Source organism: Hesperophylax consimilis, chromosome 8, assembly GCF_061612785.1.
Source record: "Hesperophylax consimilis isolate HC1 chromosome 8, BYU_Hcon_1.0, whole genome shotgun sequence".
NCBI classification, from domain to species: Eukaryota; Metazoa; Arthropoda; class Insecta; order Trichoptera; family Limnephilidae; genus Hesperophylax; species Hesperophylax consimilis.
In genome coordinates, this window is record NC_142843.1 from 9,790,724 (window position 1) to 9,862,812 (window position 72,089).

The 72,089-nt window shown below is 35.7% G+C and overlaps 5 non-coding genes across 5 annotated transcripts; 2 read left to right on the forward strand and 3 right to left on the reverse strand.

The window, feature by feature from the left end:
* Positions 1-37,895: 37,895 nt before the first annotated feature.
* On the reverse strand, positions 37,896-38,014 carry LOC149421535 (5S ribosomal RNA). The gene has a single exon (XR_016302591.1). It is a non-coding gene; the product is annotated as a 5S ribosomal RNA (ribosomal RNA).
* A 665-nt stretch (positions 38,015-38,679) lies between these two features.
* LOC149421536 (5S ribosomal RNA) lies at positions 38,680-38,798 on the forward strand. The gene has a single exon (XR_016302549.1). It is a non-coding gene; the product is annotated as a 5S ribosomal RNA (ribosomal RNA).
* A 322-nt stretch (positions 38,799-39,120) lies between these two features.
* LOC149421537 (5S ribosomal RNA) lies at positions 39,121-39,239 on the forward strand. Its single transcript, XR_016302592.1, has one exon. It is a non-coding gene; the product is annotated as a 5S ribosomal RNA (ribosomal RNA).
* A 591-nt stretch (positions 39,240-39,830) lies between these two features.
* Positions 39,831-39,902, reverse strand: TRNAE-CUC (transfer RNA glutamic acid (anticodon CUC)). Its single transcript has one exon. It is a non-coding gene; the product is annotated as a tRNA-Glu (tRNA).
* A 205-nt stretch (positions 39,903-40,107) lies between these two features.
* LOC149421539 (5S ribosomal RNA) lies at positions 40,108-40,226 on the reverse strand. The gene has a single exon (XR_016302550.1). It is a non-coding gene; the product is annotated as a 5S ribosomal RNA (ribosomal RNA).
* Positions 40,227-72,089: the final 31,863 nt, after the last annotated feature.

Sequence of the window (72,089 nt, forward strand, 5' to 3'; positions counted from 1 at the left end):
TCAGTTTAATTTAGTCTAAGGTTAAAAGTCAATGTTTTATGAGGACGGAGAAACACGTGTTCATACAAATATTGATATTGATATTAACATACCAATATTGTCTATATTTATTTGGAAAAAAAACAAGTGTTCTCGATATATTCTGAATGACTAATATTTTATCAGTAAAATGGCATGCTATCACTTTAATAATATGATCATTTTTCTACGTGTAGTTCTTAGCATTGTTTCCTTTTGGTTAAGGTATGAGCTTTTATTATTTTTTTATAAAAAAATTTGCTAGCATTAACCCAAAATTAAGAATATTTACTTTGGTGATGTGACACGCCGCAAGGACATCTTTTGGTACAATTAATCATGAAAATAGGTAGGTAGGTACCTGCATTTCATAAAATTTACAACCAAATTCGATCAGAATAGGGATTCATTCATAAGATTTTTTAATAATAATTAGGTTATCAACATTTTAGTTTTACCAACAAGTTGGTAAGCAATGAACCCTTAAATTATAAGGGTGGCCTTTTCACAATGTATAAATTGTGTTGAAAAGATAATAGGCACCATATCAACCCACCTACTTAAGTTTGCAGCATCACGTGGGTATTGAATCATCAAAAACGATCTATATTTTAAGTTGGTATCCCACTTGATCTATTCTATGATCTATTTCGTAGAACGAACCGTTTGAAGATGGAAAGGAATTGATGCTTTATTATATTTTATTCCAATTTGTTCTATGCTATGGTCGAATATACAAAATAGAACGAAAGTTGGTTCAACATTGGTTTCAATGTCTGTCAGGCGTGATGGAAAGCCTGTTCGCACTGATAGATTCTATGAAATAGATCAAAGATTAGTTGAGAACAGTGGCGGCTCGTGACTTTTGGGTGTACTAGAGTGCTAATATTATAAAAAATGGCATTTCTGATGTTGAAATATAGCTGAAAACGATTTTGATTTTTTTTTTTCAAAAAACGATTTTCAGGAAATTTCAGTATAGCCGTGCGCCGCACGGAATTCCTGAAAATGTTCATACAAAAAAAATTTAAAAAAAATATAAATTAAAAATCGTTTTCAGCTACAACAACATCAATTAAGCCATTTTTGTAATCTTAGCACTCTAGTAACCCAAAAGTCACGAGCCGTCACTGGTTGAGAACACTCCAATTATGAAAGAATTCGGTATTTAAAAAACACATACCTTTTGTGTTTGGAATTGGCAAAAAACTGTCACTTCAATTTTTATATCGTTTGTGCAATTTTTTTTTTAAACTTAGGTACTGTCAACTCAATCATGCATTTTGACAATTTTTTGGATTGTATCTATGTATTCATGTATAAATATTTGAGACAATCTGAGAATAATTATTTATCTTTCCAACGATGAAAAAATCACTTATTTTCGAATTACAGAAAAAATTATACAAATACTTGCATAATATATGGATGACCGGGTCAGATCTGTTTTTCAGACCTTCTAATGGAATATGATGTTTGTGGCTAGTTATGTCCTTCCTAACCTCGAAGTCTTAAATCTTTCCCATTTTTTAATACATTGCTAGAAAAACATTAGAATTACCCTCATGGTCAAGCATTTTATCGAGGTTTTAACAACCTCAAAAATAAGTGTTGATTATTCTTTTTTTCATAAAAATTCAGACATAAATTTTCGTTTTCTTTTCCAGGAGGCATTAGCTGCTTTGCAGCCAGTGTGGACTGCATTATTTATATAACCCAGATTTAAATAATTCACTATCCGTTATTGGTAATGAATTGTCATATTAAATTTCATTTTTTCAATGAAAATTTCGTATTCAGTGAATTTTCACCAAATCTGCGCAGCATAAATGGTTCTATATTATTATTACTATTATTTGCCCCCACAAAAACAGACTACTTGTAGACAGTCACCTATGAGCACCTTCCCCTAAAATCCACAACACGCTCCCCCAGGGCAAGATGCACCTCTCGGTGTTTTTTCCAGTCGCGCGGAACGAGCGCGCACATCGCCATCGGCCGCTTCTCTTGAAATATTACATTCGTTCAAACAGCGAGACGGCATACGAATATTCCGCTCATTCCGTTCCGTTCGGCGTTCGGCGGGATCAATAATACGGGCACGCCACGGCAGCGGGACATGCGCGCTGCCCTTGGCTACCCCGCTCTACCCCACTCCCCTTCCCGCCCTGCAACCTACCTCACCCTCTCAATCTGCCTTATCACCACACGGGTAATGGTAGGTCGTAGAAAGTAGGACTATCTAATACACTTACCCCTTGATTAGATAGGTAAGTACCTACCTTCCTTACCCCCTCGCTTTCCTCCAAAATTAAAATATTTTGCACACCTGATAGATAAGTAGGTACTCGCTCATATTAACACCCCTCCCCCTTTCCATTACATGATGGCAATTTATGTACAAAAAATAACCTACCTATCAATAAAATTGCTACGAGCAATTAGTTTGTGGTAGGTACCCAAGTAAATATGCAACAGAAGCACCTTCTTTGAACAGTTGAAAATTCCAAGAGGTACCTACCCACCCACGGGTATTCTAAGTTCTAGTAGCCAGAAACCCATGCAGGTTCGTAAGCATGAAGAGTATCTAGGTGGCTACCCAGCGGTGTGAGTGTTGCCATGCGAGACAGAGCCGGCGATTACATAACGACAGAGAGCGCGCAGGCCGCGTGGAACGACAGCCGCTGGATAAACAACGTTTGAAAATGGAACGCAGGCTATACTACGCGGGAAAGTCTAGCGAAATTTTCGCAGAAGTAGCAATTCTAAAATGGCGAAACAGCGAATGAATAATGCAGACCTGCCAGCAAGTTGCCTATGTAACTTATTTATAAATATTAGACATACCGAGGTAGGTAGTCATACTTAAAATGTTTGGGAATTGTAATGTAATTATACATTTTACATATCTAAGGACGGGTAGTTTCGGAGAATTTGAACAATTCTCCAAATTTCAACTTTCATTTACGGGTTCTATGAAAGTCCCATTCAAGTTCTGTCATTATCTTTATGGGCTAGCTGCTTGACAGAGCTGAAATGATAACAGAACTTGAAAAAATCTTTCACAGAACGTGAAAATTAACTTTGAAATTTGAACAATTGTTCAAAATCTCCGAAGCAACCCGTCATTAATTTTCGGAATATTTTTGTAATAATCATTTTCTACAATATCATATTAATTAACGAATCGTAGGTCTTCTAAGCAATTCTTTGATAGTGGTCGCTCTGAGATCTATTTAGAGTTCTTTACAATCCTTTGTCTGTTTTCGGTATTCCGAAAGATAATCCAAGGAGCCAATTTTTCGGAGTGCATTATAAGCCGTGTTTCTGAGTCTGACCGCTTCAGCACAGCGATGGTCAAATCACGGCTTTGTGCCCGTTCCAGAGGATTTGACGGAGAAGGGAACGTAGCAATCCATCGCAGATGTGATTACCTCTCCCATCTCGCGTGCACACATACCTACATATACAGATCATGTCACTATACATTGCTAAAACCACCCCAAGCAACAACGACTCTGGATCGTGGTCCGCTATGAACGTACAGATTAAAAACATTTATAACATTTACCATACCAGTAATTAATTAAGTTCATAATCCCATCTTTCCCAAGCAATTTAATTTTTTAGAAACCCGAAAGATATCACTACAGCCAATGAAGCTGTACCGGAATCTACCAATATGCAATATAGACATCTAGGTAGTAATTATGAACATCAAACAATCTTTAAAATATCAATGTCCCAAAGTTACTTGAGCGACTATCAGTGAATTTTACTCTCAACAGTGACACTTATGAATCTACACCGTGACGGAGAGCTGATCGCCTGAATGTACAAATTAAAATGTCATAACCAATGTCTTTGATTTGTCGCTCTTCTTCCTATTTTTACGAAATCAATCTATCTATTACTGAATAACTTGGGTAGGTACAATCAGATCAAATAATACACAACACAAACAAAGAGGAGCGTGTTTATTACCAGCAATAAGTACCTTCTTAGACTCTGAAAACTTTCATGAATGGTTCCAAAATAATATAACGTTTCTATAATCTCAAAATATTAATTTTACTGTCAAAATTTCAGTTGTAGGTGTGTATTCACGGCTATCAACTAGTTTTTAGCAATGTTATCTGATGCCTAGGTTTTTAATATAATACTTGTATTATAGATAAAAAGGATAAAAGATTCAAAGAGCCAGATTTTAAAGCAAGACTCGAATCCAAATATATCAAATATAAAATGAAAAGCTTACCTACCTACCCAATAATAAGTAATACACGTTTTTCTTTTGAAACTACATACTGTACATAAACCTCGCAGCCAGGGGGAAGATTTTTAATTGATGTGGTAATCATGAATATATCCAGATTGTTCTTCCAATGCCGAGCTGTTGAAATCAAATAATGCGAGGCATAAATGAGTCGTTGTCGCGCGGGAACCTTTTACAAACGTTGGGCACGTGTTTGGCTTCCCTCCCAGCAGGTTTCTACCTAAGATTTTCATAATTTCGAGTTGATACGTTCAACATTTAGAAAATTAAACATCCCACCGCATCGCAAGTCATCAGTTGAAAGCCCGTACGCACTCATTGGAATCATTGACTCGCCGTAGAAAAACTGGTAAAAAATGCCATCGCCATCATTTCACAGGTATTTGGGTTTATCGTACCTACATTGCACTTATAACTGCATTTGGAAGCATTGAAGAACGAGACATTAAACAAGGAAAATTAAAGACCTGTGAGATCGTGACAATACATTCGTATTTTACTAAAAGTTTACTAGGAAACCTATCAAATCATTCGTTAAGGCCCTATAATCCCATTTAGGTCATAATGAGTACTGTATGCACCCTAATAATATTACACTGTTTATAAAAATTAAAAATAAAACATAACATAACATTCCTAAAGCAATAATAGATTCATGGATATTTGATCAAAGGAAAATTAATTAGCATTCTATAATGTAACCATTATTCCAAGCAAATCATCAAACGTAAAGACATGAACAATACTTTCAAACAAAAATATTAACTTCGCCGTATCACGATGGCGTTTCGACAAAACGCTTCCGAATGCGGGGTTAATTTGATTCCAGAGCAACTTGAAAGCTCACGAAAACGATGCCGGTAAGCACTAAACGTAAAAAAATACTGTCAACTTAGCTTTATTTTAATAAAAACTCGATTTATTCATCACAATACAACAGAAATATAAATAATTTGATTGGTATTTGTACGTTTTCCCGTGTTTGCCTGGCATTTTCATTTTGAATTTGACGTTTGGCGGCGGCCGGGTTAAGTTGGATGCGACGGGCCAATCAGCGGCCGCCGCGCGCACTCCACAGCGCTGAGTGGCTATAACCAGCGGTGACGTCACAGATTTCCGAGAATTATTTTTAGCCTAATATAAAAGTAGGGGAACGAACGCACGGGGTTTTGGGATTTTTATATTTGGGTTCGGGCTGTACCTACAGTGCATGGTTTTCTGTGCGACTGTTGTTTTAAGATTTAGTCCGAAGTTTACAAAATTATATAATAGATAGATTTACCTATCTACCCAATATAGTGAGTTAGAGGTGGGCATAAGTTAAAAGGGATTTTTTATTTTAAAAAAATTAAGGGATTATTTAATTACCCGACTTCCATACATCGAGTTCAAATTACACTTCTGTTTTCGTGGATGAATGAATCTTGGATATGGAAATCACCCGACTTCCATACGTCGAGCTGAAATTATACTTCTGTTTTCGTGGATGAATGAATATGGGATATGGAAATTACTCGACTTCCATACATCAAGCTGAAATAACACCTCTGTTTTTGTGGATGAATGAATCTTTGATATGAAATTACCCGACTTCAATACGTCGAGCTGAAATTACACTACTGTTTTCGTGGATTAATGTATCTTGTATATGGAAAATACCAGACTTCCATACATCGAGCTGAAATTACACTACTGTTTTCGTGGATTAATGTATCTTGTATATGGAAATTACCAGACTTCCATACATCGAGCTGAAATTACACTACTGTTTTCGTGGATTAATGTATCTTGTATATGGAAAATACCAGACTTCCATACATCGAGCTGAAATTACACTACTGTTTTCGTGGATTAATGTATCTTGTATATGGAAAATACCAGACTTCCATACATCGAGCTGAAATTACACTACTGTTTTCGTGGATTAATGTATCTTGTATATGGAAAATACCAGACTTCCATACATCGAGCTGAAATTACACTACTGTTTTCGTGGATTAATGTATCTTGTATATGGAAATTACCAGACTTCCATACATCGAGCTGAAATTACACTACTGTTTTCGTGGATTAATATATCTTGTATATGGAAAATACCAGACTTCCATACATCGAGCTGAAATTACACTACTGTTTTCGTGGATTAATGTATCTTGTATATGGAAAATACCAGACTTCCATACATCGAGCTGAAATTACACTACTGTTTTCGTGGATTAATGTATCTTGTATATGGAAAATACCAGACTTCCATACATCGAGCTGAAATTACACTACTGTTTTCGTGGATTAATGTATCTTGTATATGGAAAATACCAGACTTCCATACATCGAGCTGAAATTACACTACTGTTTTCGTGGATTAATGTATCTTGTATATGGAAATTACCAGACTTCCATACATTGAGCTGAAATTACACTACTGTTTTCGTGGATTCTACAAACTTTTGGTGGCAATCACGCCACCAAAATATATATACATGGTATATGTACGTATTTCTCTGAAATGTTAACATACGAAATAAATGTTCGTCCTATCCAATCAGAATTTTGCTGAAAGTATATATATTTTTTTAAATTTTAAAAGTGATTTAAAAGTTCACAGCACACGGAGAAAACTAACTGCAAATATTGCAATTTTATTAAAACATCCGGTCAAATTATTCGTTATCCTGCTAAAAACAGTATTGGAGGACTTTAACGATTGAATTGATAGGTTTCCTAACAAACTGTCGGTAAAACACGAATGTGTTATGGGGATGTGTTCATAAAAATTCTGATATTCTCGAATTTCGTCACTATATTAATTAGGATTAATACGTCTTCACATATACCTATTCTGAATATACTGATAGTGTGTGAAATTGCCTGCAATCACGTTTAAACAGGATTTGAATAAATCAGCCATACTCATTTTTCTCCATGCAGCTTAAGAGCCAGTCCCAGAGGAACTTTGAATCCTGAGTAAAAACAAATAAATATATTTGGATATTTTCAAATACATCTTTCTAATAATAGATGTATTAAAAATCTTTTTGGCAGGTTGATTTTTTATTTCAATTTATTGAAGTAGACATTAATTACTTACGACAGCTTATTAAAGTAGACATCACTTCCTTACGGTAGTTTATGCAAGTAGACATCAATTCCGTACGGTAGCTTATTCAAGTAGACATCAATTCCGTACGGTAGCTTATTCAAGTAGATATCAATTCCTTAGGACAGCTTAATAAAGTACCTAGACATTAATTCCTTACACCAGCTTATTTAAGTAGACATCAATTCCTTACGACAGCTTAATCAAATATAGGTAGGTACCTACATCAATTCCTTGGGACAGCTTATTCAAGTAGACATCAATTCCTATCTACAGAAATGGCACATTTTAAATCGTTAGTGAAAATTTATCGTCAACATAAAAATGACTTCAATTACCTTTGGTAATTTTTATTGAGAATAAAAAAAAACTACGAAATTCCTCTATTGCGAATGAAATTTGGTTATAATAATTATGAAATGAGTGTGGGTACCTATTTTGATGATTAATTCTACCAAAAGATGTGTCACCATACTAGTAATATGTTGGTTAATTTTTAATTTAGGTTAATCTTAGCAACCTTCTTTTATAAAAAAATAAGAAGAACGGCTAATTCTTCAAACCAGCAAGAAAAAATGCAGCTATATGCCTTGATCTTACTAATTTCATTCCATAACATTTATATATCTACTTAATTGTTTGTGTGGGACATTAATAGAAGAGACAAAATGTCAAATATAACATTGCGTGGAAGTTTGAACTATAAATGGAAGTTTATAGAATATTAAACGCACGGTGGGTGGAAGAACTATTATTCCTGGTCTATAATCATAAACGAGAATAGCTTCATAAATAGAGATGGGATGGTTTCACAAATATAGATGGTGGGACGTTTATCGTCATAGCGTAGCCATCAATAAATGCCTCCCATGTAGGTTTTAAATATAGGAAGTGTTTGCGTCAATTCAGTGAATCTCATTCTCCTAATTGACGATTGAATTATTGACTGCAATCAAGAAGAGTCAATGGACAATACCGTTTTTTCAAAAATATTAATTTGAAAGAAAATCGAAAGTGTGAATTTTAAAATTTGATGCCTTTTGTTAGAATTCCATGACAATACCAAAACAGTTTTAATATTTTTAGGGTAATTTTTTGTACTTGATATAAGTATTGCTTCAATTTTTCTCCCCGACTCGATGTTGAGGGCACCGTTCTATTTTACCTGAAACATTTAAAAGATTTTCATTCCACAGTTTAAGATATAGAGGATAATGATCATTAACATTTTTCAACACATTAAACTTACATGCAGAACAGTACTCAAAAGATAACATAGGCCATGAAGACTCTGTCACAACGGTGCTGCCAAGGTCTGTTATCTATGTGAGGATATTGTATCAGCGCTTTATTAGCAGCAGACACATACCTGGACGGATGACGAACCTCCTGCTGGCACTGTTGGTGGACGCGGTGGACTCTCTCCCTGCAGCAGCTGGTCCATTTTCTTCACCACCTAGGATTCTTGCTGCAGAGTCTCCGTTTTCTATCTTCGTCGAACGTCACAGCGGTGCTGCCAAGGTCTGTTATCTTTGTGAGGATATGGTGTCAGAAGTTTATTAGCAGCAAACACATACCTGGATGGATGACGAACCTCGTGCTGGCACTGTTGGTGGACTCTCTCGCTGCAGCAGCTGGTCCAGTTTCTTCACCACCTAAGATTCTTGCTGCAGAGTCTCCATCTTCTATCTTCATGTCACCTGTTTCTGTTCTTCATTTTACTTTACTTAACTTCACTTTATTTTGGTAATATTTATAATTTTTGTAATACCTGCATCAACTGTAAAGCGCCCCTGAGGTGATAACTCACAAAAGCGGCGCTATAAAAATTGTTCAATATTATTATTATTATAGAGGATACTAAACATCCACGATTAATGAGAATTCTTTAGCGAAAACGATCAACAGGCATGTCATGGAAGAAAGAAGAGATGGACTGACTAAGAAAATAGATACCGCAGAGCCTTTAGATTTTTGGTTTTGTTTTAAACTTCAACGATACCTAAACTCTGACTTCCAGTCATAACATCTGTAGCCTTCTCAACCTTGGTAGTCGACATTAAATTGATTTTCTTGGATTTTGAATGCCAACCGCAAATGACTTCAGTTATTACAAGACTTTGTTGTCGCCCTTTAAGCATTCCGCTGATAACTGACAATTTACAACCACGACCTCTTTCGCATAAATGACGCAAGTAACAGAAGGAGAGGCTATATGACCTCAGCGGTAGGACGGCAGGAAGATTTTCAATGAAACATCGTCGTCAGACTCGTTCATTCGTCCGACATTCCAGCCAAGAGAATTCGAGAATATCTTAAATTCTTTGAACCAATGTGAAATTTTTATTTAAATCTGATTCCCGCAGCATACGCTAAACGAAGATAATTTGTATATTATATTATAAGTGTTTCAGAAAAAGATAAATCATGTAGGTACCTACATTAATTTCAAATTTCTTACCCACTGTGAACTTCATTACAATAGGTCCACAATGGAGTGCTGGTACCTACCCTGATGTACGGCAGTTAGGAATGGAGCTGGCAGAGAAAGGATGAAAGTAGACTGAACGCTGTAGAAATGAGATCCCTGAGGCGTATGTGTGGTAAAACCATGTACGATCGTGTGAGGAATGTGGAGATCCGCAAAGAGTGCAAGGCTGATGTAAGCGTTATGAGTAAGATCAAGAAAGGGACGCTTTGATGGTTTAGGCGTGTAGAGCGAATGAGCGAAGAAAGGAGTGTAAGGAGAATATACGATGCAAACGTGAAAGGTAGCAGAAGTCGGGCACGCCCGAGGAAGACTTGGCACGACAAAGTGAATCAGATACTTGAGTCGGGCCATGTCAAGAGTCAGAATAATAGAATAGTATGTATGAGACGATGTATGAATGTGAATGAGGCAAGAAGTGTGTGCCAAGACCGAATTGTTTGGCGGTCCGTCCTCTCTGCCTACCCCTGCGGAAAACGGCGTGATGGTTAGTTAGTTAGTACCTATTACTAACTGTTAATAAATAGGTGTGTACCTATATAGAAACATGTGAGTTTTTCTGAATGTATAGCCGGATTTTGACTTAATGTGGCGTCTGTTAAAAATATTCTTCCCACAACATTGTTTGTCGTTTGCTTGCAGCTGAATATTGGAAATAATTGTATTGCATACGGGTATCAGTAACCAGTAAGCAGTAAGCAGTAACCATGAGGCGATGCAGTAAGTTAAACGTGGTTAGTGTTGCCAGTTGCCATAAACGATCGATTGTAATATTATATGATGACAGGGCAATAAATATTGTTTTAATGTTTGACTGGGTGTGGCCATGCGGGCCAATAGAGATTCAGACACGCTGTTGTTACTTTCAAAGGTGTAATGGCAATGTGAAATTTTAGCTTTTTAATTTAGGGGGGTAATAAACTACTGAGCACGAAACGTTATAGTTTTCTGGTTGAAATAGTTACTGGCCGCGTGTGGTTTAAAAGTTCTTATCTTTTGTAATGCACCTAGGTACTTATTATCTACATTATCTGCCAATCGATTGTAATTCACGTGCGACGGGAAATTTTCAGTTTATTTTTAGTAGGTACATGAAGAAAAATGAATATTGCTAATTTATTATGAATCTCTTAAAATTATTGGTAATTCTGGTTAAAAACGGGAATGCAGGCCTTACGAATGAATTAACAGGTTTCCTAATAAACTTTTAGTAAATTACGAATGTCGAATAGTATGTGTCGAATGTCGAATTACGAACGAAAAGAAGGAATATTTTTGCATTACAACGAAATTTTTTTGTATCGTCATGATATCAATGCAAATCGATAAAACATTATAAAATTGATGTTTTATTAATAAGGTCTGTTAATTTATCGTGAGATCTAAAATCGATTTCTCTCCGCGTAAGAATTTCGTCTGTCGGTGCGTGAAGTGAAATATTCCTGCGTGAAGTTATTCACATTCAATGAACTAAATTTGCTTTGAAATTTTCAATATTATGTCCAGAATTGCTTACATTGATAAGCTTTCGGATTCCACTATGTAACACTACAACTCGAGATTTATTTCAGTGCAGAAATTTTGGGACTAACTACCATGTGTATTTCTCATTGCTCAAAATACTTTGTAGTGATTAATTACATTGAATCAGTGGAAATCTTCAATTTGTCTTTTCATATCTATAAAAAAATCTATCTATATTTGAAATATTATTTTGTTTGTTCACGTTTTTGACAATATGGTGATTTTCAAGTTTGGTAACGGAGTTCACATTTCATTTCAGGTGAATTTATTTCCTAAAAACGATTTTTCTTTTTTAGTGGTAGAAACCTACTACCTACTCTTTCTCCCAGGCTTATTTATTTATTTACTTATGACTATTTTAAAAATACAAAGTCAAGTAGTTTGTTCACAGTCCTCCTAACCTAGGCATTCCTGTTCCGAGGCGGATTGTAGGTTGTTGTATGGATGTCACATCATGATTTCCTCATCTTCATATTTGTTATGTTTCAAATCAAAAATATTTACGTTTGCTGACTGTAAGTTATGTTGATGTTACTTCATAATTTTAATGATTTCCTCATCTTCATGTTTGTTATGTTTCAAATCAAAAATATTTACGTTTGTTGACTGTAAGTTATGTGGATGTTACTTCATAATTTTAATGATTTCCTCATCTTCATGTTTGCTATGTTTAAAATCAAAAATATTTATGTTTGTTGACTGTGAGTTATGTTGATGTTGATTCATAGTTTTAATGATTTCCTTATCTTTATGAGTTATCCATATTTCGATGTCTTTTTCAAACTATTTATCTCCATGGTGTTTTTTTGGATTTCGTTTGGAAGGGCATTCTATAGTTTTGTATCATGGAAATAATGTTTTTTCTGGCCAGATTTGAGGTTTTCGTCCTTGTAGCGTGGGTGCGTCCGTGAGTTGGGTACTTATTTTTCCTTTAATGTGGGTGTTTGAGGCAGATCCCCATCCAATAAACCCATATTCTATAAGAAATAGCATAGTAGACTTCATACATGACATTTTTACGTAGTATATTGAGTATGTAACTTTTTTATTTGGGAGACACATCGAAGATTTTCATCAATTTCAATGCCAATATATTTTATTTAATATGCTTCAGATGTTTGCCCACGGCGTATATTTAAAATGCATTGTGCATTATGAAAATAGGAATACACGCAGATATAGAACGCGGAATCTCTTTGCACGGAAGATTTCGAAAGTTCAAAGATAAAGGCTGTTTTGAAAATGTTTCCAAGCTCTGGTCCGCATCTTGTCGGCCTTTTGGCCTCCTGGTCAGATCGTCAAGAGCATCAATGGATGTTATTACACAATGCGCTGTAATAAACACAAATGCATTCATTTCTGCGGTTAACCGCGCGGGGCCGCTGGCAGAAGTTACAACAAAATAATATTAAACTTTACGGCTACTAGTTGTAGTAGTTTCATTAAATGCGTGGAAAGAACATAAAAACGTGGATACTGCAAGACCACACACACGCACCATACAGATAAATAAAGTATTATTATTCTTAAAGAAACGTGGTTTGTTGATTGAAGCGATATTTTATTAACTTTTTACGTTCATCGTCGATTCGAAGGGATTTTTTAGGGCGTGGAACTCTAGACTTTATAACTGGTTGTATCAGGAACCCATATCGCGAGAGGCAGCTCGCGGCACCTACAGTCCGAAGGAATTCCTTGAGCCTGATAAATGAGTCGTTTGGTAGCCGCGGTCGCGTCTCCTGCGCGCCTGGTACTTGGTATCTCCTCTCGGGATCACCGATCGGGGTGGCAGGACGGCAAGGAGGTGGATTGTGGCTTTATTGGGATTCCTCGGCGTGCTGATTTGCCGCACCCTTTGGGTCAGAGGATCCCAAATGGGATTAAACCATAGACATATGAATATTAGTAGACCTGCCCTAAGTGATTAAAAGAGTATTATCCCCACTCCCCATACCGGTTCCATTGGAGCCGGCTGGGCTCGCGTATGGCCTCAAGTGAAAGTTGAAAACGTGACGTCATCATTCTTGTGCGAACTATGGTCGAGGCATCATCGGTTCATTTTACGAAATAACACGGCAAAATGTTGACTTGTTATATGAAAACTTGTAAAAATAGATGTGAAAAAGAGAATAAACCCAATTGTCGTATTACATTCCATAAGTAAGCATTATTTTACTTTATTTTAAGCTTATTCACACCGTATTATATGGATCAGTTTTAGAAACATATACTATCACATCACAATGTAGCGATTCTCAAGTGTGCTCATCGTTGTTTACTGGGGTAAGTAAATTATGAAACATTTGTAAAAGTGTCTTAACTAAATACTCTGAAACTAACTACGACTCTGCAAACAGAAGAAATTTACTTTGCCGAATTTGGACTTCGCAAATTAGTTCATAACGTGGCGAGTAATTTGCGCTCCCATGTAAAAATGTCTATTCATTCAAAAGCAGATTTTACTTTTAAGAAGTAAATGGTGATATTATAATGCGAGATGCCTATTTACTGTCAGATTGATTTATTGACGAATCACAGTCAGCTTAACCCCCTTCGTTCTTCAACAGTTGATTTTACCCCTCGCCATTATCTTCTCGTCTATTAATTCGTATGTCTGTGGATTAAACTATCAAAATTGGTCAAATAAAATTTTAGGACATTTGTGTCGTATTTGATATCGTAGTTTTGAAAAAGGCACGGAGAAAAATGATCATGTTATAAAAGTGACAGCATACCAACTTCCTGATAAAATATTAGTACCTACCTACCTTATTCAGAATATATCGAGAACACACGGAGAAAACTCATTGATATGAAATATTGTTAATTTATTTAAAAATCTGGTCTAATTTTCGTTTTCAATTAAGCACGAATATGTTATGTGGATGTCATTATTCTAACAAGAGCACCTGCGAGAACACGTGATCGTGTATATTCTGAATGACTTAAAATTTTATTAGGAAAGTATTTTGATAAAAAAGCCGTTGGTAGGTACTTATTTTTCTCCGTGCACATGTAGGTACTTTTCCTAATAGATACCATGACGGAACACGACAATATCAGCATGTCAATTTGAATATCAGTTTGAACATGTGTTCTGCTCTCCTCATACAACATTGGCTTTTGACTGATACTTTCTTAGGAACTCTTTCAATTCATTCGTTACTTACCTGCAGTCCCATTTTTAACGGGATAACGAATAATATGACAAGATTTTTAATAATTTGACAGTATCTCAAATCAGTAAGTTTCTTCCGTACCTCTTGGCTCAGAGTATCCCAAATGGAATTAACTTTCAAAATTGTTTTTGGAAGTTGGTGTTGTATTAAATATCATTGTTTTTTAGAAAAGGGACAAATATCGTTATAACAATAATTAGAATTGTGACAGCCTCCCGCTGCGTTTCATTGGCTTCCGTCTTTTCAGCGATTATTATCAATTAAACCTTCATATTATTTGATAAATCGATTAAAAATTAGATTCCAGGAGGGTTGCCTAATTTTTAACTGAAATATTTATCATGATTCTTCGTATTAACCAGGAGTTTTGGTGGAGGTCACAGTGGGACGCTGGGGTTATCCAGCCAGTTTATGGTAAAAGGAGACTAATGGCGTGTTGTTTTACAGAATCTGAATAATACAACAAATGTCAAAGTTCTGTTATTATTATATTGACGGCCGGCATAGTCCAGTGGTAACGCATTGGACTGCCATTCCGAAGGTCGCGGGTTCGAACCCGGCGTGCGCAAATAAATTTTATTTGATTAATTTGTGTTATTTCACAATTAATTAATTAAAATAATATATAGTATATTTGCGGCACGTTCCAGAGTGGAAGATACTACCAGTATCGCCCTGGTGTAAGACCACCATTCAGAATTGAAACATTGCTCCAAATGGCTTTATCCGTGTTTAGTGACTAGATCTGAATAGCCAGGTACTTCCCCACCTTCCTCTTTCCCTTCCCCACTTACCTTCAGCCTCACAACATCCCCCAATTGAGGATGCCATAGTCTCACTGGCTCCAGACGGGAGCAGTTGGGACTCTTGTGAGGTATTCACTATAAAAAAAAAAAAAAAAATATATTACGGGACAGTTGTTTCACATAACTGAAATAATAACAGAACCTTATTTTCTGTAGGTTAAATGTATTTATTTCCACATACAAAGAATCCAAGGCTCCATTTGCGCTACATATCTACGCACAGTTGCTTGCAACGAAATGCAAAGAGTATCTGCCTGGCCTACCTAAGTAGATATTGTTTTAAACGCAGATTTTTGCACAGAAGAGCGCAGGTCTAGTAGACTTGACTATTACCTATTACAATCTCCTTCATGTATCGCTTTTAATCGGACATCGGAGCCTCCACGAGTGCAGCCGAACTCTACCGAACACTTCCGATCTCCGCCGAGCGGCTAACGAGCCTTCTGAAAGAATCGCTGACTGTTTACGCTCGCACTTAGAAAGTCACGAGGTATTGGGTGATCGAATCGTGATATAAACTGGCTGCATGAACCAAAAAGTCCAAGAATTCGAACCCCTCATTATCATGCTCGACATGTGAATACCATTCCTTTTTATGCATTCTGCCTATTTGTATACCTCCCTACTTATATATTCTGATGGCCTACGTGCACTTTACTCCGTCAGCAAGTGATTAATTTCTTCGTATAAAAATACAACTGTGCGCTAAAAGTAGTAAATAAAATCTCTTGCTACATTCTGTTATTGATGAATTTAGATCAACTTTTCTACTCAGTTTCTGTCTACTGTCCGTGAAACTAGACATTTGCAAACTGGTCTCAATACATGCTCCTAACAAAGGAGAATCGACCAGAAGGGTTATTGGAGGGGGGACTCGATTACTAAGGGGAGAACAACACAACGAAATCAAGACCCAAATTCAAAGACTGAGTATGTAAAAAAGTCGAGGGATACATTTAGGAATGGTTAGGTGCTGTTTTGTCATTTCATCTGAAGGGAGAAGGAAGAGTGTGAAGAGTTGAAAGTAGAATCGTGTCATTCATTATTCGTTGGGCCGATCAGATCGTTTCGTGGAATTGTTGTGAATTCGCGGCGGCTGTCTTTTGATATCAGTTTAGAATTCTCCGGTAATGCTCCACTTTTCTTAACAGGTTGATAATTATACTATATTGGGTATATAAACATAATGCAATGCGAGAAGAGGTGTCTGAAATAGTAGACATATCCAGTGGTGGTTCGTTGCCATCTCACTGGAAATTCAATCAGAGATTCAATCCAAATTTAAGTTTTGTGTCAAGAATGCTGCTCTGCCGTTCTTCTTACGTAATCTATGTATTATTTTTTTTCCTAAATCTAAATATGTTCTATCATATCACGGCACCAAAGATTAGTGACCTAGAAACCATATAGGTACCTGGGTACAATTCGGCGGTCGTAGGTTACAAAAAATAGTTAAATACGAAAATCACAAACCAAAAAAATCAAAACTCGAAAAGATCGAAAATCAGAAACCATTCGTTTTTCAGTGTAAAAAAGTATCTTCAGTAATTAATTTATTTTAATCAAAATTTAATACGTTGATCATGGATAACAATCTGTTGATTCTTCATAGGTGCTGCGCACTCAGGCAGCTACTAGGTTCCTAAGGTTTGCGGATCTACCGCTCTGGCGCACCTGCGTTTTGTATGCTCCTAAAAAATACGACGGAAGGTTCCATAGGTGCTGATATTCATATGTACGGGATTGAGATTCATCATTGGAATTTATATGGCGCCCTGCTTAAAGTTTGTTCAAATTATATTAAATCTTTATCTTATTTGCTTTTTTATGGGAGTTCACTACACAAATTGTGAAATAGAACAAAATTAATAAAATATTGTTTGGTTTATGGGATGGATATACTTGCAAATAGCCTTAGGAACTATTATATCAATTTTAAAATAAAATTTACCTGCGCTCGCTGGAATTTGAACACCATACCTCCGGATTTGAAGTAAAAGATCGTAACCACTCATCCATGGAGGCCGTGGATGAATGGTTACGAGGAGGAAAAAATGGAGAATAAACGACAGAAATCGAAAACTTCCTATCCAACTCGAGTCCAAGAAAAATAAATATTGCTATAGCTGTAAAATTTTTTTTTTTCAATTTCAATTTTTTTGTCTGAAGGATTTATTTATTTTTTGTTTGGGGAGGGAGGCACAGCCTCATGAACTGACCGACGTACAAAAAATCAAAATTTTCAAAATAATATTTTTTTCAGCTATAACAACATCAACAATGTCGTATTTTTTTAATCATCTCACTGAAAAGTCACGGACCGCCCCTGTAAAGCATGCATGGTAAGTTCCCAACTACGCACTTCCCACTTTTCTCAGTTCATACGAAAACGCCTCCCAAATCGTGAAAAACATATTGGGGCAAAGCGGACAAGTGAACGTATTCTGTAATGTAATTTACCTACTTATTATTTTAATTCAAATAATTATTATGAGGTTATTTAATAATAAATTTGCAATTGAAAAAATGATGAATGAAAAAGTATCGATCATTCATTTATTTATTAACGGTCCAATTATAATAGTAAAATAGTACCGAAATGCACAAAATAAATGCAAAATTCATGCACTCCTGAAAATTAACATGTATCTACATTCTTCTTGGCAGTAGAAATAAAGATCTGCAGAGTTCACCCAAAACTAAGTGATGGAACTACCTTACTTTTAACTTACTTTACACATTTCTTTGCTAAAAACCTGTCTAATGTCACCAAAAATTGTTGCTTTCTACTTGGGATTATAAATGAAAACATAGTAAACGATACCTCACTCGAACATGTTTGTAAATTATTGTATTTATCAACAAAAAAATCCCACCCTCCCTACCCACCAACATAGATAGCTGTCCCACAACATTTGTATTTGTGTGGAATCTGCGATCTTCATATAAACTTCCGAGACAAATCTAAGACCAAAGATTCACGAATGCACGAATTTTGTCATTCATTGAAACTATTTTACACGGAGAAAAATGTGTAATGCTGATTTAAAATCTCTTAAAAATATTGGTAATCCAGTTATAAACTAAACTGCACGCCGCTTCCTCATAAAATGTTCGTTAATTCGTAATTAGATCAGAACGCCTGTCTTATTAATAAATCATGAAGCAATGCAAAAATTTTAAGATTTTTATGAACACGTGTTCGGACATCGTGTCTAAACATTGATATTTTTCTTCAAGTTTATCAGGATACCTATCAATTCATTCGTTAATGGCCTACAATCCCTCTTTTTAACAGGAACACGATTAATTTTGAAGAGATTCTTAATAAATATGCAATATTTTATCTGGTAGTTCCCTCCGTGTAATATAATAGGAAATTGTATACAAAAGTAACAAAAGAGGAGCAGTACATACATAATTATTGAATGAAGGAAAAATAAAAGGAGGACAGAAAACTACAAATATACAATTGAAAAATTAGAAAGTATAATCAAGTCAAAGCCTGAACAAGGCTTTGGTGGAGTCCATGATTTATACATTATTCCGTAAAGTCCTACAGAAATCATTAAGACTGGACCCAAAAATTTCAAGATTTAAGCTGACAGGTCGACAATGAAGAATGTCATCCATAATAATTAATAGGGTTGATTGAGAAAAATCAATTCATTATTTATATCTACGGCATCGTTTCTCAGCCTTCTTATAGACACGAACCCCTTAAAAGCTAAAAAAAGTGAAAAACCTTTCGACCCCCTCACTACATATTTTAAAATTGATCAAAGTTTTATATTACTAACGTGAAACGAATTTGTAGAATGTGAAAGACTCACAACACACACATTGAAATATCGGCAGACAAAACTTTACAACTAGAATTTTTAGAAGATTTAGATAAGTTTAGGATTGCACGACGATGTGAATACGGAAGCTTGGTAACGGATTCTTTGAAAACATTGATCAACACTTCTTACTTGTGCGAAAAAGGCTTCTCGGCTATAGTTGCTTAAAAAACTAAATACACAAATCTTATACTTCAAAATAAGTTACTTATGTGTGATCCACAGTAGGGGAGGGCGGGGCTGGTACTAACAAATTTTGTAATATGGTTTATATTTTCAATGATAATGAACTTTTTTGTTTTTTTTTTATTCATAGCATGCTTTGGTTATTCAGCTATGATATTAGTAACAAAAATAATCAGTTAGGTAAGTCCTTTCAGAGACAGAGTCATAAAAACCAATAAAATCATTTGTTAATACATACCCCGTATCTGGGGTAAATATTAACGGAGCTGGGGTAAGTATTAATGCAAGGGGCAATTATTAACAGAAGCTAAAATTCTATGAAATAATTAAATAAAAGTCATTCATATTAAAGATGTATTTATTTTAAATGAAACAGTAATTTTTATGATAGGAACTAGGATAGGAACTATGATAGGAACTATGATAGGAACTATGTTAGGAACTTTGAAAGTATATTTTTATGATAGAAACAATTGAGGCATATGTATTTTCTGGTGTCACCTCTAACACAGGTGATATGAGCCCATCTTTTGCATAAAATACATTGTATCCAGTCAAGTCCAGATGTGTCTTCGTTATAAGACTCAGCGCAAATTAAGCAGAATCTTCGTAACTGTGATCCTGTAGAATATGTTTCTTTACCTTTTTCACTTCTGCTCTCCGGGTTTCTTTGCCTTTACCTTTTCCCTTTCCTTTGCCTTTGACTTTGTTTTTCGCTTCCATCTGACTATTTTGTATCTTTTTGGTTAACTTTAATTTGGCATCATCCTCTAAGGCCAATTTTTCTGGAGTATCGGTGAGGATCGTTGATTTTCTTGAACGTTTGCGTTTGGAGTCAAGACGTGGTGATGCTTTTGGAAGCGGTCGTATGCTTTCAATATTAAAATTTTCTGTAGGCTTTGTAATTGAGTGGGGTAAGTATTAACGTGTAAATACTTACCCCACTCAATTTGTTAATTTTAGCCCCAAGGTCACTTTTTTTACTTCATCATTTACAGAAAGTTAAAGTTAGTTAAAGTAATTACAAACAAATAATATAGTGTAACTGTCAATAAAATAGAGCTCGATTCATGATAAAACTATAATTTGATTCAGCGAATAAATAAATCTTAAATCAATTTATTGTAAAGAACAAAAAGTTCGCTTACCTGTCAATCTGAGGTCACTACGCACAACCACTACAAGCGACGGCCGGTTGGCAAATGACAAGTCAGGACACGTTCGGCTGTGTATATACTGTTTCTAAACCGAGTATCATATTTTTGACACTTCACGTTTGGCGGGAATCAGCTTGTTAATTCTTACCTCCGTTAAAACCAACCCCGCCCTCCCCTACTCTCCCTAATATCCATACATTTTTTTTTTATTTTTTTTTTTTTTTATGTGACACCTCACAAGAGTCTCCCTGCCTGTGCAGTGCACAGACAGGGGAACTATGTCACCACCCGGTTGGGCGGCGTTGTGAGGCGGAGTAAGGTAGGGGCTGTAGGAAGGAATTTGTTAATGCGGGCCTTGAAGAGGCTCGGAAAAGAAGCTCAGTCGTAAAAACGGCCCGTTCTCATGAAGCCAACGTCAACCGTGAACGGGTGTTCAGTTCGTGTCCGTCGAGTTTCGCGCACGTGCACCGGTGCATCAGGAATCAATGCTGCTAGCTCCTTGGAGCAGGCTCCATTGAAATACCTGTAGAACAGACACAGCATGCCTACATTGCGTCTATGCATCAGAGAAGGCAATCGGTCTGTTAACAACGGATTGTCAATCAGACGGATCGCTCTCCTTTGCACAGACTCAAGCAGGTTTATCAAGTATTTTGGGGCACCAGCCCAAAGGTGGCTCCCAAATTCAATAGTTGGGCGGACTTGAGACTTGTACAGGGTCAGCAGCTGGTCACTGTTGAAGAATCTCCTAGCCCTGTACAAGACGCCCAACTTTTTGGAGGCCTGATTTACTCGGGCTTCTATGGATCCCCGATACTTGAGCTGGTCTGATATAGTAACTCCAAGCATTTCAATGGAGTCTTTATTGGGGAGAGTGCTCCCATCAAATTGCACCAGACAGTCATTGATCTCCCTCTTTGCCGAATTCAGACACGCTTGGGTTTTTGAGACGTTGAAACTGACCAAGTTGGCCTACAATTCCACGTAAGAGGGATTTTCACAGGAGAGGAAGCGAGATGTCGATAGACTATATCTTAACTCATACGTGTTGATACGCGAACTTTAAAAATGAATTGATACAAGGACAGTAGCATCCATCAACGAGGATATAACAAGCAGTTTGCAAATGTAAGTAGATTATTTTTCCCGCTCGGTAGGATATTTTCATTCGGAAGAAATGCAGAAATATTATGTCCCATTTATCTATCTTACTGAAGGTATTAATTTTACTCAGTTGCTCGAGAATAAATTCACATGTTGATTATTTTGATAGGAGGACGGGTCGTTTATCATAAACAAAAACTGTAATAATAAGAAAGAATTAAACCAATGGTAAAGTAAAGAATAGATGTTTCAAAACGCGGCGTTTGATAAAGCAGAATTTTCCACTGACAGTTCTCCTGTACAAATTAGTGCCTTCGTAAGAACAAGCGCCTCAGGTGTTATTCTTGCACTTGCTTGAGAAACTAGTATCGTATATAATAGTTACTGTGCGTGTGTGTGTCTGTGTGTATGGTTATTAACATGTTAGACTCGAACAAATATCGCTCTGACCTCAGAACTATCTACTAAGTGATTTTTATAATTATCAAAGCATAAATATTTAGAGGAAAGACCCTTAATCACGTAGGTAGCCCTGCAAAGTTAGATTTCCCAGATTTAGTCTGGTTTAATGACTTAAATTATTTAATTTTAAATTATCCCGATTATTGTTCAATTTCCCTGCTTTATCCTATCTTTATACCCTCAAGAACATTTTAAAAAGCCAAAATATATTTTGGCTTTTTAAATATATTATAATCTATTTTAATTTTAATAAAATACAATTAATACATACGATATAGGTAAAAATAAAAATGCTTTTAATGTACGTAAAGGAAATGAATTCCCTTAAATTTTGCAGCGTTCCGCGTTGATGATTGAGCAGTGCTTCACAGTTGGTTAGAACTAACTAACTAACCATCACGCCTTTTCTCCGCAAGGGTAGGCAGAGAGGACGGACCGCCAAACAACTCGATCTTGGCACACATTCCAAGAAATTGACTGAGAAATTTGAAATGTCGTTTCTTTGTTTTTTTACAGTTGGTAGAAAGTGTTGTACTTTAGTTTCTTCTTCCTAGCACTATCCCAACTCATTGCCTAGGTAGGCTGTTGGGGTCGGCTCTTCTCGTTCTCAGGTTATAACTTCTTCGGTTCTGAGTGTCGCTTTCATCTAGGCCGTTTCTTTGTAGGATTTTGGAGCATTGGGTCATCCAGGAGTTCTTTGGTCTACCTCTGGATGACTGTCTTTGAAGCTCTATAGACATTGCCTGCTTCACTGTGTGGTCTGGTGGTCTCCGTCTTATGTGCCCATACCATCTTAACTGTCGTTCCTCTAGCTTACTGTTTATGTCAGTGACACCCAGGCTACCACGAATGCGTGAGCTTTTAATTTTATCTTTTAATGATACTCCTGCGGTCCATCTAAGCATTCGCATTTCTGCTGATTCGAGTTGCCTAGAGTAGGAGTTGTACATAGTCCAGCATTCGGAGCCATACATTATCGCGGGTCTAACAATAGTCTGGTATGTCTTTCCTTTAAGTTTTATTGGCATTTTCGTGTCGCACAAAATTCCTGTTACGGATCTAAATTTCATCCATCCCACTCCTATCCTATGGTTGACATCCGCTGCACATCCTCCGTCTCTGTGGATGAGTGAGCCCAGATACTTAAATGAGTCACAGTTGGCTAATGTTACTCCATCCAATTGCATCGAAGGAGTTACAGCATTTGGGTCTTCAAATGGTAAATACAAATATTCCGTCTTTTTCCTGCTAATTTTTAGTCCATTATCCTCCAGGATCTTTCTCCACCTTTCCAGGCTATTTTGTAGATCACAATGATTTTCTTCTATCAGTACTACATCATCTGCAAAAAGCATAGTCTTGAGAATACTGTTCATTTCTTGACTCGTTAGGTAATTCATGACCATTATGAATAGCAATGGGCTGAGGACAGATCCTTGTACTTTAGTTTGTTTTGAGAATTTAAAACTGATAAAATAATACAATATTATAAAACGATATCATTTAAGTAGTGATCAAAAAACAGAAATAAATTAACTATTAGGCAAATGCACATCAGTGCTTGCCAATAGTGAATATGATGGTGGCTGTGTGCCGTCGATATGAAGTGAAGATAAACTTAGTAGACAAAGATTGTAGTAAGAGGCCTTAAAGATACAATGTATGAGATAAAAAGTAAATAGAAGAACAAATAGCAAAATTATTAGACAGTAAACCGGTTACTCTAACATTTAAGAAAGAAGAAAACAAAAAATCCATATTATGCAGAGACTTCAGAGACAAGCTCAACCATTTCCATTGATTGAAGACCTTATAACAAAGACCCCTAATTGAAATTTTGGAACACAGGAGGGGCATTATTAATGGACCTTCCTGCCTTTTGGATCGAAAACTTATCCGGCAACTTTTCAGAGGATATTAAGCAATATTTTCAGAACATATAAACTAACCGTTTTTGCTGCGAATTACATAGATGACATTCTTATACTTTCAAAAACTTTTGATCTACACATTGATCATCTAACAAAGCCGCTGAATGCAATAAAGCCAGAAGGTTTTAGGTTAAACTTTACAAAATGCACATTTGCATCAAACATGGTAAAATATCTGAGTCATATAATTCAGAATAATTCAGTCAATCCAGTAAAGAATAATTTGATTTTAATAAGAAATTTTCCTATTGCGAAAACACAGAAGAATGTAAGACTATTTCAAGGAAAAATCAACTTCTATCATGAGTACATTCTGAAGAGTGTCATAGTACTAGATCAATTGCATAATTTACTAAGAAAAAAACAAAAGTTTATTTGGACTGATAAATGCCAAAATGCCTTTGAAAGAATGAAAAATCTGCAATGCTCACAACCAGTCCTGAAATTTTTTGATCAAGATTTACCAATTGGAGCTATTTTAAAACAAACACAATCTGATGGGAAAAAAAGCAGTAGCTTACTTATCGAAAAAGCTGAATGAACCCCAGAAAAGATAAATCAATTTACTGAATGTTTGGCTATAAAATAAATACTGGCAATACTGGTTGATAGGTAAACCATTTACAGTTTATTCAAATTAAAAACCGCTGGAAAACAAGAACCTCAAATCTAGAACCGATGAAGAGCTGGATGATTTAACATATTATCAATCACAATATGACGTTAATATAAAATATTCTCCAGGAAAACAAAATTTGGAAGCTGACTGTCCAGCAGAATTCCAGTGCTATAATCAAATGAAATTACAGATGAACAATTTAAAGTCGTCATCATGATTAAAGTCAACATTGAAAGATTAGAATAAAACTGAAGAAATAAAAAAAAAGAAAATTAACTGAGAAACACAACATTTAAAAATCTGAGAAAAGCTGGCTTTAAGTCTCATCTAGGCGCAGCAACAAAGCCATTTAAAATAGTCTCCATAGATACACATATAGGTATATGAATATTTGTAGGTACAAGATCAACAAAAAAATCTACATTTGTTTGTAAATCAATTTCCAAGATATGCATTTATTCTTACCTGAAAGACTCAAACTGCAAACGATTTTGTAAAACTAGTTTGAACATAACAGAAACAGAGGACATAGGTATGCTTTTCACCGATCAATACCCGAGAATCAATTCGAAGGAATTTAAGGCAAGCGGATACCAATAATCTTCATAGCAGTAAATGCACCATTCTCAAATGGTTTAAATTACAAATTCAGATAAATTCAAATTCAAATAAATTAAAAAGAAATAGAGAGAGCCTGGACAACTACAGTACAAGAATGTGTTAGTAAATATAATGAGACCATTCATTCGGTCACTGGCTTTACACCAAGTTACCTGCTATATGATACAGACATAACGATTTTACCGAATAAATTAAAACAAAGAAAATCAAATAGTGACTGGATCAGAGACAGGACAGCGGCACATAAGATCACATAACTACAATAAAAACCGAAAACACTTTGACGTTAATGTAAGAGAATTGGTGTTTGTGGAAAATGCAAACAAGCTAACATGAAGAAATTGGATGAAATAAAAATTGGACAATATGAGATAATTGAAAAAATTTCATACTCTATCTATAGAATAGATACGGGTCACAAAAAACAGAATAAAACCTAATTCATATTCCAAAGCTTATTCCAGTTTGAGCATTGGGATAAGGAGACATCGAAGATGAGTAGATAGTTTTGGCCAAAATTTTACAGTCATTTCCTTGATTTGATATGTTATCCCTTAATTTTGTTTAATTTTGCCGCGTTCCGCGTTGTCGATAGACCAGTGCTTTACAGTTAGAATATTAACGTCAACACTGAAAGATGATGTACGAAGTGAAAGATAAAACAGAACGCAAACCAAGATGGCGATATTGCGTCTTATTTTTACATGACCGAAGTAACCAAAAGAATATAGATTGTTGGAATAAATCATAAAGGGATATGAATTGAATTAATAAACTTAAATGTCATTTTTTTAAGTAATTGAAGTACAATATTATATACTATAATATATCATGACATGACGTTACAACCTTTTAGAGAGCAAAGCTCGTGTAAAAAAGGCGGAAAAACGTAGGAAAACAGAGTTTTTCTTTTTTAGAAAGGAGGAGAAAAAAAGAATTTACTACATAAAAGTATTTCGTATTATTATGAGATACCTTTACGTAGTTAACACTGAGGGAACACAAGAAGGCGTTGGAAAAAGCGCAATACCTGTGCTCAATGGTGTTGTCTCTCACCCTGCATGCCGCTTGAAGTTCCGAAAACCCTTCTGGGCGGGAGGATAGAGGCTTCTCCAAATTCCTCGCACTCCAGAAGGTGGAAACTTGAGTGGCAATCGGTCGATGTGATAAATGCCCATCTCTTGCATGACCCCACTGAGAGACAAGCGTAGATTCTCACTGACTCGTAAACTCTGATCCGCCATCAATAGGATAAGTTCCCCCACAACCGCTGTGCCCAAAGTATTCAGAGGCGAGGCCTTAAAGAGTCGGCTATTTGTAAATGCGGTGCAGTGCAAACCACCGAAGAATGAACGACAAAGAATGAACGCTGCATTCACTCCCCAGCGGGATTGATGAGGTCCACAGAGCAACGCCTGATTCCCTTGACTGGCTAACTAACCTAGATGTTTCCTCTGTTCCCCCACTATACGAAAGAAAAATAATATTATATTATAAAACATATCAAGAAAAATTATTATACCGTGTATTTGGCGTATTATGCCGTGTTGCGCTACCTCCTAGTATCCATCATCAGGGTAAATGTATAAATTGTGTGTAAAATGTGTGTTAATCTGAGTGTACCTACTTATGTTAACCTGTCAATATTAGCATGAAATGTTATGTTACCTACGTGATATCCTTTTTTGTATTCCGTCACGCACTCACATGTATTGTGACATGTTTTGGGAAATTAATAATTAATTAAAAATTGCATTGTTAATATTCGAAATGTACCTATTCACACGCGTTACATACCATACTTAATAAATTCATTTCAATCATTCGTTATTATTCGTAGGTCACTTTCTGCTGTGTGAGGCGGGTCTATTTTAAATGAATACTCATCTTTTCCCGTAATACCGAATTATCTGAAAGTTTCAGTTTATTCTTCTCTAGCCCTTTAATTATATTATTGCATTACCTACTTATGGGTGTTGACCAGCAATATTACGGCACTATATAATACCTACCCTCCAGCCTCCAGCCAAACAAAATGTCGCTTCCTGTGGGACATAGAATACAGAATAACACAAGAAGTGTCTTATGGGCGTGTTTTATGATCCAAATGATCGAGGCTTAAATTTCGAATACAAAACTGCGTTTACGAGACGTAGTGCTGTTCTATTGGTCTAAATGGAACATTTGTTTCCATTAAAATTTTGTATGTGAGTCACTTCTATTTCTAATCTACATAAAAAAAACAATTAAATACATAAAAACACTACTAAAGCACATGTTAGAACAAAAAATAAATTTCTACAAACACAAACTTATAGACCGACCAACAGACGAGCGTACATGCATACAAAACATTAAAACTCCTTCGATAAACACAAGCTTTGGACAGACACCACAAACACCAGGCAACAAAAACATTTAACAATCTTACACTCGGCCCAAAAAATGAGAAAAACAAAAAAACATTTCACAAACCAAATTAAGAAATGGATTAAAGAAAAAAAAGCTATGTATTACAAAAATAAAATTTTCATAAAAGCAAAATTTTTATATACATGTACAGTATGTACATTGTACACGTCATATCATACATAACCGCACTAATAATTGAAAACATATTACTTAGTTTTTATAAGTATCTTAATTATTTAAATTTCATTACTGTATTTAATTTTATTTATTTTGCACGCTCGGCTGATGTGACCATTTTAACAGGACTTTAAGCTAATCTCAATTAACTATCTCACCCACTGTCTCTTCTACATGTGATCACCTCTACTCTCTGATAAGTCGTTCGGCCGAGTAAAAAATTGAGTAACTTGGTTGAGCGCTCGGCAGGTGTAATTCAGTATGGAGCCGATAGCTAATATATCTATTGGAGAAGAAGATGCTATCATCGTGGTTTAGATAATGTTATTTACAGACTTGGTGGTACTGTTGGATTTCAATAATAGAACGCGTGTTCAAATATAATGTTTATTAACAATTTAGTACGGATTGACTACTTCTATCTTCTGAGCTGTCGGTTGGGAAAAGAGAGCGAGCAGATGCATCCGTCATCTTTTATACCTCGATCTGTCATCTCGCTCTTACACATTCAAAAAGCAGGCGTACCACCTAAAACCTTTCTTACAGATAACTAATTAGGTTCTTCTCCAATTTCAATAATCTAAAGTATCCTGCACACGCCACGCAGTTTTCCACTATACGGTAAAAGAATATACCTACGTTTTCTTCTATCTGAAATCTTCATTATGATTTAAGTTTCGTATTCCGATCAAAGTAGTATCGCTTACAAAAATGCAAACTTAATGTTATCAATTGCCAAACAGTAATAAAATGTAATGCAACCTATATCACATACTACTACCTCGGCAGCAAAAGGTTTTGATTCCCTGTTTCTATGTAGGCATGATCTATCTCTTATAATGGCATCATTAAAGTCGAAGGATCTTAGATACCTACACGCATTTCAGGTGTCATATCGAAAGAAATCTTAGTAAATTATTCGCATTTTGAAGAATGGCACGAATATAAAAGAATATATGAATTCCAACCGTGCATAAATAAATAATACGTATGTTGTAAACCCAGCCATAAAATAAATCTAGCATTGACCTGATTGCATAGCTTGTTGTTGGCGTTTGCGCTACGGCAAGGACTCAGCCACGCCACAGGGTCACCTCGTTATTTTTGTAGGCCCATTATCAATAAATAGTTTTTAAAATGTTGATTTTTTTTAATATTTGCGTGGAACGTGCTAGGTCATTCGGAATAGGTATGTATCTATTAATTATTCTGCTCCAGTGGCGGGCAGTAAGTTTTACTTGTTGATTTTAGCGTCGCCCTTTAAAGAAAATTTGTAGTTGGTATGTTTTGTAAGTAGACACAAAACCCTTTTATCCAAAGGGAGAAAAACTTGGAATAATGTTTGTCGCCAGGGATCTGTATTAGAGATTCACGAATACCTCCGAGTGAAGCCGAAGCACCGGTCCGAGCTCAGTTAGGCCGGAAAGCAACGAATTCTAGCATTGAGCTAGGACGGTCGTACTGTGGCTATTAGATATTCACTAGCAGATAAAAACCTTGATAACTTCAACGGTTCTTTTTGAAATTAACAGAGGGCGCCACTTCCGTTTGCAAACAATCCAAAAGCGTACAGTCATTAAGATAATAATAATATCAGAATTCTTGTAATCTCGAATCAATAAACAATATTGTAATCACACAATCTAAGCGTCTGCTTGAACCTTATCGATACACGATACAATAAATTCTACATAACACACACGTTAAAATAGTATCTAGCCTATGTGCCTATCTGCATCTTGGAGGTCATCGCACATTAAAAAAAATCCCATGTTGTTTGTTATATTTTTAACATATAATTAAAATATATACCTATATAAGTATTAATATAAATTCTAATAAAATTGTTATCAATGTCAGAATTCAGTTACATTTCAATGACTCTAACAACAACAAAAAAAAAGAAAAAAATTCTGCTGAAGCAGCAAGAATTGTTGAACGGCTTGCCTACACAGATATTCAACGAAGTCATATTTACTTGCAAAATACATAATAGGAATAGACGCAATATTTTTCAAAAAGCAAACATTGATTTTCGCCAAGAATGTCTAATCCAGGGTGCTGGGTTGGCAGGTAAACCTAACTTTTCATCAAATTTTCATGTTTTAACAGGGAACGGGCCTAGGGCCCCAGCGTCGGGGTAGGCCCCCAGCCGGGCCACTTTATTAACAAATATTTCTAAAATTTCGTAGGGCCCCCAATTAGGAGGGGGCCCCTCTAAGTACCAACACGATTCGTACAAAGAACTCGCAAAGTAACATTTCATTTTTTCGAAATAGGACTTTATATAAGACCATTCCCGAAAGAAATCAAAATCTCAGATGTCATTGCTACGTATATAGGGCAGTGAACATCTTTCAAGATTTACCTAGAAATGAAGAATAATAGATGCGTTTATTTAAAACAATTAAGTAGGCACTAATAAATATATTTTTGTTCATATGTTTATATTAGAACATGCATATATGTATCATCGTAAATAATAATAATATTGGACATCCCACCCCTCCCCGTTCCCCGCCCCCCCGCCAGAATCTAGTGCTTCTTTATGTTCGAAAGGCCCCTCCCTTGGCTTCTAAGTTCGAGTCTGGTTTTAACTCGACAGTTTTGCATTTCTAACGTCTGCAATTATTTTTGTATGCTCCGTTTCCGTCTCAAGATGTTGGCAGTTTTAATGGTTATGTAAAGATAATTAGTGAAATCGTGGTGTTTATTTGGACTTTCTCATTTGCATTTTTATGGTAAATGCTCAGATATCTACCTACCTGCCTGAAGGAATTTTGAAAATTTAATTGTCACTGAGCTATCAATTGTTTCATAATGGTTTATACTTAAACAGGTAAAGTTAATTAAGTATCTTTATGATTTTAGAGGAAATTTTGATTTGGACTTAGATAAGAGAAAATAAATTTATAAAGTCTTTTTTTGGACGCGTGGTCTACTGATCACAGAACTGAGATTAATAATAATAACCTCCAAATATTATTTATTGAATTAACGATCAATCCAGAGTGGTCCAGCGCGCATACCACACTGTTCAAAGTGTACCCACCAAGTATCTGTAGGTACCAGGAGCGCATTAATAATGAAGAGGTCGCATTTTAAATCAAAGTGGACTGGTCGTGACTGCCGCGGCTCTGATTGATGGGTCTGGGCGGGTGAAGGGAAGGGCGGTCGAGGCGAGGGGGGGAGGGGCGGCGCCGCGGCGGACGTCAATCAATGCAGCCTTGTAGCTAGAATCAGCCCTTTACACGCCCGCCAGCGCCACTTGTGTTATTTGTTCCCCGCTAATTGAACACCTCTTCACCTTTCTGCACTCCTCTGTACATTACACTATTGGTGGGTTATTAGCAACGAAATTTTAATTAAAATGGTAATTTGTGGAAAATTAGAGGGGTACAAGAGGAAAACTGATATAAGTAAAATATTGATAACACTGGTCAACACATTTTTTGTCCCTTTAACGAAAGTAGCCAAATCTGACAGGAAATTTTACGCTGATTTCAGATATGTGATTAGTTTTTTTCTATCACGTAAGGTTTTTATGGGTTTTAAGTTTTACTAAAATGTGTATTAATTCATATTTATTCGTGAGTTATCGTTGATTTTTTTTATAATATTGCAAAACTAGGCTCGAATGTCATTTGAATCTCACAAACAAGAAAGAGAACTATGACAACGTGAAGCTGCTGTTAACAAAAATTAAATATGTAAAATACGAATGGAAAATATGTGGTGATATAAAAGTAATAGAGCTCCTACTAGGACTGCAAGCGGGATACACAAAGTATTGTTGTTTTCTGTGCGAGTGGGACAGCAGAGACAGGAAAGACCAAGGACTGGCCTACTAGAAAGCACCTTAAACCTGGAACGAAGAATGTTCAACATCCTCCCTTAGTAAAATCTAAAGATATCTTACTTCCACCCTTACACATTAAATTGGGTTTGATGAAATTTTTTTTAAAGGCTTGTCTGAGGATGGAAATGGCATGATTTACTTACAGCAAAAGTTTCCTAAGATCAGCGATGCAAAAATCAAAGAAGGAATATTCGTGGGACCACAAATAAGGGAGATCTTGACTGGTCCGAATTTTATAACAGTGTTGAGAACAGTCGAGCTAGCCGCTTGGTCAGCCTTCAAGAATGTTGTCGAGAACTTTCTTAGAAGTCATAAAAGTGAAGACTATATCAGCATTGTGTCTGAAATTCTCGTGGCCTATAAAATATGGGATGTAACATGTCACTAAAAATACACTTCCTTCACTCTCATTTGAATTTTTCCCCGAAAATATGGGAGATGTCAGTGACGAGCACGGCGAACGATTTCACAAGGACATTGCGGCTATGGAAAAGCGATACCAAGGAAAGTGGAGTCCATCTATTCTAGCAAACTATTGCTGAACCCTGCAGAGAGACTCTCAAAATACTCACAAGCGCAAATCAGGAGCAAAAAAAATTTAATTGAATTAGTTTTAAAATTTTGTTAAGTAAGTACCCGTCATACTATGGAAGAATTATGTAAAAAAACATTGTTAAATAATAAAAAAACCTGACCTATAAATTTTTTTTTTCTGTTTCATTTCGTGTTTATGGATACTAAACACATATAAAAAAATTAGCTATGCTTAAGGGACTGCACTTAAAAAAATAAATGTCGACCAGTGTAATTTATTAAAAATCTGGTCAGTTTATTCGTAATCCAGTTAAAAACGGGACTGCAGGCCTTAAAGTGATTGATGATTCCCATACAAAGTATCAGGAAAACGTGATTGCGTTATGAGGACGGCGAAACACTTGTTCTTAAAAATACTAATATAGTCGCATATCGTCATTAGGTATATATTTGTCAGGAAAAGCGTACCTGCATGAACACGTTTTTCGATACATTCTGACTCATATTTTATCAGTAAATGGATTAGCATCACATTTTTAATAGGGTTTCAATAAATCACTCATTTTTATTCTTTTTATGAAAAACTAATGTTTATAAGACAAGGTTTTATGCGTAGTATAAAGGATAACAAATAATTGTAAGCAATATTAGTCGCCTGAAATATCTATACAAATTGAAAATATCTCCCAAGTAAAAATAAATGCCGCCAACGGGAATTGAACCCGTACCTTCTGATGTCCAGTCAGGTGCTCTGAACCACTGTTTTTTGTGAAAAAATATATAAAGTCACCAGATACCAAATTGACATATACATTTATAAATTCAAATAACCTCAGAAATCACTGGTTACAGTAATACCCTGTTTACAATGTAGAAACATGAACCTAAAGGCCGAATTACTCCTACCGAGTGCTCGACCGAGTCACTCGCTTTGTTACTCTGCAGACCAACTTATTGAAGAGTAAAGGTGATCACGTGTAGGAGAGACAGACAAAGACACAGACAAAGTGCTGTTAAAATGGTGTCGCGATCAAGGGAAAAGCAACAAACACTCTTAACCTCTCCAGCGTTTTAGGGTCATATATGACCGGGGTCCAAATTTTGTTATTATAAATTTTATATTTTTAGTATTTTTTCTACCATACGGAAATATGTAATTTTTGTGACGTTATTAAGAGAAATAATAATTCTTTCCAGTTTTTCTCAATTATTAATACTGGATGCCATTAATAAAATCCTTAAAATAGACAAAATTATTAATTCATATTTCACGTCGCTATCGTTACAATCAGTTAAACTTAAAAATTATTTCTTATTTTTTATTAATGAACGAGATAATTGTGAAGTTAGTTACAGTTTTCTTATAAATTCCCCAAACAATACGAAAGCGTTTTCGAAATATCGAGTTCTCTCAATTTTTCTACGATTGGAGTAAAAAATGAAGTAAATGTTTGGTTAGCTTTTTGACAAAATTTTCCACATTTGATATTAAAATTTCATTATTTAGAAATAGTATGTTGTTTATTTTAAATGCATTCATCGGAAAGATAATTTTATCTAGTTTCTAAAACTGTATTTGTTTTTACGGTTTTATGTTCATGTGTAGCAAGGATAACTGCCCCACAGATTTTTGAATGTTTTTTTTACAAATGCTATCATATTGGTGACGAAATTTAAAAGAATTCACCAATTTTTAACTCATAAACTGTCAACTATTGGCTGTAGTCTGCATAACTCAGTTATGTGCACAAAAATTAGGTAACCCAAAGGTCCCAAAGTACTGTTATTTTAATGGTGCGACGCGGGTAGGTACATCCTTACATAACACGTTAATAGGCGCAAAAACATGTCATTTGGTCAAAATGCTTCAATTGGCCACTCCAACTAATTATAATTAATCAAAACTGAAGTTTAGCACTACTACTCACTCTCGTGATTAGCATCAGCTCACGCCAAACGTAATAATAATAACAACATAGAATTTTTATAGCAAGTTTAGTGTCATTTCACTTCAAGTACGCTTTACTATAACAAACTTAAAAACGGTAATATAGTATTAATGGTCATGTTCTTAAAATTATTCCTACAGTGTGCTTACCCAATACAGATCTAATATTATAACACTAAATATACTGTTTATACAAAGTGATACAAAACTTAGAATAACAATAACGGCAGGACAGGACAAAACAAGAATATTAAAACTAAAACATAATATAATTATATTGAATCACAAATAACTTTGTTCACATCACTTTAATATATATCCTCAACATGTTTCATGAAAAAAGTTCAACTCATCAGGAGCAAGTATATACTAAAGTAAAAAAATTAAATATAGATTACAATTGAACAGTGGAAGAAGTGGGGAAAGGTAAGAAACCAAACAATTACAGGAAGTTTGAGAATATGGCTTATTATAAAATATTGAAAATAAGTTAAGATTTTTAAATATTTTTTTTATTTTTTATTTTACATTTTAAGTTTTCCAGTAATGTAGGCCTCACTGGGTGGCTTTCCCGTGCTGAGGCCTTCATTTTGTAATATGAAAATATAATCTACATAATACATTTAAAGAGAAAATAATACATTTAAAATTAAAAATACATAATACATAATAATATATTTAAAATTAAAAAATAATACATTGAAAATAATCTTGTGTGTTTGTGTGTGTGTGTGTTACGTGTAGGTTTTGTTTTTATTTTATGCTATGACATTTTAGTAATATTGTCTTTTTTATTCTTTAATCCATTTTGTAATTTTGTGTGTGAATTTATTTTTACTTTCCTCAATTTTAATTTCAAATTTTACACTGTTGAAAGCTTTTATAGCATGGTATTGGTAGTGTCTTTGTCCAAAGCTTGAATTTATTGTCGGAGTTTTTATGTTTTCTTTGTACGCTAGTCTAACTGGTCTGTTAGTGTTATTTTGTGTATGTTGAAATTAATTTTTTTGTCAAAAATGTAGTTTAGTAGTGTTTTAACGTATAATTGGCGTATATCTAGTACGTCACAGCTGTTAAATATTTGGTCTGTATCAGTCAGTCTATGTTTTTTAGTATTACCTTTAAGATCGTTTTCTGTGCGGTTTGTTTTTAAAGCCCGTTTAAATTCAGCCAAATTCTGGAGATTAGTAAGAGATGTTGATCAAATTTGAATTTAATTCTATTGCCCAAATTATATTATGGAAACCAAATATAAACAAACAAAAAAAATCTGAAATTTTTTTAACACGTTCATAAACTGGGTAGGTAGGTATATTTCCTGAAGATAAACTTCCAGAAAAGAAGCACGACTATATTTTGAGACGCCATCCGCGTTTCCATTCCAAATGTTATTTTCTTTGGCTAACATGACGGCGAGACAGCTGTCACATCCGTTTTGAAATTCTCATACAAACTCAAAGATTAAAAGAAGTTGTCAGACACACGTGATTTATCTCTCACTGTCTTAGAAATGTAAACACACGATCTCTCTGTTAAATTAATTAGAAACAAAGGATCATTAATTATGCAGTAGGTACGGGCTTTAACAAACATATTATATACCTACATAATAATTTAGTCGAAATTATATAGAATCCATGCAGAAGAATAGAATTATCATAACCTTAGTTATATTGATTATTGAGGTGTATTATAGCTTTCTTGTAACTATATTCCGTGCATCTACAATTTCTGCGAAAGCATTGCCAACTTCGTGCAATTTAGGTTTAACCGAGTATCTAAATGATTCAGTTCTGATATTAACAGTTGTTGCAATTAAAAAGCATTTTCGTTCAAGTAGTGCTAGTTGGTAACGTTAAAAGTGATTGTGATTAGCCTCAGTAAATCAGAACTGTCAATAATTCCATTATCAATTTCAAAAATAAAATTCAAGTCGGAAACAAGGCGTCTATCTGAGAGTTTTAATAATTTTAATTCTTCTATCGAGTGCTTGTAATTTATGGTTTCTATAGATATACCAAGTTTATAGTTAGAAATACCTGTATCTTAGAAATTAATGCTGAATATTTTCAAGTGAATCGGGGCGTACATATACACTATATACAGCTATGGTACAATGTTCAGTCAGCTAACAACATGATTGCAAGCTCTTAGTAACTACCCTCTTGTGACTCTATTTTAACGTGACAACCGCACAAGAGTCTCAACTGCTTCCATTTTGAGCCAGTGTCACAATAACATTCCCATTTATGGTATGGTGTCTGTGCGTCCGGCGTAACTTTGGTTCGATGAACTCAAATTTGCTTAAAACATTGTCTTTTCAAAATTGGTATCAAAATATCCCGAAATTTTTCACCGGTTTGCGGGAGGTATTTTATAAATTAAATAAATGTCAAAACTTGAACCTGTCGACAGGAACCAAATATCAGGAACAAAGAAATGATATAGAGTAATTTGTGTTATTTTCCGCAGTAGTAACATTCCTACATGAAAAATATAATAAACGTCAAACGTGAACTTGCCAACCAGGAGCACAGAAATATGAATGGGTATTTCCATATGGTTATTTATATTTATTGCTCAGTGATAGTAGTTAAAAATAAAGGAGGAAAATTATTATTATTATTATTTTTTTAATTTCCCATGATTTTTCACGGGTCTGCGCGCTAGATCATAATTTGATTACTGTCTGCTAGCGATGAGTCGTTCATGAACGAGCCGCACATTTGAGACTCTTTTAGATGAGCCGTATTCTTCCGACTCCCGGTAAACCGTACCACGGCTCAATTGAACGGTAATTCTTTTTTTATTTTTTTGAAGTGAAACTTCTTTAGCCGCGTAATGAATTTTCGGGAACGTAGTAAAACCGAGTCAAGATCGAAACGAAAAAGCGGGTACCCCCACCACCGCTCACCGTTCAGAAAAATGGTGTACAAAATTCGTTGTAATTATTAAACAAGTTAAATAACGTATTTACGCACAATTTCGCAAGTCCAGTATGGTCTAGTGGCTAGGATACCTGGCTCTCACCCAGGAGGCTCGGGTTCGATTCCCGGTACCGGAAATTATTTTTGGTCAATTTTCTGAGATACTGTTTTATTTAATTTGTGTTTTGATTATTTCAGGTGATATTTTTAAGAATTCATTTTATTAAATACAAGCAGTGACTTGAAAAAAATCATAAAATTGTTAATTTTTCAATATGGACTTTTGGCAGCCGGGATGTATTTATAATTTCACAATTATTTTAGGAATGCGGAAGCACATCATGCAAGATTCCCATTCTTGCGACCCGGGTTCGATTCCCGGGCAGTGCACTCCTTTTTTATGGAGAATCATTATTTTTCAAAGGAAGGATATTTTTGATATAGTAAAATATAAATGCTTCTTAGCTCATCTCGACAACTGGCGTTGGTGGTGTAATGGTCAGCATAGTTGCTTTCGAAGCAGTTGATCCGAGTTCGATTCTCGGCCATGGAATATTATTTTTTTGTTTTTAAGGAATTTTTTTTTTTTAATGGTTGACCATAATATCAATCCACTAAGTAATATTTTAGGCCTGTAGCATAATTGAAAAGTTAAAGAATGATATAAAATTTTTTATGATGTTAACGATAAAAAAATGAAAAAAAACATAAAATTAAAATAAAAAATGGGCCAACGGCACGCGGTGTTCCCAAGCGGTCACCCATCCAAGTACTGACCGCGCCCAATGTTGCTTAACTTCGGTGATCGGACGAGAACCGGTGTGTTCAAAATGGTATGGTCGTTGGCAAAAGTTAAACAATATTAATTTCTATTCTACCTGCCAATAAATATATGAAAATTAGTATAAAAAAGCCCTAATAATATTGAAAAAATTAGCAAGGTGTGTGCGAGGTTGATAAAAATAATCATTACATACGCGCTTGAAAAAGATCGTAATTACATTAATAAGTTTGTAGGAATTTTTTTTTTCAATGGTTGACCATAATATCAATCCACTAAGTAATATTTTAGGCCTGTAGCATACTTGAAAAGTTAAAGAATTTTATGATATTATTAATTATAGTAATGATAAAAAAATAAAAAAAATGGGTGTGTCAAGCCTACGCAAGACAGAAGTGAAACTTCTAGTATTCTTCTCTCTCTCTCTTTTCATTTCATTCTCTCTTTTTTTCTGTCTATTGACATATTTATAAGTAGCATGTGATAAAAAAAATTAAAAGTTATAAAAAAAGAAAAAAAAAATTAGTTAAAGCGGGGATCGAACCTCGGTTCTTCACGACCACAGTCGTGCGCTCTGCCTGTAGACAGCGAAGATGAGTTAGGAGAGTGAGTTAAACTAGGTATATAATATTTACACCTTGCTAATGTTTTCAGTATTATTAGGGCTTTTTTATACTAATTTTCATATATTTATTGGCAGGTAGAGTAGAAATTAATATTGTTTAGCGTTTGCCAACGACCATACCATGTTGAACACACCGGTTCTCGTCCGATCACCGAAGTTAAGCAACATTGGGCGCGGTCAGTACTTGGATGGGTGACCGCTTGGGAACACCGCGTGCCGTTGGCCTATTTTTTATTTTAATTTCATGTTTTTTTTATTTTTTTATCATTACTATAATTAATAATATCATAAAATTCTTTAACTTTTCAAGTATGCTACAGGCCTAAAATATTACTTAGTGGATTGATATTATGGTCAACCATTGAAAAAAAAAATTCCTACAAACTTATTAATGTAATTACGATCTTTTTCAAGCGCGTATGTAATGATTATTTTTATCAACCTCGCACACACCTTGCTAATTTTTTCAATATTATTAGGGCTTTTTTATACTAATTTTCATATATTTATTGGCAGGTAGAATAGAAATTAATATTGTTTAACTTTTGCCAACGACCATACCATTTTGAACACACCGGTTCTCGTCCGATCACCGAAGTTAAGCAACATTGGGCGCGGTCAGTACTTGGATGGGTGACCGCTTGGGAACACCGCGTGCCGTTGGCCCATTTTTTATTTTAATTTTATGTTTTTTTTCATTTTTTTATCGTTAACATCATAAAAAATTTTATATCATTCTTTAACTTTTCAATTATGCTACAGGCCTAAAATATTACTTAGTGGATTGATATTATGGTCAACCATTAAAAAAAAAAAATTCCTTAAAAACAAAAAAATAATATTCCATGGCCGAGAATCGAACTCGGATCAACTGCTTCGAAAGCAACTATGCTGACCATTACACCACCAACGCCAGTTGTCGAGATGAGCTAAGAAGCATTTATATTTTACTATATCAAAAATATCCTTCCTTTGAAAAATAATGATTCTCCATAAAAAAGGAGTGCACTGCCCGGGAATCGAACCCGGGTCGCAAGAATGGGAATCTTGCATGATGTGCTTCCGCATTCCTAAAATAATTGTGAAATTATAAATACATCCCGGCTGCCAAAAGTCCATATTGAAAAATTAACAATTTTATGATTTTTTTCAAGTCACTGCTTGTATTTAATAAAATGAATTCTTAAAAATATCACCTGAAATAATCAAAACACAAATTAAATAAAACAGTATCTCAGAAAATTGACCAAAAATAATTTCCGGTACCGGGAATCGAACCCGAGCCTCCTGGGTGAGAGCCAGGTATCCTAGCCACTAGACCATACTGGACTTGCGAAATTGTGCGTAAATACGTTATTTAACTTGTTTAATAATTACAACGAATTTTGTACACCATTTTTCTGAACGGTGAGCGGTGGTGGGGGTACCCGCTTTTTCGTTTCGATCTTGACTCGGTTTTACTACGTTCCCGAAAATTCATTACGCGGCTAAAGAAGTTTCACTTCAAAAAAACATGAAATTAAAATAAAAAATAGGCCAACGGCACGCGGTGTTCCCAAGCGGTCACCCATCCAAGTACTGACCGCGCCCAATGTTGCTTAACTTCGGTGATCGGACGAGAACCGGTGTGTTCAACATGGTATGGTCGTTGGCAAACGCTAAACAATATTAATTTCTACTCTACCTGCCAATAAATATATGAAAATTAGTATAAAAAAGCCCTAATAATACTGAAAACATTAGCAAGGTGTAAATATTATATACCTAGTTTAACTCACTCTCCTAACTCATCTTCGCTGTCTACAGGCAGAGCGCACGACTGTGGTCGTGAAGAACCGAGGTTCGATCCCCGCTTTAACTAATTTTTTTTTTCTTTTTTTATAACTTTTAATTTTTTTTATCACATGCTACTTATAAATATGTCAATAGACAGAAAAAAAGAGAGAATGAAATGAAAAGAGAGAGAGAGAAGAATACTAGAAGTTTCACTTCTGTCTTGCGTAGGCTTGACACACCCATTTTTTTATTTAGTACGGTCATTAAATACATTTAAAAAATGTTTTGTCTGTCCAACTAGGCCAAATCCCGTTTTAGAACAGGCTTAATTTAAATTAACAGACATATATTTATTACGTAACTTAAGATAAAAAAGAAAAGAAAGGAGAGAAAAGAAAAGGAAAGAAATAATACAAGTTAAAATCTAAAGAGTTTATGTGTGATTACCAAACTTACTTAAATAATAATAGTTATAAAATAAGAGATACACACACTTAATGATAAAGGGTTAACACATAAAGATTGGCAACTGGTAATTGGTGGCTAGATATTTTAGAAAAATGGCGCTATTAAAATTATTCAAGAATTAATAGTTATTACATACTCAGAGACGTGAACAGCGTCTGACAGTCCAACATCTGGACTTGGACGTCTTATGTACCTACACAGCATCTTATTTAACTCGTGGTTCGAGGCGGCGCACCGGTATCAGAATCAGAATCAGATCTGAGAGAGCTGATAGCTGTGGGCCAGGAACCGTATCGGGGGAGCCATACCGAGGGAGCAGTAGCGGAGGAGCCGTACCGGAGGAGCCGTATAAGGCCAGCTCAGTATTCTCATTGCTCATACACTCTGACCTCATAGCTCCCGTTTAATTATGCCGTCGTTCAATTGAGTGACTCTTTGAGCCGTGCTAAAATATTGAGCTGATACCGTGGCTCCCGCTCTTAAAAAAATGAGTCATGGCCCATCGCTACTATCTGCTACTGACACGAAGTTTAGTGCCCACTACTTTGGGAATGTTGTTTCTGACAGCTAAATATTTACATAATATCAAGATTCATCACCGTTTACTGGGCGTGACTTTCTTCACAAGTTGTTGTCAGATAGTAGAAACACTGAATATACAGGATTTTCCAATAAGAGGTGTTATTTTGATATTCAATCGTAAAAGATCAATGGTTTCGTTGCTTGTGTTGCACGTAGCGCCGTTTTGTTAAAAGTAAACGTTGTCCAGATCAATAACATACAATTCCGGCCATGAAAAATCATTAATCATCTCTCGATAGCGCAATCCATTCACCGTAACTGTTGCTCCAGCCTCATTTTCGAAAAAGTAAGGTCCAATGACTCCGCCGGACCATAAACCGCACCAAACAGTCACACGTTGAGAATAGAGAGGCTTTTCAACAATAACTCTTAGGTTTTCCGAGCCCCAGATGCGACAATTTTGCTTGTTGACGAAGCCACCGAGGTGGAAATGGGCTTCATCACTCAAGATAATTTGCATTTGATTCACTCAAGTGAATTTTAATAATTTCAATGCATTGTTGAAGTGTGTATTGTTCCGTTTTTATTAATAACGTAGTTTCTACTTGTCAAATGTCAAAAAATGACAGCTTCAAAGTAACATCTACCGAAATAGCGGGCTGTTCAAAATAACACCTCTTATTGGAAAACTCTGTATTATAATACCTACACTATTTTATGAGTCGAAGTTTTGATTTCAGCAATCTATCAGCAGGGTTCGCAGTATATTCAGGAATCGCCAATCCTTTAAAGCGCCTTTTTATAAAATTATATACTTGTATACGAATGGGTGTGCCTAAACGCACTGAAGGTGAAATGTCACAAAAATTGCGACCTGTCATCAAGTCAGGATACATAAATGTAATGTTAGCCAACCACCGAAAAAGCTTCCATTCATGTAATAAGTTATAAACCTGAAGGATGAGAGAATGTGGATGCCTAAATTTGGGTGGAGAACGGAATGGGTTCGTTTAGACCAGTGATACTCAACATTTTTTTTCTGCGGGCCACATTCATATGTTTGTAAAGCTACGCGTGCCGCAACACTATACTGGTCAGTGTTGCCAACTGTGTGAGCTTGATTCCCCCTTTTATTTTTCGAAATCCATGGGGGCGGGGGGTTGTTAGAGAATTTCTGTAAAACACACATGTCAGCGCTATATTAGCAGCAGACACATACCTGAACGGATGACGAACCTCGTGCTGGCACTGTTGGTGGACGCGGTGGTCTCTCTCGCTGCAGCAGCTGGTACAGTTTCTTCGCCACCCAGGATTCTTGCAGCAGAGTCTCCATCTTCTATCTTCGTCGAGCGTCACAGCGGTGCTGCCAAGGTTCCGTTATCTATGTGAGGATATTGTGTCAGCGCTCTTTATTGGCAGCAGACACATGTCAGCGCTATATTGGCGGCAGACACATACCTGAACGGATGACGAACCTCGTGTTGGCACAGTTGGTCTAAATAACAAATGTAGATCCTTGGAAATAAATTGTACAGCGCCCTTGAGGTGATTTTTCACAAAAACGGCGCTCTACAAATTATCCAATTATTATTATTATTATTATTATTATAATAATTCCCCACAAAAAAATTCAAAATGAGTGCTCCCCACAACAATTTTTCGAAATCCATGGGGGGGGGGGGTAGCTACACGGAATTCCACTTTCGAAAATTTCCGGCCGCAAAAAATATTATATCAAATAGATATATAAAGATAAGTTCAAGAGGTTTTTGTTATGTTTAGTAGCCTAAACACCTTCGTTGGTAGTAACACTGGTAACCATTTAACTTTGGAACTGTCAAAAATTTATGTGTTCTCGCGAGCAAAATTATTTGCGCGCATGTCTGTAAAATCTTTGTTTTTTAGAGTTAGATCTAGCGTTTACAGTTATGGTGTGCAGTAGCAACACTCTTATACCATATTATATTATATAGATATTATATTATACTTATACTATCCTCTTCGGGTTTCAATTTCTGTACGTCAAAGTCGCAATTAATCTCTAATTAACGTGATATAGAATGCCAGATTTTGGAAATCATGTTCCTGATAGCTCGGCGGGCCGCAGGTTGAGTATGACTGGTTTAGACGAACACCGCATCCCCAGACTCAAGAAAATAGAGAGAAACAGCAGTAAAGAAAACCGCAGAAGGTTTCAATTTGGGAGGCGGGAATGGGTACCGCCGCCCGGGAACCATTTATTGGATAACCAACAACTCTGCCATAGGTCACCCCAAGCGGTTGGCTACGTTTGGTGACTTAGCAAGGGTGCCCTGGTTCATGGGTTGATGTTTATCCAGATCTTGGCGGTGGATGCGTGTGACCACCAACCGCGAGGCAAGCCGGATTGAGAGAGACTGGTTGAGGGAGACCTTTTGACCTCTCCAACACAACTCTCTCGGAACATCGCTCTGCACCGCAGTGGGAAGGATGAAGTCCGTCACTCCTGGACACACTGACCCCCCCGATTCCCACCTCCTACCTTTTTCCTTCCCAGAAATTCCCATCCGTCATATCCTAAAAAGATCCTCCCGGAGGGGTATTATTTTCCTCCAGGCCTCATGTGTAAAGCTAATGTAAAAAAAGAATTAAAAAGGCTTTTCCTAGAGCCTTCAGGAACCTAAGACTGAAGCATTGCAGAAATTCGTTTCAAAAGGAAAGATCGTCCATTCAAAATGAGAGATACAACAGGAATAGATTTGCACAATATCGATATTCAGCGCATACTATTGTGCCGCATTTGTACAGGAGTACCTAATTATGTATTGCCAGCGCGGTCAAAAAGTGGTAAAATTCTCTAATGTGAGATAGTTTACTTATATTTCATACTAGCGTAGACCAGTGAAAAATCACAAATCAGTTTCAAGATACAAGTTAGATACCAGCAATAAAATTATAATTTTCTGTTAAATTATTGGATTAGTTCTACATACTATGTAGGTCGATACTTTATAGCTTATCTGAATTCTTCTAAAAACATCAGTTCCGATTTTGAAAATGACACTACTTATTCAAAAAAATGTTGGTTTATTGAACGAGATTTCACGCAGGAATAACTAACGCATATCAAAGACAAGTATATACAGGGTGTTAAAGGACGTATATAATAATATTTATTTCAGCTGGACAGAGCGGTGTGTGCAATGCTCTGCCTGCCATAAAAGTGTACATTTAAGTTAATACATAAAAATAAAATCAATAAAGAAATGAATAAAAATAAAAATAATAAAAAATGAATACTAAAATGAAATATTATGATATGTTTGATTTTTTTTTCAACAAAAACATGGAAAACCAGTAGGAATTTGGAAAGCTAGGGTCGATATAATGGGTTGGGCGGTTAATGTACTGTAAAATAATGTAAAAATTTGTTTAAAAAAAAAAAAAAATTTTTGAAAAAAAAAATTCAAAAAGTCACCGGAGACCAAAATTATTCCAAATAATGTCACGAATCACTGGTAAAAGTATGCCAAGTATGTCTCTTAACACCCTGTATATTATGTAATTATACAGGGTGTCCGGAAACTCGTAGTACAAGCGGGAAACTGGTGAATCTACATCACATTTGGAGTCGATTTTGTAGTATATTTTTTTTTTATTTGAGCTTTCGTTATCGAGTAAATCGAGTTTGAAGTTGATTTTTTTTTTTTTTTTTTTTTTAATCAAATTCTTATAAATTATTACTGAAGATCAAAGTACCCAACTAATTAAAACTATTTGAAAGTAAAACAAATGAAGAAACTCGGATTTGAAGCATTATTTTGAAATCACCCTTCATTTAACCCGGTGTAATCATAAAATATTTCTGCTCTGCAGGGTTAAAACATCTGTTATTCAACCCTAAACACCAGAAAAAACTTTAACCCTAAAATAGCCGAAAAATATTTTTTTTTGGTTTTTTTTTTTTTTTTTTGAAAATGCTCAAAAAAAAAACTTTATGTTTTTTTGGGTTCCCCATGTGGTGTAGATTCTCCAGTTCCCCGCTTGTACTACGAGTTTCCGGACACCGTGTATACATTTTCAAAAGTTGGTGAAGAGACATTTTTATGTTTTGTTATGGACAGTAGAAGGTAAATAAGTTAAACTGCCGTAAGCAGTTTACTAAATAAAGTAGCATTCATAATTTCGCTGTGACAAATGACAGCGTTGCATAAACATCGCACAGATGACATTTATAACGTGTCAGCGTTGTTTATGTTGACATTGTTCGATAGCAAAGTGGTGCAAAGTGGCCTGCACGGTATATTCTGTAGTCTCTGTAGTTGGTATAGTCGAGCTGTCTACCACGTGACGTATTGTCTCTAGAATGTTGGCTCATTTGAATAAGACAGAATGAGCATTGTCCTCGAAACGTAGGTAGGTACTTGGGTAGTGGCAGTCAGCAGGTACATAGTTGACTACAGCGTGGAAGGTGGATGCATAATTTAACATATCTTCAGACTACAGACCTGTGGAGTTCAACCTCTAATTTACTGGTAGTGATGTCATGTTTTGTTTGTTCAATTGAAGTTTCAACTTGTGGTAATTGCAGATTGCAGAAAACGTTTTTTATGGAATCCTGAGAACCACATGAATAACGAGTGGTCTATTATCTAACCAGTACTAAAATTATGCCCTCTGGTATAGCAGACATTGAAATTAATAAATATACACCACTAGCAGGTAAATGAAGACACGGATATGAAAAAAGATTAGGAATTCACATAAATCAAAACAATTCTGACAATCAATTAAAATTGTAAATATTTTAACCATTAAATGCATCTTGTGACAGACTACCGACAACATACCGTTATATCTTTTACGAATTTGTTTGGATTCAAAATATCACTAGTTGCAGAAAATAAAACTATGATTTTGAAAATATTAAGTTGTTCAATACCTTTTTACGTAGTTTTTCAAACGTCACACATTACACTATTTACGAAATATTTTTGATTTTGTTTTTTTGTGTACCAGCCAGTGTTCAACCGTTTCAATTTTTCAAAACAAATTAATCATACATTATATAACTCTTGTTGAAAAGTATTATTTTTTGCTATTGTTTATTATTCTCGTCGAAACGATAGCCAGATTTCATGTTAGAGCAAGGATGTCTTCAATTGTCAAGAATCTTAATTTGGATGTCTGTGACCAAAACCATTAATTTATTTATGTCCTCCATAAAATAGTGATACACAGTGGCGAAACTACACCATCGGGGGCCCGTGGCAAATTCATTGGATGGGGCTCCCCGAGTAAAAATCACAGTCGCGTTGTAATTGATATTTTACAAATAACTTAAGAAGTTACCCAACAGTATTACTAATATTGTGTGCATTTTTATTTTCAAAAGCATAGGTATTACATATGTAGGTATAATGAAAAAAACAATTAAGTCTTTACAAGATATTTATCAATGAAATTCTTTTCTCCGAGCTTTCTGTTCCACAAAAGTATCAATAACGTCATCAAAGTTTAAAGATCTGGCCATTGAATTTTCAACAGACAGAATAACCAAGTTACGTAGCCTGTCTTGTCCCATGACTTTCTTAAATATGTTTTTATTAATTTTAGTTTCGAAAATGACCTTTCGGCACTAGCTGTAGCAGGAATTGTAACAAATTTGAAAGATTAAGATTAATGCAGTACATACTTCGGGAAAGCTGCACGACATAAAATGATTCTTTATTATTGATAAATCAGCAAGTTCTCTAATACACGAAGCCTTTTCTATTTCGTCTCTGAAGGTGGACCGAAAACTGAGAATTTCCCTGGAAAATGATCAGGTCTTTTTTTATATATTATATCAACAAATTCTAGAGATTTTTTAAAGAGAACAGTGTCATTTAAATTTTGCAAAGTGGCAGGTTGCAAAACACTAAAATAGGAAACAATTTCATTCATTGGAAGGAAACGCGATTTCAGTTGATTAATAATGATGTCCAATACTCGATAAAATATAACCTTTCCGGATCTTGGAGTCGCTCATCTTCGCAAAGTTCGTCAAAATGGCGTTACACCGTCCTCTGACGGGTTTTACAAAATTCAGGGTTGATGGACAACTTTTCTGCTACACTACTTGCTTCCTTTTTTAAATTTTCAAATTCATGTCGATACCTTTCCAATTATGCCGGACAAATTTTCAATCGTTTTAAGGCATTTGAAAGATCGATGGCTTTAGACTAAAGTGCTTCAGAGGCTGCATCGATAGTTTGTAGAATTTTTCAATTGAAAACCAATAACATAATAAAACTGTAGTTCTCGATCTTCTTCGTGATTGAAAAAGCTTCATTTCTTTAATCTGATTTGCAATTTAACAGAATTTTTTTCGTTAGCGCTTTTTGGACTTTAACAAACCGAACTTTTAAAGCAAAAATAACATCATAACGTCCTGGCCATCTAGTAGAGTTCAATGTTTTTAATGTTATCGAGGTTGGAGACTCCCCTTCTTTATCAGATATAAAACATGATAAGATAATTCATCTTTTGATACTATGCCCAAAAAAATTATAAATTTGTTGAACTGTTTCAAAAAAATGTTGCATATCAATAACCTTTCTTACTGCATCACTACTAGAAATATGTTATAGGAAGCACAGTGAACATATACCGCATTTGGCTCGATATCTTTTATGACTTTTTGAACTCTACTATAAGTGCTTGTGTATTGTGTTAGCACCATCATATCTTTGTCCTCGACACTTATTTAGAGGTATATTTTGTGATTTATGGATTTAATAATTTGGTTAGAGTTATGTTAAGCTAAGGCAGTTTGGTCCTTAACTTCGTGAAATCCTAAAAATGATTCTTTAATGACAAGCGCCTTTGGCATTCCATGATCTGTTTTTGAAATTCCAGTATCTTGAGTTGTATGGATTATGACAGAGTAAAAAGGTGCAACATTTATTTCATTTTCTATTTTTAGAACCAGAACAGAAATGAGTTCATTTTTTATTTTTCAACTTAAGTATTTTTTCTCTCTTTTAGCTCTTTGGTTTAGTTAACAACTCTTGTAAAATCGGGTCATATTTTGCTAATAACTAAACAATACTCAAAATTTTCCTCAGGAACTTGGATCATTGCAATCTGCCTTTTCTCTGTGGCCACGAAAGGCTAAATTACACGTTGAAAGTGGAAGAGTAAAATCAAGAAGTCTAGAGAGTACTTGGCGCCAAAAATATTTTTCTTTCTTGATCATGAATTCTTGCTCTTCATCTATTGTTCCATGTAGCCGCCATTGTTGATACGTTAAACAAGAATCCAGATGAATTTTAGATGTCTCGAGTCTTTCTATCGCGTCTACAATATGTTTCCAGTCGTCATAACCTTCCATCCAAACATTTTGTATTTTTTTAAGATGCCCGATTTGCGAATAACCTAGAACCTATATGGCCTTTAGTCGTGTCTAACGTTGATTTTATGTACTTTTATTTATAATTTTTACTAAATTTTGCTAAAAATGTTAGGTTACTTCTGATTTCTGAGTTCGAGGTTTCTGAATTCTGAGATTTCTGAGTTCGCGGCCCCACGGCGGCCGGGGCCCCGGCCCCCGAGGGGGCCCGTGGCATTTTGCCAGCCCTGCCACCCTGTTGTTTCGCCACTGGTTATACACACACTATATACACCAATGTATTACAGAGAAGATAACCTACAAATTTGACGTACATGAAAGTACAAAAAGGTCATGGGGGTAGTTTTACAATTTTATTCTGTGCGTCAAAAGATTGTTGCTGAACTGTGTGTAAATGACGTTAAAAATGTGCAGATATACCTAAATTAATACTATCCAGAATTGCTGATGGAGAAACTATAACTACATGTTTGTTCTGTGTATACTGAATGGCTAATAAAACCTGGTTTGTGGAAAACTCAGATCGGGTTTTACGCGGAATCGATAAAATTAACATTTAAGCTTGACCTTACGTTATAGCTTCCTCTAAATGAAATTACTAATCGACGGAGTTTGAAGGAAACGGTTAACATTCAGAGTGCGCAACAATATTTAACGACCAGTTAAAATGTTTCCTATAAATAAGCCGAGAATATTACCAGGCTAGCTACTGCAGTAGCTGCTAGTTAATAAACTTTTATTGTGTACTTTGGTTTAGGCGTAAAATGGGAAAATAATATTTCCAAATTACCAGCCGGCAACGGAATTATACAAGTATCAACTCATGATATAAGGTCATTGGCCGAGGGTCCATTTTAACTCTTTTGCGTATTTCTTGTTTACCGATACCAATGAATGAGACATTAACATGAAGCTATGAATTTCATCGACAATTAGTTGGTAAATAGGATGTATGATGATTTTTTTAAATAATAATAATAATCATTTTTATTTCAGGATGTGAGGAAGTTAGTGCAATATAATAATAAGAATTTATTCCAGAATATATGCAGGATTGCAATGCAATGCACTCCATTTTTTGAAATAATATACATAAATAGAGTAGTAAAAATAATAATACATAGGCGATTACGATAGGCACAAATGAAAACGGAATATAAATGAAAAAAGAAAAAAAAATAAACACAAAAATGAGTGTAAGCAGCCGTTTACGGGGGATATTTGGACATCTCCCGTCTCCAGAGGGCCATCCATGGCAGGGATGATTTTGTTACTTGATTGGCGTAGTCTGCGCCATAAGCTTCCCATGTGATGTCGGAGAAGCGCTCTGAAAGAGTGTACTCGTCCCTCCAGGAACATTTCCGTGGCGCTGCAGTATCTCGGTAGGCAGAATAGTTGGCGATAAGCATTATTGTAAGCAACTTTTAGCTTATGCCATTGCGATGCAGTGTAGTCCACCCACAGTTCTGACGTGTATACACATACCTACACATTTATTTTACGATAGATAGGTGAAAATGCAAAAAATAAATTATCAATTAAGGACAACTATGTAGGGGGTGGTCTTGAGTGAGCTAGTGCTGGAAGGCTGCGGTCACCACCGCGTTGGCGGAGGCCATTAGCCGCATCCTGGCTCCAGTGACCCGGTGTCTCATCGGGACGGCAAATCCATTTAGTCCTAATTCTGTGAACATTGTCGATGCGCTGCTGAATCTTCGGTATCCAAATATGATTCTAGAAGCGTCATTATATTGAATTCGGAGTCGTTTCATCGAGCAAGTTCGGTAGTGACACCATGTCTCACACATATACAGGCCAGTACAGAATGCGTTCAACAGTATTGCTGCATTTGCAAAATCTGCGGGCAATCATATTAGACACTACGCTTAGGCTTCTCCTTTGTCGTTCGATATCGCCATCGTCCGATAGGTCCTGATTAAATATATGTGAATAGCTCGAAAGAGTCCAAACTGCTCCCAACCTTCTGGAGCCATGAGAGATTATGGCATCTTCAATTCGAGTATGTTGTGAAGCTGAAGGTAGTAGGGAAGGGAGTAAGAAGGTTAGTGAGAAAACCAAAAAAAATTGCTTTGTGTGCTGTGAGAAGCAATACATAAATGGGACAATGACACTCCCAACCCAATATTACTTGTAGAACAATGGCCAAACTAGGATTGGGGAATGTTATTTAAAGCGCCCATTTTGTCAGGAAAACGGCACTAGGTATACAAATCTACCAATAATTATTAAGGAACAGAGGTATAATAAATATTTTTTTTCTTAAAACATAACACGTCATCGTATATCTATGAAATTAAGGTGACAAGTCTAGTGCCTGATACAGAAGGCATTTAACTCGGATAAGGCCTTCTGCCTAGGCCCGGGAGGTCCCGGCCTAGGGCCCCATATCGTGGACGGTTTTTTTTTTAAATGAGATAAGTTTCTTAAGGCTTATTATGTCAACTTTGGGGTTGCTGTAAGAAAGGTACACCTTTAGGACACAGGACTCTTAGAGGGGCGTCAGCTAGGTGCCAATATGATACCTACACATTATGTAATATACATGCATTTTTATGTAAGTGGAAAATGTTGCTGTTCAACGATGGAGGACAGCAGTGGTTTGAACTCACAACACCTGGGTGGAAACTCGACGAATTTGTCCACTCGGCCACCAGTCCAGTCAATACAGCTGATATTTTTCGTTACAAAAATATTTCCACCTAATAAAATTCTATTTTCCCTTTAAATATTAATGCATTTATTGGTTTGCCTTCCGATCTATAAAAAAATTCCAATTGGGGCTACAATTAATGTTAAATACATTTTTCGCCCCTTTGCTCTCGTCACTTACTCCAGTTTGTGACACCATAGTTCCAAAGACTACGAACTTATTGAGTAATTGGGACTAATGTGCGGTATTTCTAATTGTATGTAGGTATCTGTCTATCTTTATATATCTCTGTAGGACAAATTTAAAATTAATTATATATTTGATTTTTATATATTTAAAAGAATATTTTCATATCGTAATTCAAAATGATAAATAGCGGTATTTTGAATATTTAAAATTTTATTAAACTTTAAAGTGCTCATTCATATTTATATATCTCATATCTCCCCCACCCCCCCTTTCAAAGGGCCCCATGGATATGTTTGTACACTGCCTTTTGAGTCTTTGATCCGCCCCTGATGATGATGCACTATTTTAGGCAGCATTTTGGGTCTGGCGTGCTGCATTACCAATTATAAACAGTTGTCTGGTTTCTCGTGTGACTGCATTGTTCATTAAACGAATGATATGATTGGTGAATTCTAGGGAAAAACGTTTTATGTTTCTGAGTTATTGCTAAAATGATTGCTACGAAGTATTTGACAGTGAAATTTTTATAGATAGGTTGGCACGTAGATAGGAAAGCCGAAGTTTTACAATATCTTAGAAACGACCAAAGAAAATAATATTATGTTTTTCGTTTCCTTATTGCTGAGGATCGTGACCTCCACTCCAATTTCCATGATAGACGAGGCTCCTCAACTCCTCGGGCTCAGCGCTGCATGGAGATGGAGAGCTGCGGCACCGACGTACTTAGTCAGTGATACTCGGTCACTTCAGCACATTAATGACCGTTTTCTGCCCTTCCTGCCAAAAACATTGCCAGTGAATATGAGTTTCTCCTAGTTGGAGTCCTCAGATTAGCGAGCGTGTCCAAAATATCTTTCAATACGTCCTAGACAGACATTCAAAAGCCTATTGCTGATGCCTAAGTCTTCCAGAATGGACACATTTAATTATTTGAGCGTCTGGCTGTTCGTGGAATCCCTACCATTACATATATTCCAGCACCACATTTCGAAGACGACTATTCGCATTTTTGGCTGGCTCTAAGTGTCCATGCTTCCACACCAATATTGTATATAAGTAGTCCATTCAATCGGTGAACCTGCAAGCTTTTATTTTTTGATTTATTCTGTTTATTATATTATATTATAGATAGTAGGTAGTGAAGTCCAATTTATTGAAAGCATTCTGAAGTAAGAAAATGAAAACTCACAAATGCCAGGGTTTTAAGTTATTGAGGAAACTCAACAAGGAGAAGGCGACGCTGAAAATATAGCTGACCAACGACAACGGCAGCCACATACAAAGGAGCAACAAGTGCTACGAAAATTAACAAAGGAATAGTGAAAGGCCCCAAGAGTAAAATAAAATGGAAATTTAAGAAGAGAAAAATTTTTAAACTTAAGTTTAACATCAAAAATGACACCACGACAGAAAGAGGGAACATTTTTTACTAAAAAATAAAATAATTAAGGCATTAATAAAAAAATAAGCAATATTTATGTGATTATTGGAACGGTTGTGTCATTTAAGACAAAAAATGTAATATCGCCTTTTTTGTTCTTTAATTCACAAATTAATTTTGTTTGTGAAATGGTTTCATCCCTAATTTTTTGTAAGGAGTGTAAGATTGATGAATGCTTTTATTGCCTTGTATCTGTGTTGTCTTCGTCTAAAGCTTGTGTTTTGTACGTAAATTCGTTTAACTGGTCTATTAATGTTAGTTTGTAGTTAAAGAAAGTTGTTTTTTTGTCAAAATATATACTTTAGTAATGTTTTTATGTATATTTGGCGTAGGTCAAAAATGTTGAATAATTGGACAGTGACAGTAAATATATGTTTTTTTTTAAGTATTACCTTAAGGTTAGTTTTTTGTGCAATTTCCGTATGACTGATAGCTTAGTTTGTTGCTCTTTCCAAAGCAATAATACCGTTTTCTATAAAGGATTGGCAAAGAGCATAATACATTGTTTTAGATTGAATATGTTTATTAAAATAGATGAGTTTGTTTGTGATGTGTTTTATATTATGTGCCCATCTGAGGCTATGGTCAATTATGATTCCTAGATATTTTATTTGGTCAGTTTTTTGTCAGAGTAGGACAATCGCAGAAACTGATGTCTATACACCCTGTACATTTACGTATGTTATGGTCTTTGTCTTATTTATGATTGTCCTTATATTAGTATATACTCTACGTTGTGAATTTTTGTGTGTAGTATGTTTGTGTCTAACTATGTTTACATTTTCTTGATTCGTAATTCCGCTATATTGAAGGTACACCTTATTCCAATATTTAGATTAGAAAAAGGTATCAAATAAACATCATAGCACTATAAGTAGCAATGGAGCATAACGCAAATTCGTCAGTAAAATTAAAAATCATAAATCAGCAATTTTGCTAGCTTAAATAAAAACTTTAATAAATAACGAATGGACTGGAAATATTAAAAAAAAACAGTGAGATTGTATAATTTCTGCACTCTTTTTTAAATCATTTCATGTCTGTGCTTCCAATTAGCAGCATTCTGACAATATTCATTATTTTTCCTTCGCATTGCACGCATTGCAGAATTCTTCAGATGCCGCTACTTTTTGGTCATGGTTTGACGGAATGCGCACCGCTGAGCGTGACAGATGACAAGTGGCCGTAACTGTAAATTAATTTCCTCATACGTCGACCATCAGCGCCCTGGGATATTGCTCCTAAATGACTCGGTTCGAAGGTACATTTTGCTGTGCAGCCGGAGTTGGACGTAAAAGGTCTTGGCAGCACGGCCATCGGACTATTTCGAATCCTGGACCTCGGCCAGACAATGCAGTGCGCTCTATATTTGTACTGCTAACTAATCGTTGTAATAACCACTGGGGCAGGTTTCACATGTAAAGTTTTGCATTTTAACTAATTACAAAGACAGCTAACAGTATAGCAATGATGCGAACACAAAATTTCACAACGGTTGAGAAGAGTACATGTGAAGGACGATTCTTTCAGTAATCATGATCATTCGCGTAGAATTTTATGATCGGAAAACGAGGAAATCAGGTTGTTTTAATCAATAAATTGTACCGTTAGCTTTGTTCTATATGTACTCAAACGCCAAGTCTCTAGGCTTAAGTTTTGCCCTTAGTTATAGCTTTATGATTAACTACAGTTATAGCTTTATGATTCTTGGTTTCAGAAGCAGCCATCACCGCAATAATCATGTGTAAATAAGTACCACATTTAATACTAGTAAGCAGTTATGTAAACAGTATACTTCGCGTAATGTTGATTACTCTCACTTGACAGCTAGCAACAGTCGCAACACTAATGCGCTCTGGCGGATTAAAAAGGTACTTTCATTACTATCAAATACGTATCTCGACAGGACACGGAATACACAAACAAATTTACAAAGTTCAAAGTAGTCAACAATTGAAAATTCACTACATGTGAACGTATTAAAGTACATATCCACTTTGACAACGATAAATCTACCTATTTTAAAATAAAGACTTTAAGACCAAAATACACGGTGAATACATTATGAATTGTTTCCTGTGTAATAATGAATAAGTAGGTACCTAATTAGAAGTCATTATTTTTTTTAATTTAAAAGGGTTGCACTACATTTGCATTGTGCTCCTAAGATTTGATAAATTCATTGTGGAATCATATTATACCTATGCCTCATGTGCAGTACCTACAGTGCAGTTTTTAGAATGTATCTGTTCGTTTTAGAATGGTTGAAAAACTAAACCTGGCGCGAGCGGCCATGATGTGTTGGTTGTTCGGTTGGCTAACGCGAGGTACGGGTGCATCGCCGAAAGGAGAATTAGCTGCGATGACTCGTCTAATTATCGCTGACACAAGACACAACACTCATTGGGTAGGGACAGTACCTACGCAATAGGACCTAGGATGAGTCGATCAGTGTATTCAAACCTCAGAACGTCGCATTGGAAAAACCAGGAGCCATCCATGAGCCATTACTGATGCGCAAGTTATCCTGCCCTATTACCAATTAATTACATCGTTCGGTGCCCTCATTTAAGTGCAAGACACATTTTGCTATAAACACAAAAAAATTGTGATACTAAGCATTTTTCTGACATATAAATAAAAAGCTGGGCTGGGAAAAGATTCAGTCTTATGGGATTAAGTATCAAGACAGAGTGATTCAAATGGAACGGCGCACGGCAGAGATGATTCAAATTTGCACAATTGTCTAAAAAGTGTTAAAACTATCTATTTACTAACTGGCTAGGCTTGAAATATAGTTTTCATGTCTCCATATTTCGAGAGATTTACAGTGATTTATTTTTGGTGTATTATTGTTGCGCTACTACGTACTTTAGCCAGCGTTTCGGACAGCATTACAGTGTCCATCGTTACGCATCTGCCTTAATAATGAGGTAGTGCTATACGACGTAATTCCACAAAATATATATCTTTAGTTTTAATTTTTACTCTGAATTTCGGGCCTGCACTTGACAGCTGCTGACACTAGTGATCTAACTTGATCTGATTGTGGTGATTTGATGTTTTCACAAATGCATAGCTCTTATGAATAAGTCATTTCAGTAGTTGTCAATTTAGCATTATTTACACATTTATATGGCAATGCATCTAAATTGCAATGGTGGATTGGGGTTTAAATTACAAATCACAATCATCAGGTGAATTGGAATTGGTTGGAGTCAACTGTTGATCAATCAGCTAATAATGATCGTTGCTGCACACTGAACCTTCTCATGTATTTATAACGTTTATAAAAATCTTCGAATCTGTATTCTCCAGGCAATATCCACTAATTAATTCCACCTCCTTAGTCGTAAAACACTAATCCGTAACAGGTTTGTGATTATTTTACACTGGTTTAACGTGAAATAGTTTCCAATCCCTCAACAATGCTGCAAACAGCGAAGTAATTTGGCAATATAACATCAATATGCATTGTGTAATACAAGCTCTGAATTAACAAATGGCCATTCATTTTGACTAAATCCTTCTCCTCATAAATTGACATGAAGCCAAACAGTCACCTACTTTGAACCTTATACTCAAAATGCAAAGGCCCTATTTTGCCTTGCTTCTGTTAGCAATTTTGATGCTCATTACTTTTTCAATTTCCCTTCCCTGTCCTTGTTCAATGGAACACGCGATACCAGGAATCTCTTCTTGCTCCGGAGCTTTGTAACGAATCTAATAAAGGGCTTCCCTCCACGAACTGCACAGAATCAACATAACAATACACCCTAAAAAACAAAATTAACAACCCTTCAAAAAGTGTACAATATTTCAGTTACCCAAAATTTGATGCTTTGTTTATCGTTGGTTCTTTTTTACTTTGTGTGAACTGCTGTGAGGTGAATTTTCCGAGTCTATCGCCTGTGTAAACAGGGGTGGATATGACAAAGCGGGGGCGAACGTTGAAGGGGGTTTGCCCCCCTCTCGGGCAGGACCCCCTCCCCCCGGACGGGTCGGTCCGCCCCTCCCGCCGTAGGGGGGGCTGACTGTACATGACGCCGGGTTGGGGTAGCTTCTCCCCCAAGGCAGAAGGCAGCACGAGGTACAAGCCAGAAGGCAGACAGGGTTCTATTGCTGGCCTGTTGTATTCCCCAACCCGCAGAGGGTTTTAGGCTCAGCCGATACATTTGCATTATGAATATTCACCACCTGCTTTTGTCGGGTTCGGTTTTTGAAATGTGCATAAAAGTGATGGTCTAATTTTAAAAATGGAAGGTTTGTTCTACATGGTACGTGGTACGTGGAACGCGGGTAGTACTTGCCCGTATTATTTTGGAAGAAGATATTATTGTCGATTTGTGCCTCTTGTAAGTTAAAATATTTATTTATTCTCTAAATTACCTACAGCAAAATAAACAAAACATAAGCAACTCTTCACACTGAGGCAGTCGTGTGTCTAATGGATATATGGATTAATGCTTTATTAATGCTCTATATGTCTTCCTTGGGCGTCCCCGACTTCTGCTACCATTCGCATTTGCATCATATATCTTCCTTACACTCCTATCTTCGCTCATTCGCTCTACATGCCCAAACCATCTAAGCGTCCCTTTATTAATCTTACTCATTACGCTTACATCAGCCTTGCACTCTTTGCGGATCTCCACATTCCTCACACGATCAAACACGGTTTTACCACACATAGATACGCCTCAGGGATCTCATTTCAACAGCATTTAATCTACTTTCATCCTTTCTTTGCCAGTTCCATGCCTCACTTCCATACATTAAGGTAGGTGCCAGCACTCCGTTGTGGACTGCTAACTTCGCTTCTTTGGACAGTATTTTGTTAGCGCCAACTGCGTTCAGTTCTCCATTAACGGAATTACCAGCATTTACCCTTCTTCCAATATCTCTGTCAGCCTTCCCATCTCTCTAGAACATACTTCCTAAATACACAAACTCATCCACCTGGTCCAAGTATTCCTCATTCACAACTATAAATGCCTACAATATTGAATTAAACCAAATTACTACAATTTAAAATGACAACGTTACTTATTACTTATAGCTAATCTATTTTTTTAAAGAAAGACAAACATTAACAATAATTTGAAAATCTCCCACTACCATCACAGTAAGCGGAAAGTGTTGCTTATGTCGTGATGGAGGACTTAGCCAGCCGAGGAATTGAACTCACGACGTCTGGGTAGGACCCAGGCGCGATGCCAACTCAGTCACCGACCGGTCAATCTACTAATGACGAATGTCGAATGGATTTTAATTGATGACTATCGATTTTATCTCTACGACGAATCTTAACAGAGCTTCGTGTAAATTTAGATTTTTTTTCTCTTCACACAAATTCTATATGTTTGGGAAGGAACTCGCTTAGCCATAGAAAATAATTATTCACATAAAACTGCCTCAATAAGGAAAAGGCAGTAAAGGTACATTTATGAACTAATATGATGTTCATATACATTGGACACATGGGTGGGCATGAACGATCTAGTCACGGTAGACTGGAACTTTTCTCTCGGTAGGGATGCGGCGGGATGCTAAGATCGAGAAGCAAAAAGCAGAAAGCAAGAAGCAGCGGGAAATGTGATGTGAGAAACAGTGGGAAATTGGAAATGCTAAGTAGGAAGCGGGAAGCATAAGTAAAAGAGTCAGTGAGCTTGAAGCAGGAAACAGGAAGCAAAAAGCAGCGGAAGCGGAAATCATGAAACGAGTGGAAACGGGAATGAAGAAACGTAGGGAAGATGAAAGCGCGTAGCGAAAATCATAAAATAACGGGAAGCTGAAAACAAAATGCAAGTATCAGCGGGAAGCAAGAAGCTGGAAGCCGGAGGCTGGAAGTAGGAAGCTGGAAGCGGGAAGCAAAAAGCGGGAAGAAAAGCTGGAAGCAAGAAGAAATGAAAGCAAAAATCGTCCTGATTAAAAAAAATTCTCTTAATCTCTCCTCACACTTTATTCTTATTTAGTATGTTTTGTTATAGTTACTCATTCCTACATTATTAGTAAGGATTAAGATCAATAATTTCCATCCCAGAAGAAATTACCAACACATTTTAAGGGCATACGTGGTAGGTACATTAACTATGTATAATTTAATACTTAGTACCTTATAACTTGTAGTATATCTACGGTGTATGTCCACATAAAAAACAGACTAACAACATTTTATCTAGTAACAGAACAACATTTAAGAACTCCACAGCATCGTTGCACTCGAAGAAAAATTAATATTGCTTTTTTATTCAAAATCTCTTTAATTATTGGTAATCCAGTTAAAACGGGACTACAGGCCGCTTCCTGATAAACATTTAGCACCTGCGTTTGTCTTAATAATATAATGACGAAATGCGTGTTCCGACGTCTTGACAATATTGGTATTTTTCTAAAAGTTTGTCAGGAAACCTATCAATTCATTCGTTAAGGGCTTGCAATCCCGTATTGAACCAGACAACGAATAATTTGAAGAGATTCTTAATAAATTATCAATATTGACATGTTATGTTATTACAGATATGTATTATATGTAGTAATTATCTAATATAAATAAACTATTCAAACGTTTGGTATACCTGAAATTAAATAACGTGCATTTAAAAATGGCAATTCTGTAAATTTTCGACGCCGTTTTCACCAAGCCTTTTTCTCAAGGACTCCGTGCAATTTACATTAGTCATATTACATAATCCAATTAATTCGGCACTGTTTTCTAAGCAATTTATTTCAGATTCCAAAGAAGGTAATCAGATTCACACTGTATAAACATCGCATTAAACTGAAGCAAAAAAAAAATGACTGCTAATCATGAAACATATTTATTTACTACCTACAGCAGGTACCTACCAGCATCCAACATCTTGGCCGTAATGAATAAAGAGAGATTCTGTACCCACTGGCAAAAAACTAAATATTTCAACGATCAATTTAATGCCACTTCACCAAAGGTATCTCAATCTTTACCTTTTGTAAGTTCTTGAAACTTCGCAGAAGTGGAAAGGTTTTATAAAGTCTCGAGAGGCTACTTATGAGAGTAAAGATTTTATTTCTCTTTCGAGTATTTCGAGAGACTTCCAAGATTCATTTGCGAAGTTGTTTGAGCTTGAATGCTTCCACAGTTCAAAGCAAACTTAAAGATCAATCGAGTGATCCAAAGATAAACGATAATATAATACATATATCCATTCGCTATTTTCAATTTTCTAGTTTTAACCCTTTATTTCTTTCAACATTTTTGTTAAGTTTTACAATGTTTTCCATGTATTTCAAATGTGCTATAAACATTTTTTTTAATTTTCATTAAAAACTAGATAAAAAATATCTTTCCGGTATATGTATTTAAAATAAAGATTACTAGTTATAAGTAATAACATTTTAATATCAAATGTGAAAGTGTTGTAAAAAACGCTTACTACATTTTTACTGCTTTTTTACTCCAAACGCAGGTAGATTGAGAAAACAAGGGTGGTAAAACTCCGATCGAAAATTTGAACCGAAATATTGTGACGTCATATAATTGCCTAACTATATCCACCAATGAAAAACTCTGAAAGTCTATGGAATAATTTTCAACTTTCAAAATTTTTCATTGGTGTAGTATAGTATAATAAGTAGGCTCCGATTGAGAATTTTACTGTCTATATATTGGCATATCTATGGTTTTTTAAGACCAATTTGTTTCATACAAAAAGCCCGAAGTTATCAATCTAGTGAGTGGTTTATTTTTTTTATTTATGGAGAGAACTCATTCGTTTTGTTTATGCAATTTGTGAGAAAACTGTAACTTCGCTTTTTATCTCGTTCATACGAACGTCATTTCAACATATTTTTAAAGTTAAACCTATAGTCACGTTAGCGGCCCAAAATATGAATGAATCACTTTGGCTATTTTTAGGATTTTATTCATGTTATCCAGTAAAAAGATTTGAGTCAAACAGGAAAGAGTTATTATTTTTCTTTCTAAATTCGAAAAAATTAGGTACGTATTTACAAAAAATGATACATAATAATTTCATTACATACATGGGGGGTTATCGTAAAAAAATGGCGGTCATGTTGGTTTGCCGGGTATTTAGCGTTATGTCGCCTACGATCTCTTTTACGTTGTTTTGTGTTTCTCAGATCATATAAAACGTGCCTTTAAAATGATAATTGTGACAAAAGAAGTGTGTATGTAATACATTTATGTAGGTATTATTATTATAATTTAAAGTCATATTTTACAACAAGCGTATAATATGACTTTGCAAAATCATCGATTAAAATGCAAACGCGCTTATTTAGAAAAAAAAAACGGGAAAGACTTTTATTCTGCCCGGAAAAAATGAAAACGATTTTTTTTATCAAGGTACTGTTACAAACGTGACTGCATGATCATGTCCAAATAAAATAATAGTAGTTCAGAGTATATCTGAACACGTGTTCACGCAGGTGCCCTCGTACGATTAAGTGTAATGCACGAGATGCGAAACTATTCTTATTTTGAAGAATACGTGTTCCGACTTCCTCATAACATCCTCTGTTTCTGATAAAATTTGTCAATTCTTTCGTTATAGGCCTCCAGTCCCATTTTTAACAGGACAACGAATAATTTGACCGGATTTTTAATAAATCAACAATATTTCATTTCAGCAAGTTTTCTCCGTGTGCTACTAAAAACAGAAAAGAATAATGATTACTCCGATCTGCAAAAATAATAATGATTTGGTTACCTACCAACCAGCTTGCTTATGTACAATTTTGCCGAGTTTCACAAATGAATATTTGCTGCAGACAGTAGTTGAACTTCGGTAGACCCACACCTCCCGACTCCCAACCCGCGATGTTTGCTCATTATGGACAGTAAAAACCGCGCCGGGAAATAAATCTCACGCAAATGGCTGATTTAAGTAGGAAGTAGTTTTTGGCTATGATTAAATATTTCAGATACGTACAATGTTAGTTTCAAGACGATAAATCGTGAAAATTAACTAAACTGAATATGACACACGGGCTTTTGTTTTGTCTTTATGATGACTCTGCCTCTTATTCCTAGTATCTGGAATAATTAAGATTGGTCACGTTGGTGCAGTCAGGCTTCTCAGAGAGTCAATTGCCTCAGGAACTCCTTCTGGATTTCAGGGATGTCCCCTGTCCATTGATATCTATGTCTAATTCTAATTTAGTCTATGCCCCTGTCCCTTGAAGGAGAAGATTGGCATGAATCATGTATCTAATCATATCGTCTCACTGTTGATATTATTTGAAAAATTGACCAGCAATGTGCCTGGTTTTTACGGTGAAAATTTGTCAATATGCAATAGCAATGGTCTTAATAACATTGTTAATATTATGTCGAGAGACTTTAGCAAACAGATTGCATACCGACAAGGAATAAATGAAGAAATGTATGTTCTTTTATAGAACATCTTTCTTTCCTGTATTTTATTTGTTGGTGGCATAGTCAGAATTCGTAGTTACTGCACGTAGAAAACTTACTGATATAAAATTTGGTACTTATTTTATGTTTTTCCAGTCCCCAGTCCCGTTTTTCTGTTAAAGACGGGACTGTAGGCCTATAACGAATGAATTGACAAATTTCATAAGAATTTATCAGTAAAGCACGAATATATTATCAGGAAGTCAGATCACGTGTTCTTAAAAATTATAATACTTTTGCATCTCGCCCATTATACTTATTCGGACAAGGCCACCTGCGTGAATAAGTGTTCAGATATATTCTGAATGAGTAAAATTTTATTAGTAAATGGTCATGCAGTCACATTTTTAACAGTATTTTAATTTTAAAAAAGCCGTAATCATTATTCTCCTTGTGGAAGTCAGGGCTATTATAGGCTACCAGAACTCTTTTGTGACCCGGAAATCTCTAAAAAAACTTACTGATAAATTTAGTAAAATAACAGTAAATTATTAAAAATACTTGTTAGTTTTCCTGTTAAAAACGGGACTGCAAGCTTTTATTTTCTTTAATCAGTTTTATATATTTTTTTTATTTCTAGGTGTCTTTAACAATATGCATTATTTAAATTCTATTTTTACCATAACAACTTCTTTTTCCTTTGTATTTGATTATTGTTTTCTTACATAAATCATGTACGACTACCATAATACGGGCATGAGCCTAGTATGGAAGTTGAAAAAATCACCAAAATTGTAATTTTTTAAAATTTATAAAATAAGCAAAAAAAGTTCCTAACAAAGCATCAGATAAAAGCGAATGTTTTACGAGGACGGCGGAACACCTGTTCATACAAATACTGGATACTGTCGCAATCCGTCATGATATTTATTAGGAAAAGAACACGTGTACTCTACGTATATTTTATCAGGAAGTTGGCATGCTGTCATTTTTTGATCCTTTTTGATCATCTTTCAGTATTTTCGTTTTGCATAATCCAATCAACGTTATTCTAGAAATGTTAACAAATAGGTAACATATTAGGTACGAAATTTCGGTACACTGTAATTCTTTTCCATACATATCTACCCTTATAAAACCTGCCAAACCTAATTCACTAGATATGCAAATAATGCTTCATACCGTCATACCAATGTGTTTTAATATCCGAAAACTTATTTCTTTTGATCATTTAAAAATATTTCTTTCATCTAAGAACTTACGAATGTATAACGGCTTTGCTTTCAGGTTTAACATAAATTTTTAGTAATAGTCATATATTTGGCGATAAAAGATTAGTTTTCATCAGGTAAACCTACTTACCTAACTTGAATAGTTTTAAATACAGGGTTTTCCAATAAGAGGTGTTATTTAGAATTGTCAGCTATTTCGGTAGATGTTACTTTTGAAGATGTCATTTTTTGACATTTGACAAGTAGAAACAACGCCATTAATAAAAATGGAACGATACATGCTTTAACAATGCATTGAACTTATTAAAATTCACTTGAGTGAATCAAATGCAAATCATCTTGAGTGATGAGGCCCATTTCCACCTCGGTGGCTTCGTCAACAAGCAAAATTGTCGCATCTGGGGCTCGGAAAACCCAAGAATTATTGTTGAAAAGCTTCTCTATCTTCAACGTGTGACTGTTTGGTGCGGTTTATGGTCCGGCGGAGTCATTTGACCTTACTTTTTCGAAAATGAGGCTGGAGCAACAGTTACGGTGAATGGATTGCGCTATCGAGAGATGATGAATGATATTTTATTGCAGGAATTGGATGGTATTGATCTGGACAACGTTTACTTTCAACAAGATGGCGCTACGCGCCACACAAGCAACGAAACCATTGATCTTTTACGATTGAATATCAAAATAACACCTCTTATTGGAAAATCCTGTATATCTGCCTTATACTGCCTACCTAGAAAGCACTCACCGCGGTAAAGAACTGACTCTTTAGCTGGGTCCAGACATGTTCTTTTGTCCGTACCGTACCTCCGTTTCATACCAGCGTCGCGATCCAAAAACTCTGGACGCATCATCTTTTGTCCGTACCGTACCTCCGTTTCGTATCCGCGTCGCGATCAAGAGCCCGTATCTCCGTAACGTTGCTGCGATCATCGCGTGTTCATTTCCTCCCACCATGTCGTCGACTGCGGAAGTGTTTGAGAATTTGACGATTGCTTGCGCGTCCTTCATTGTTATTCACAATAATATAACAAAAAAAAAACAAAAAAGGCGACGTTGGTGGGAGTTAGAATTGTTCAAAAATAGAGAAAGATGTAAGACGCCGCGAACACGTCCAGACTGGCGCAGACCCGTACCGTATCGCCTTTGAACGGGTCGAAAAACCGACTCGCGATGGATCGGAGCGTACCTCTATCCGTATCGAGACGCCGTACCACCGTACCGTACCGAACGGGCGTCCAAACTAGCGTTCTTGATCGCGACGCTGATACGAAACGGAGGTACGGTACGGAGAAAAGAACATATCTGGACCCAGCTTTAACTGACTTTCTTTTGAAAATTTTAAATAGATAGATATTATTTGAACCCGTAAATGGTAGAGACGTGAGTTATGAACTTTCTTTAAATAGTATTTAAACCAGCGGCGTAGCTACCTAGGGGCTACGCGGGGCAGTGCCCCGGGGCCCTCAAGCTCATGGGGCCCTCGAATCCTTACCAGAAATCTCGATCGAACTGAACTTTTGGAAATTTCTCCCATTTTCAAAATAAATATGACAGGTTGCAACTTGCAACCCCACTTTAATCATGACAACTCAGTTGAGAGAAATTCGAAAGTTATGCCTAAGGAATTCCCCTAAATTCTTTCTGTAGGTTGGCAGTGTTGTCAATTTGACGGATAGTGATATGTGCGTCATTCCCCAAAGACAGTTGTAGCGTATTAAAATATGGATAAAAAGAAGAAACCCAGTGGTGCATTTAAACGCAAACAACGCCAAGAAAGAGAAGATAGTAAACAAAAATTGCCCAAAATTGACAAGTTTTATAGTCAGCATTCTGTAAGTACATCTGGCCAAAATATTTCTATTGATAGTGACTCAAATAATGTAGTAACTGCAGTGTTGGTTGAGAAGCCTACTGAAGAAGATTCGACAATTATTGCAGTTGGAGATACCTCAGCCGCCGATCATGTGAACGTGGATGATGTTTGCATGACACACATAAGAGCGGAGGGTTTGGAGGAACCACAGATCTCTACATTTTTCGAAAATGTGTACGACAAATCTTCTTACGACTTGGGAAACTTCACGAACAAAATATTAAGTGATAACGAAAAACGTCAAATTCTTGATATGGGGCCTTTACAGCCTTCAAGACCTTTTCCAACAGACATCAACCAGAACAATAGGTGTTTTTCAAAATCGTACTACTTTTCGTGTTCTAAATATGGGCCAGTTAATCGTTTTTGGTTGTGTTATTCCAAAATACTAGACGCTGCCTATTGTCAACCCTGCTGGTTATTTGCTTCACAAAGGAATAATGTTTGGTGTACGGGAATTCGAGATTGGAAGCATTTATCAGAAAGAATTAAACAACACAGTTGTTCGAGTGGCCATTCGGAAGCATGTGCTGTGTATGAATTTTGGAAAAAAAACTATACTAATACTATCGACAAGGAACTTGAAAATGAAATTCGCAAAGAAGCATCATTTTGGAAAATGGTTCTTCAAAGGTTATGCGATATCATACTTACAAAAGATACCACGGAAATTTTCTGTCCTTTGTACAGCTTGTCGCCCGATATGATCACATTTTGCGGCAAGTTTTGGATATGCCCAAAGGTAATAATAATTATTTCTAAGTTTTTTTTATCGTTTTATTTTGTTCATAATTATTAACTGTTTAACTTGACTTGACTTTTTTGAAATTGTGTTTTTATATGTTTTTAGGATCTACAAGATATCTGAGTGCAACAATTCAAAATGAAATTATTGAGAGCTTGGGGACCAAACTCGAAACCCATCTACTAGAACAAATTAGAGCGTCACCATTTTTTGCCATCATAATGGATACGACACAGGACATATCGAAGGTAGATCAGCTAAGCATTGTTGTGAGGTATGCAGTTATAACCAGATCGGAAAATGGACAGCCAATTGATATAGAAGTAAAAGAAGTGTTTCTAGTCTTTTATGCAGCCATCAAAAATGGCGCAGTAGATTTAGTCAACCAAGTGACAACATTATTTATCGACAAAAATATAGATTAAAAAAAATGTGTGGGGCAAGGCTATGATGGAGCCAGTGTGATGAGTGGTGTGTATAATGGTGTACAAAAACATGTGTGGGGCAAGGCTATGATGGAGCCAGTGTGATGAGTGGTGTGTATAATGGTATACAAAGACATATTAAGGATATCCAGCCTAACGCAGAGTACGTACATTGTGCCACTCATAATTTAAATTTGGTGATAAATGATGCCGTTAGCAGTTGTGTGGAAATACAGATTTTTTTCGCAACGTTCCAAGATTTGTATATCTTTTTCGGAAACAGCATCAAACGTTGGGATCTACTGTCAAAATTCACTGGCGAATCGGACACCACTCTAAAAAAACTAAATCCGACTAGATGGTCCAGTAGGGTCAATACGATATCTGCAATAAAACTTCGTTATTTTGATATTATTAAAGCATTATCAGAAATAGTTCTAAAGAGTCCTAATAAAGATGAGCGTAGTGAAGCAGAGAGTATTAAAACAAAAATGCTAAATTTTGAGTTCGTGTTGCTTTGCGAATTCATGCACAGTGTATTGAACGACATCAATTATGCATCTAAAACTTTACAAAAATTCGACATCAATTTGGGCGAGGCGAGTAAAGTTTTTGCAGAGACCAAAGCAAAGTTGCAAATTTATTGAAATGATTTCGAATTATTCAAGTGCAAAGCCAGTGAAACTGCAAGAAAATATGGTATTGATACCCATTTTCAAGAAAAAAGGCATTTTCAAAGAAAAAACCTTTTGATGAATTAGCTGCTGATCACCGATTTCCAAACCGAGAAAAAATATTTAAAATTGAGATTTTCAATAATGTACTAGACACAGTAATATCTCAATTAGGTAAACGTTTTATTGATATGAGTGCAGTCTGTCATATATTCGATTTTCTAACACCAACATTTTTATTACATGTTGATGAAGCAACTTTATTACAAAAGTGTGACGAATTCCAAAGAAAATATTCAGATATAATAGGCCCTAGTTTTTCACTTCAATTTATTAATATTTACCATCTAGTTTTACCTCAACTAACTCAAGCATGGACTGTTCACCAATTATGTAAGGAAATAATGAGCAAATATGGAGGGCTAGAATGCGACCTAACGGAAGTATTTACAGCAATGTTATTATTCTTTACAATTCCTGTCACTTCTGCAGCAGCTGAAAGGTCATTTAGCAAATTAAAAATAATAAATAAATTATTTAAGAAATAACTTTATTTAAGAAATAGCCAAACTCGACTCCGACATTTATCGCTAATAGCAATTGAAAACAAAACTGCACCAAGTCTGGATTTAAACGAAGTCATTGATACTTTTGCGAAAACTAAAGCTCGGAAAAAATTGTAAATATAATTTTTATTTAGTCAGTTGGTAGGCCCGACCTTTATATAATAAACCCTTGAATCTTCTCTATTTCGTTTTATAAGCCAAACCTACACCAAGTATTAATTGTAATTTATGTTGTTACTGTTTAATATTTTTATTACCTGCCCTGCCGTCTGCAGTGCACAAAAAAGAGCTTAAGTAGCTTAGCATTTTTAAAGTGTTTGTATATTTCATATTTTTATTTGATAAAACCTAATAAGTTTACATAGCAGTGGGGCCCCATTTTTTAATTTGCCCCAGGGCCCTTGGTTACCTAGCTACGCCACTGATTTAAACCTTCGAAGTTTTAGATAGATCTGTTTGGAAGTCAATTAGGTACCTAGGTAAGTATGTAGGTCGCCTTGCCTTGTTTGATATCTAAAGCCATTTCAATGTCGATTAATTAACATAAATGATCGTTTTCCATGAATAAGTCATCCTCTTGGTCATTGCTCCTGATGTTCCTGTGGGTCTTGATAATATCTCTGGCTTCTTCGATCCCATGGTCATCGGTGACATGAGACTTGGAGATGTATATGGGAAAGATTAAATCTCTCAACTTAAATAACATGCCTTCAAAACCTGAAAACTCTCAGCGTCCTTAATTGGACCGAAGGCCGTCTGATCTGTGTCTGCTTGCTGCTTGTAGGCTGCCGATTCCTCTTGGCTTTTTATACGATAAAGACTCTAATTGAATTATATTCTCCGAGGCGTCTGATAATAATTTGACAGACTTAAAGGGTAATGGATTGGTCGGCAATATAATTTTTTTAACAAGCCTTTGTCGTTGTTTTTTGTTTTCTGTTGTGGAAAATCTTGACAGGCTCTTGAAATGATTAAATAAATTTAGAAAATCGGACCGTTTTTAGATGGATGTAGTTGTAAACTCTGGAGGTCGATCGATAAAGCCATATATACATATGTCTATGGTCAGTTAACGATATTTGCGAGCACGGCCAACGATTGATGATAAATATTCCGACCGACGCGTCGACGATAGACAAATTTTAGCGTGGCCCAACTGTCAATATACACATAATTTTTAATAATTTCGTTCGTAACGCAAAATTACTGGCTTATCAACGAACGAATTTGAACTAACAAAGCTCTTAGAATTGAAAGAATTAGTATAGGTACGCGGCGAGTTGAATCCCTTTGGGCCAATGTCGCCACATTGGTTCGGGCTTGCAGAAATGAAATTGATCACAAACCTAACAAGTTGTGAATAAAGACCTCATTAACTAATAAACCCCGCTTTTAGTGTCAAATAGTAAACGCGAACTGCCAATGCGTTTTATATTTGGTTAGTATTTCAATTCAACATTGCCAATTTACCTATTAATATTTTACGTAGCTGTATGACGTTTGACGTTTCGGATTGTCAATTGAAAAATAATACCTCCAGTTTTGCCAGCGTATGTTGACTATTATTTTTTGTTTTACCAGTATCGGTTTGGATATCAACAGCGCGACTGTGCTCGGAAAATTTGATTTAAATGGCATCATTTTAAAGCGAAAAAAATCACTTTTATAAACTTTATGAACTGTTTCTGTTCGCAGAAGGCGGAAATTTTAAACAAATACCCCTTACTTATTTAATTAATTTTTATTGTTTTAAAAAGAAAGACAAACATTCACGGGTTACGAATAACCTGACAATATTTGAAAATCTCCTACTATCACCACAGTAAGCTGAAAATGTTGCTTGTGTTGTGATGGAGGACTTAGCCAGCCGAGGAATTGAACACACTACGCCTGAGTGGGACCCAAGCGCGATGTCAACTCGGCCACCGACCGGTTATAAACGCGGTATAAAATATTACGCTGCGCGTAAGGTCATAACAGTGAAAAACTTGACTAATTACCACGGAGTTTGTATGGTTAAAGCGGTCTTACCAGGCTAAAGGCCGGCTTTACCACACCAACGTTGAACCGGCGTGTAAGAATCTAATTATTAAGACAGTTAGTAGGTCGGTTAGTAGGTATCTACCCGCCTGCAGTTAAAATTTAGTGCCTACTTTAATATTTTTTGAAGGTTCAGGATAAGAATACTGCAGCAGCTATAATCCTGAACTTATCGATGAATTCGGAACTGTGGAATCCGGAAAACGATCGAGCACAAACTATTTCCAAACCATAAAAAGTTCGGAGGTTATTTTATTTCAGCAAGTTGATTTGAGATGGTATTTACTAAATCCCCATCCAGTTAGGCGAAGTCGCACTGTGTGACAGTTCAAGGAGGAGGCTGCAGAAAGGGATGTTCTAATGTGAATCCTAAATAAGCAAGCATTCAATTAATGAAAGAAGAAAACTGGTTTCTCTTACGATTGTGGATTATATTTTCTCTTTGTCTAGTTTCCCTACCATTGTAGGTAGGTACCTACCACCTAGTGAACCAAAAAGAAACGTCATTTTTGTCTTTCCGGATTTTGTCTGTAATTCCGGACGTAGTGCATTGGCGATGCACTACGTCGTGTAATATTTTAAATTGAGCCGCTATCAATAACAACCCTTACGTGTATGGCGATAAGGTTTAAATTCCCGCTTAACACCATCCGCCTGTTTTGATTTATGCAAGAAAAAAACATTGCCAGTGCCTTTCATTTTATTTTGTGGATGTTCAGGCATTATTTATTTAATTTTTTTTCGATCATTTTATAAATAACTTAATTTTCCACATTATACAATAAAATCATAACCGAAAATGGGTTCGTAAGTAGGAGATTTTGTACTTTAAAGCAGTTTTCATAGGCCTTTACACCATTTTTTTCTGGGCTTATAAAAAGACTTATCTAAAAAATACTCGATTATTTCAAAGGCCAAGATGTATTCTACTCGCAGTATTTAATTAAAGCATCTGAAACATTTCTAGGCGACTAAATTTTCAAAACAAAAACACATGATTTTGAATTACTACGTACGGCATCGCCTTAAAAATAGGATTGAAGGCCTTCCAAATGGATTAAAAGGTTTCCTGATAAAACCTTTTAGTTTATTACGAAAATACTATTTATATATCATGATGTTGGAACACGTGTTTATGAAAAATATTTTTGGATTTCGTCAAATTCACAAAATTTCATAATTTTTTTTCTCAAATTGCGGTCAGAACCTTTGGTTTCATAGAGGTGTGCATTTTACCTAATTATTGTGTCGTTAACTTCTGTGTTTGAATATAAAGCTTGGTGTTTTCTCTTTCTAATATCGTTTAGTTCATATTTCTAACTATGTAAGTAACTACGATAAGGGAGACAAAACCATTTCTATGATACCATATGAGGTGTTACCAAAACCGAACACATTAGCTTGAGGGGTAATAATTTTGCAAATAGTAATTTTTCTCCACGTACCTACCTACATCGGTGGCGATAAAATACATTTTCTACGAACCTTGGGTTCGTAAATTAACGTGGGTAGGTACCGACCTCAGTAATTAGGAATTGGGTAGGAAGGTAGGTAGGTATATATAAAGTAGGTTAAGTATAGAAAACCTTGGTACCTACTTACCAAATAGGTACTTACATGTGTAGAAATAAGTTCGGCCGTCCATTTTCAAATGGCATCCAATAAAAAAGTCATTCTCAGTCGAATCATTCAAGAACCAACCTTCTACCAGGGCAATAAATCATTTTCAGCCATTTTAGCAACAAACAAAATAAATCGTGCGCGGAGATGCCATAACGCGCGGGAATGGAAAAAAACCATTCCGTCCAACTTAACCCGCGCGTCGTTCCGAATTAATCCGGCCTCCGTGGCTTCTGTTTTCGAACCGAAAGCCGGCAAGCTCCGTTTCTCCTATGCGGCAAAGCTACAAAGAGCGAGCAGCAGTTCGTAGAATAGTATTACCGTATCAAAAGAACCAAACCATTTGCATAAATATTACAAATTATACATACAAATGATCTGTTTTTTTTATTAATTGGTACAATTGCTGTTGTTCCCATTAGCGGAGCAAGGCCCGGCCAATGCGCGCGTGTCTATAATAATGCTATGTAAGTAAGCACCGACTTTTCTCTACTGAGTAGTGCCTGGCGAAATGAAAACACAGATTTGGCAACGCCGC